This window comes from Akanthomyces muscarius (assembly GCF_028009165.1).
Source record: "Akanthomyces muscarius strain Ve6 chromosome Unknown contig_13, whole genome shotgun sequence".
NCBI lineage: Eukaryota > Fungi > Ascomycota > Sordariomycetes > Hypocreales > Cordycipitaceae > Akanthomyces > Akanthomyces muscarius.
The window spans coordinates 769-70,100 of NW_026611619.1; the positions used below are offsets into that span (position 1 = coordinate 769).

The 69,332-nt window shown below is 51.7% G+C and overlaps 4 protein-coding genes across 5 annotated transcripts; 3 read left to right on the forward strand and 1 right to left on the reverse strand.

The window, feature by feature from the left end:
* Positions 1 to 29,868: 29,868 nt before the first annotated feature.
* LMH87_007722 (uncharacterized protein) lies at positions 29,869 to 32,127 on the reverse strand (the record flags this gene model as incomplete). Of its 2 annotated transcripts, none has more annotated exons than XM_056194854.1 (1): positions 29,869 to 32,127. In XM_056194854.1, one exon carries the CDS (start codon positions 32,125 to 32,127, stop codon positions 29,869 to 29,871), a length of 2,259 nt encoding a protein of 752 aa, XP_056047879.1. The 2 variants fall into 2 exon arrangements, with proteins under 2 accessions (XP_056047879.1, XP_056047878.1); XM_056194853.1 differs by having other exon boundaries at positions 29,869 to 31,935.
* A 270-nt stretch (positions 32,128 to 32,397) lies between these two features.
* Positions 32,398 to 34,423, forward strand: LMH87_007723 (uncharacterized protein; the record flags this gene model as incomplete). Its single annotated transcript, XM_056194967.1, has 3 exons — positions 32,398 to 34,023; positions 34,081 to 34,210; positions 34,323 to 34,423. 3 exons carry the CDS (start codon positions 32,398 to 32,400, stop codon positions 34,421 to 34,423), a joined length of 1,857 nt encoding a protein of 618 aa, XP_056047880.1.
* Positions 34,424 to 35,643: 1,220 nt separating this feature from the next.
* On the forward strand, positions 35,644 to 37,749 carry LMH87_007724 (uncharacterized protein; the record flags this gene model as incomplete). Its single annotated transcript, XM_056195083.1, has 1 exon — positions 35,644 to 37,749. The coding sequence occupies one exon, from the start codon at positions 35,644 to 35,646 to the stop codon at positions 37,747 to 37,749; it is 2,106 nt and encodes a 701-aa protein (XP_056047881.1).
* A 1,507-nt stretch (positions 37,750 to 39,256) lies between these two features.
* LMH87_007725 (uncharacterized protein) lies at positions 39,257 to 41,515 on the forward strand (the record flags this gene model as incomplete). Its single annotated transcript, XM_056195198.1, has 1 exon — positions 39,257 to 41,515. The coding sequence occupies one exon, from the start codon at positions 39,257 to 39,259 to the stop codon at positions 41,513 to 41,515; it is 2,259 nt and encodes a 752-aa protein (XP_056047882.1).
* Positions 41,516 to 69,332: the final 27,817 nt, after the last annotated feature.

A 69,332-nucleotide genomic window follows, 5' to 3' on the forward strand; every position in this document is an offset into this window, starting at 1 on the left:
CGGACATTAAGCACAAGGTGATAAACGAGCTTGGACTGGAAAAAGATATGTATCTATACTAGACAGTTTAAGCCATTTTCACAATTCACCTTCGGGGCCTTGTCGCACCCGGTGACTTGCTGGTAGAAAACTCCGTTACTGGATGCGCACAGGTAGATGCCTAGCTGCGAGTTATCAGCAGCATGGCAAGAAGCAAGCCACCACTTGCAGGGGGGCAGGGTGGTTCGTGAACCCCATGGCTACTGTAGCGCCGCCCCTCGCCAGTCCACACTATACGGCCGTCAGATAACGCTTCATTTCCGGTCAACGGCTTCGCGTTGGTACAGATTAGACAGGCTAGGCATTTCGGCGCAGTACCAAGGGCTCCCATCGGCACCACAGTCACTTGCCCGGAAGTACGTCGCGTCCATGAAAGTTTCAGCTGCAGGGCAAGCAGAGACACAGTGGAGCATTAAGTACAATTCCCATGGTTTGTTCAGATTATTGCATATATTTGACCTCAGCTGTACAGAGAAGGACGAAGCGAATGTCACACTTCTTTGGTTAAACAAGAATAATGGTGACAGCAATTTTAGTCTGTGGAGTGGCGCCGCTAGGTACCTGTCGAGAGCCTGAGACTTTTCAGTGGGGGGATAGGCGGTTGAACTCGGCCCGTTAATTTGCCATATCTGCACCCCAACTATTGCTCTGTTACGACAAGTCAGTTTTTGGCAATATAGGAAAGAATTGATCTTAGAATGATGACTTGTTTGCTAAGAGACAAGGCATTTGGTCAGTCTCTGCCTCTGTAGTCTTATTTTTGCCCAAGTTAAAAAAAAAAAAAAAAAACTCCCACACGACTCCATCAGCTAGAGCGAGATCCACCCATTTTTTAATCAAGGTTAATTAGCGAAAAGAGAAACACTGGAAACGCCGTTCTCGTGAGCCCTCTTGGCTGCACAGTCGCCGGACGTAATAAACAGAGTGAAGGGAAGTGTACTGTAGCAGCACGGGAGAGTTGGAAACTAGCAGGCAATGGCAAGGCCAACCAAGGCACTCGGAGCCTCATCAGATTACATCTTCTCCGACCGGTGAATCAGACAGGACCAGTCACGGCAGGCAGTAAAGTGCAGGTGTGCATGCGGAATGTCATATTGGTGTGATGGCGGGGCCAACGGTGTTGGTGGTGGAGGAGGTGGGGTGGTGGACTGGCCCGGAGCTGATGAGCGCGCATAAGCAGAGGGTGACAGTGACGGTGGCGACCAAAGCAGCGCCATTTCCTGCGGGCGAGGTCTTTCCAGGAGCTTTTCCTTCGGGCACCATCGGGCGTGCTTTGCAATTCTCGCGCAGAGGGTGCATCGGCTCTCGATTTCACGGTGCAAGGCCTTGCCCACGACATGATGGCGCCGCCGGGGGTGGCCCGCCTCGCTCGCCCCGCTCCCGCTGGACAGGGCAGTCAAGCCGACGAAATTGGGCTGGGCGGGTTCAACGCCTTGGCCCTCGGAACCCGCCGTATTGTGCGCCAGTTTGCCAACAATCTCGGCGTAGGTCGGCTTTGCGGTGCTGGGCTGGGAAATGGCGCTATTCTGCTTTGCGTCTGTCGCCTGGCTTGGCCACTTCGGCGGCTCACTGTCCTTTGTTGGCAGGGCTGTCGGTGCATGTAGGGCCTGAACAGGCATGATTGTGCCGACAAGGTTAGAAAGGAGAGTCGTTCTGGGATGGTTGCTGCACATTGTGGTCGAGGTCAGGCGAAAGAGGCAGATATATGGCCGATGTTGAGTGGTGTAGACTTCGTTTCGTAGAGCTTCGGCACCCGCATGCTTGCGTCTTGGCACATGGATTGATTAGACGAGCTGAGAGACCAAATGCTATCCAGAAACAGGTCACTGCCTCAGCCACGGCGGCTTTGCCGCTGGTAGCAGTGGGTGGGTAGTTGGATAGGAAGCAAGTGCAAGTGAGGAAGGGGAGTTTGGGAACTGCTGACGTTTGGCGGAGCACACCGGAATTGGTCCGGCAAGGCTGGCTCAGTAGTTGTCGTTGCGGCACACCTTCCTTGATCAGTAAGTGATCGTCATCCGTCCAAGGGCCCAAGGGAAGCACTAGCATCCAACGGCATACACTAGCGATTAGATGTGGAGGCTAGTTGGACCTGAGCGGCGCCACCTGGACCGTCCCAAAGCAGGCTGCCGGGGTGTGTTGTTCATCGCTGATCCGGTTTGAAAACGACCAGGGCTACGCTGCGACTGGTTACATTTGTGACGCATGACGCCTGCATATACGGGAGAGCGCTTTATGGCAAAGAAATGGGAGAGAGGGGAGAGGAGGGGAGGCGCAAAGAGCTGGGAGCCCGAGTTGGGAGGAACGGGCCATTGCAGGCCGAATTGGGGGCTTTGCGGAAGCTTGGGTGCGCACTGTGATGAGCTGCCCTGGCGAGCGAAATGACCTGGGAAGTATAAACATCGCCGCGTCGCTGACAAGCCACGAGATCACAGCACCGACAATTTTTGTCCTACATAGCGCCATGGTTTACTCCTCACTGTTACATCGATTTGGTGATCCGGTTGAGAGAGTCGTCGGCGATGCGCTGCGCGGAGACGTGTCGCGGCTGCTCGGCCGCCCAGGCCTTGGCTTCCCGGGATCGCAGCCCGTCACGTTGTGCCGCAAGCATCTTTCCGTGCTTGAGAGCACTGAATACATGGTATACGAAAAAACAGACGGAGTGCGCAGTCTGCTTTACGTGACTGCCGATGTTGAGTTGTCGAAGCCGGTCTGCTATCTCATCGGTCGCAAAAATGACTACTACCAGCTCAAGCGCGGTGAAGACATTTCGGCCGCGCTGAACGTGTTTGCCTTGCAGGACTTCTGGCAGAAAGGCACACTGCTGGACGGGGAGGCTGCTGTGCTGCGTGAAACGGAAGGACAACGCCCACAGTACGTCTTTGTCGCGTTTGACTGCCTCGCCGTTGCCGGCAGAGCAACACTTGGTCTTCCGCATGCAGCTCGCCGAGTCGCAATGAAGCCCCTGTTCGCTTCACTTCTCCCTCTGGCTGATCACAGGTCAGGTCTGCAGGTTTGCCTGAAGCGTGCGCTTCCCGCGTACCGCACAAGAACAGTCCTTCATGCCATCATCCCCACGCTGCGCCACGGCAATGATGGGCTGGTCTTTGTGAGCAGGCATGCCTCCTACAGCTCGGGCACAGACCACTCGATGTTCAAGTGGAAGCCACCTGGAGAGACCACGATTGACTTTAAGCTCGGAAGGCAATTCAGGTTGCCGGGAAAGGACCACAACAAGTTTTCTTTGCTCGTACATCTTGGCGCTGGGCGATATCAGCATTTCGCCGAGCTCAAGCTCTCGCCCAGTGAATCAAACGCCATCTTGGCTCTCGGCACCCTTGCTTACAATAGCGTGCTCGAGTGCTTTCTTGATGCGGCGGGTTGCTGGCGCCCCAAGATGAACCAAGATGGAAACCTTTGTTTTCGCCACGACAAGAAACACGGGAATCACATATCTGTAGTCGGTGAGCTGCTGGAGAGCATGGCAGACAGTATAACCGAGGAGGAGCTGATTCGTCTTTCGGACAAGACATGGGAGAACTTGAAACTACGAGTGGCAGAATCGGTCATGGGGCCTTGCGCTGCTGCTGGCATTGTGGTCTGAAGCCTTTTCTTCTTATTCTTCTTCCTCTTTTTCTCGGGGAGCCACATTCGTGTTGTCCACCTTTCTCTTTGAAGCATATGGTAATGGTTGCGGGGTCGATAACTGAATAATTCTAAGGTTCTTATGCGTCGCCACGTCAGTTTCACTTGTATCTTCACTCTTGTAACCACCGCACCTCAATAGCAAAGTAACCAGCCAGTTATAGGTCAACCACCGTGGTGTCATCAAATTTTAGAGCCATGCCCGTATAGCTGTGTTGTGCTTGTACAATACACGCAGCTGCTCGGCCGAATGCAACATCTAACGTCGGCCACCCACTTCTTGGCTCTACCCACCTCTTGGCCCAGTCAACCTAGCCACCTCAACACCCAACCTACCTTTTTAGAACCGTGTTTTCTCGCGCAATTACTATTATCTTGACTTCAAATTTTCTACATACAACAATGCCTCCTAAATACACCGAGCAGGCCCTTCAAAACGCCATTCAGGACGTGATTGGCGGCATGATGCTCTATGTCGCAGCGGAGCGATGGGGAGTACCGCGGTCAACAATACAAGCTCGACTCAAAGGCACAACATCGCGCAAAGACGCTTTTGAGGTCATGCAAAGGCTTCCATCGATACAGTAAAAGGATTTAATAGGCTGGATATTAATTCAGGATGCTCTAGGCAACCCGCCGACCCATGAGCAGGTCCGGTAGATGGTGGCTGAATTGGTCAAGCTCAACGGTGACACAGAACCTCTCGGCAAGAACTGGATACAGGGTTTTATTCGAAGAAATCCAGAAATCAAGACCTTAAGAGGCAAGAGACTTGATTTTAAAAGGATTAATGGTGCTTCAACTCATATTATACAGAGTTTCTTCAAGCTTCTGACGATCGGCGCTATCAAAGAGATACTACCCAGCAACCGATACAATATGGACGAGACCGGGCTTGCAATAGGCCTCCGAGAGAACGGACTGGTGCTAGGGTCATCGAAGAAGAGAATTGCCTTGAAAAAACAGTCTGAGCTACGCTGTTTTCGAGTGTATCTCGGCGACGGGAAAGAGCCTCACTCCGCTAGTTCTTTTTGACGGTAAGAACGTTCAGGAACAGTGGTTTCCTGAGGAATTAGGCCCGTTCCGAGACTGGAAGTTCGAGGCAACAGACCAAGGTTAGACTAATAACAAAATCGCGATCTATTGGCTGCAGGCTATCTTTATTCTAGAGACAAAAACCAGCGACAGGCCAGCGCCGCCTTCTCGTTGTTGACGGCCACAGAAGCCATTGTACAATGGAATTTCTATATGAATGTTATCGCCATAACATATACCTTCTATTCCTGCCAGCTCATAGCTCTCACGTTCTTCAACCTCTTGATGTGGCCGTGTTTAGCTCGATCAAAGCCTTCTATTGTAAGGAGCTTGGTAATCGCTCTTGCGACGACGATTCTACGCCTGTTGGAGAAAGGGTTTTTCTTGAATGTTACGCTATCGTCAGAGAGTCCGGTTTATCAGATTCAAATATTCGTGCTGGGTGGCGAAGGTCTGGTTTGTGGCCAGTTACATCAGCGAAGCCACTGATGAACAAGTTGCTGCTTAATCCAGTCCCAACAACACCAAAAACAACACCTTCAGAGCCGAAATTAGCACTTGATAAAGGCTTGCCAGAGGTCAAAACACTATCTAATAAATACCAGCTCCGACGCCTTTTTTCGGATAGTACGAACCCAGCAACTAGCCGGCGCACTATCAAGCTAATACAACGCAAAATTGAGAAGCAATTTAATAGCCAACGAGCCCAGTTGGTCCTTTCAAACCAGGAGAATATGAAGCTTAAGGCATCAAATCAGATATCAATCCAAAAACGAAAGAAAGTTAATACTGATCCTAATTCTGTCTTTGTTCAAATTATAGACGTTGAAAATACACGTAGCCAACTTACAACCAACTTACAAGGCAACTGATAGGGACTACAAGAGATATTCCGATAATTGAACCGGAGGAATAATTACTTAGTCAATTTTGTATCTAATAGTTTATATATTATGTTATTTTGGTTTTATTTGGACTTGTTATGTGGCTGTTAGAAAGTGGTGCGCGAGATGCATGTCGGGCCAAGAGGTGGGTAGGGCCAGGAAGTGGGTGGCCGACGTTAGTGTCTAGGGCAACTAGCGCATCTTGGTCTCCGCGCGAGCGAGTTTCTTGCGTGCTCGCTCATCCCCGCCAGAAAGAACGCGTACACCTTTGGTTAGCGTTGCATAGGTCCGCGGCAACACAGCAACTTCAAACCCATATAATTAATCTAACAAAAAAATCAAAAACAAATCAGACTGTGCACTGTGCGATTGGCGTATATTTCCCCTCTCCTCTCCTCTTTTCTTTTGTTTGCGCGCATTTTCCAATTCTTTTGACTTCTTAGTGGCCTTCTCGACCTTTCGGCGGGCCGCCTCTGCAGCCTTCTCATCCCTGTCTCTGAGCATCATTCGGCCCTAGGAGGTTTTTTCAAGTTCCTCTAACCTGGAGACGATACCCTTTGCCACTGCGCGCCTCGCGAGCTCTTTTGTGCATTATTTGTTTTCAAATATCCTCAAGGCGCTGGGAAAATTGTGTTTTCTCGACGGTGGTAATAGTGGTGCCAGCTTCAACCTGGTCAAGCTGTTATTCAAATTCACGTGATTTATCCGTATCGTCTATTACTTCAGACAACTTTGAGCAGAATTTTCCATAGATCGGAATGCTACATCGACAGATCGCACATTCCATGGCGTCTCAAAAGGCGACAACGAAAAGCTGTTTAATCGGTGTACATGGCGGCGCCGAAAGAGCCGCCTTTTCCTCAAATTCTTCCAGGTGCAATTCTCGTATTTGGTCCACGATAACCCGGGCATACAAAGTCAAATGCCTGTTTTCCTAAAAGAAGATTGATAGATTTCTCTCCATGGCTTGTTGGTGTACAATACTATAAAGTTTATTACTCCCGGTGACTGTGCAGCCAATAGGGCTCACTAGCTAAATTACTTTTACATGTCCTAGGTATTCCAGACCTTCTCCAAGCCCATTAACGGTCATCCTCCCATTTCTGATCTCATCCTCCTTCCTCTTCGTAGCACTGAGTCCCGTGCGGTGCTTGTATTAGCTGGCTGGCTTTGAAGGCTTTTCCCCAAGTGTTCAGTGTCCTGTCTACAGCGGCTGAAGCGGCGCCTGTTATCAGCGACACGATTGTTGTATGTGGTTTTGCTACAGAGGTAAACATAGTGGGAGTGTCCTTAGTCGTTGCTCAATCGGCCAGTGGCCAACGCAAATCAAATCGTAGCCCTGACTGCTGTCATGTTGGGTTTCCATTTTGTTCCATCGGGCGGAGACCTCCCGCCGATGTAGAACGAAATGTTGCCTCGCTGTGTATCGGTGCATTACGTCATTTCCTTTCGACGGATAACGGAAGAAGAAGTGTTGAAGTGTTTCGCTCTCGAGTTCGCAAGCACATTGGCTTGACGGTACCGCCCTTATCTGATAGAGGTATCCATTCGGCCTGATCATGTAGGTCCTTAGCTGAGCCAGAACAGTCCTTTCATTCCATGGCAAGTCTTCGTACAGTGCTCTCGTGTGTTCGCCTGGCAAGCTGTGTCAATGCTTATCGAGTATTTTCCCACGTTCTCTGGGATATGCCTTTCTGCCCTGAGCTTTCTCTTCTCGATATTGAAGGTGGTGGAGAGCATCTTTGGGAGTTGTTGTTCAGGCCGCGCTCCTTCTCCAGTAGCATCCTTCGCTTTTCTCTTCGCTACGTTAAGGAGCTCATCGTCGCTCTCTGTCGGCTTCCAGGTAACCGAAATGGAAACTCTATTTTCTTGTTGATCCTGTATCGAGTCGTGTATGCAACGAATAAATTCTTGTCCCGACTGTTGGTGTGGATTCTTCAATGATTGCACCGCAGCTTTATGTCTTGTCAGAATCGATACGCGCTTGCAACCACTCGGTACATGCCGCAGCACATATGCCATGGCCGCCAACGCTCCTGAATATGGGCTCTGCTCTTGGCCCGAGCGTAAATGAGAAGGTCTCTCATTGCACATTGCATTGTGTCGTACTTGAACATTGAATCACTCCGCCCTCCCCAACTACCCCGTTACGCGCGGAGCTGCTCGTGGCCACAATGGCTTCTCTTACCAAAGGATCTCCTTCCGCTGTACCATTTGACACGGCTCCGATACGCTCTCTCCATGGCTCGATTGTAAGCGGTTGAATATTTTCTAGCTCCTTCGCCGTCACACTTCGCAACTTGCGCGTTACTTGGCACAGAGGTGATCGGAGCGCGGGGTACAATTTCTTTATGCGTGCCGTTACTCGGCGCAACAGGTTGGTGTCGGGCAACGAGTGTATAATCAACCACATTTTAATCACCCTCTTCCAAAGTCTCTCTTCAGCGCTCACTAGACTGGCCTCCGCCTCTACCACTGCAGTCGCGACCGTAAGGAATGTCCAGACAATCGCTTGCGCGCCCGCTTTCTGAACCCGGTTGATGGGCTGAACTAATTTGTCCTGATATGCGTGCATCCACGCACTTGACGCATAGTCGACCAGCGGAATTTCTGTGGATGTGAATAGTTGTCTTGCTGTCGCAGAAGAAAGTCCTCCCAGTCGTTTCAGGTCCTGACTGTTTTAAGCCCTGTTGTCGATGCTCGTGCGATTTGTTGCTTGTACTTAAGGCGCGAGTCCAAATTACGCCCAGAATCTTGACGTGATTTCTTGGCACTACTGCCTGCCCCCGGATAATAACTGGGTTGAGTCGACTTTTCGTGCGTTGTGGGTAAGGTGGATAACAGCCGTCTTGTCTGTTTCTAACGTCGCGCCGCTTCTCTTTTCCCAGGCCAGCGCCTCTTCCACAATGGCCTTGATCTTGTCTCGGTTGCTGTGTGCCGTCGGGCCTGTGACCCAGGCCGTGAAGTCGTCTACGAAAGCTGTGGCTCCGCCATTGGCATCAATGCATCTCTGTACCAGATCGGCATCGAAGAAAATGTAGCAGATTGGTGAAAGCGGCGACCCTTGAGGTAGTCCTGCTTGGTGTAGCGTTCGGGTTCTAGACAAGTGTCCGTTGACCAGAATCGAGGCTGTGCGGCTGGAACAGAATGAGCCAATCCATCGCGCTAACTTTTCGGGCATTCTTCTAACCCTCATCCTTTGCAGTAAGCCTTCTTTGCACACCCCGTTATACGCTCCTTTCACGTCAAAACTTATCAAGCTGACAACCGTCTTCCTCTCCGCGCATTATATATCTGCTCTTGCAAAAGTAACAATACCTGCTCCGCGGAATGTTGTTTACAGGCTCCAAAATGGTTGGTTGGTAGTAGGCCAAACGTTTCCACGGCATACGAAATCCTCTCTGCAATCACTGCATCCAATACTTTCCCCAGCGTACACAACAGTGAGATTGGTCTCCATATCTTTGCTGCCGCGTAGTTCTCTTTCCCTCGTTTCTTCGATGGGATAATATTGGCATGTCTACATTGGTCTGGCAGGACTCCTTCGTCGAGAGACGCTTGGAAAAAACTGAGTACCCTGTGCTTGACCGACGGCCAAATTTCCTTCCACACCGCCACCGGTAGGGCATCCTCGCCTGGCGCTTTCCACGGCTTGGCTCTACACAACTGCCTCTCCACCTCTTCCATCGCGTTATCCGGCATGGGTACGGGAACCCGCTGTGACTCTGTTGCTTCCTCCTCGATGGCATCTTGCAAGGGTGGGAAAGGACGAAAGAAGCTCTTCGGCTTGTTTCTCGACGGTGATGGTTGTGTTGTCAGCCCGTACGAGTTGTGGTACCTTACCAAACGCCGACTTATCGCCCGATTTTAGGTACTTGGCTGCCTTCCAGATGTTGTCGTTATCCGCCAGTAATTCATCTCAGTGAGTCTTCTTCTGCTGTCTGTTGGCATCGCGATACTGTTTTGGCGCTGCTTTGGTCGTTCTTTCGAGTTCTTCCGCATTGCAACCTGCTCGCCTCACTGACCTCGTTTTGTTGCGCCAGTGTGTATATACTCGGCGCAGTTGAGTGAAATCCAACGTCCACCACCAGCGTTTTGCGTACGGAGACGGTTTCGCCCTTGGTGTTAGCGCATGTACCGCTTCCAGTACAACGGTCATTAGTCTGTCTATGTTTTGCACCGTTCCTTCTGTTGGCACCTTCCTCAGTTCCTCCTCGATCCTCCCGTCGTTAATTTTCTTCCAAGATGCGTTTTTGAACAGGAGACGCCTGGGTTGCTCCATGGCAGCAACCGTCGCGTCAAAGAACCGTGCCACTCGTGGGGTGGTCCAAGCCATGGTCTATCTCATAGAGCCCACACAGGACTACCCCCATCGGCTAATTCATCAGACGCAAATATCAGGTCGATAATGGATTCATGTTCCCCGCCTTGCCATGTTCTTGTGCCCCGCGGCAGCAAACTGTGCAAGAATAGCTCGTTCGCCAAATCAACAATTGCATCCCCTTCACCCTGCCTCGCCATGGATACGTCGTCTCCTCCCCATAATTGATCCTGCCGATTGAAGTCCGCCATCATCACCACATCCACCAGGCTTCCTCTCTTCCGCCTCACCTCCCGTATCATGCAGCGAAGCGTGTCGCACGTGTCGGCCAGTGCTTGCGCAGCAAGCTTCTCCACGTACACAAAGGCTACCAGGGGAACCCGCTCCGAGATGGGCACCAGCGCGGCTGTCATGTCCGACGACTCAACCGCGACTTGCTCCGCGTCTAAATCCTTTGCTACCCATGGCATGCTTCTTATCGCCCACTTGACTTCGTCTTTCCAAATTGACGGTACCATCTGCGTCCATTTGTGGAGATTCATCGGGGTGGTCAGTAACCGGCCCTTTATCAACCGCGCCTGTGGTTCCTGAATTGCTATCACCGCCGCGTCTCCAATATCTTCATCATTAATCAAACTGTCATGCGCCTCGCCGCGTTTCCGCACATTTAGCTGAATAAGACGGAGCGGCTTAGTCATTTGTACGAGGGTAAATCTTCCTGCAGTCTTTGCTGAATGACTCGTAAGGTCCACATGGGACGCATTTTGGGCTCATAGTTGCACATGTGCTGTCACTGCTGTGATGATGGCCTTCTTGTGCGCATTTGCCACACACCTGCGCCTTCTTGCACTGGTATGCATTGTGATCCGTCAGTTGCTGGCAGTTGCAGCATTGGCTCGGTCTTTCACTGCGTCTGAAGGGCGCAGTCCTCCCGGACAGTTCACAGGCGCGAAAACATCCCTCTGCGAGGAATCGTTTAGCGTCGGTTGCTGTTTCGAGATAGACCGCAATAGAGCCATGCTGTTTCAGAAATCCGTCGCTCAGCCAAGCGACTTTAGCGACTCTGGTGTCATTCTGGCTCGATAGCAATTCCGTCTTGTTCGGAAGTTCCACTCCCGCTTGAACAAGCACTGCGTCTCGCGCAACCTTGTCTACTCGAATTTGGTGTAGGTCGTCCCGCAGCACTCGTGTACCTTCGGGAAGTTTCGCTTCTGCGAGTTGCTTTATCCTTTGTTGTTCCTTCTCGTCTCGGCACATGACTCGAATGCGTGATGGGCCCTTAGGGTCTCTCGTAACGGCGCGGCATCGCCAGGTTGCGGCTTCCTAGTCGGTTTCAATTTCTCGTTCAAGCGTGGTCCGGCGGATCCCACCGGCGGTCACCCTGAGGCTGTCTTCAACCGCTACTCAGGAGCAATCGATAGTGCGGTAGAACATGTCGGTCGCGGTCGAGGGCGTTGTCATGCCTGAGGATAGCGTTCAAAAGTTGCTCGGCGCGCTTCCGGGTAGCGTACTCGCGATTTTAGCGTAGGTCGCTAGCGAACTGCTACCTGCGGTGCGCGATGCAGCTATAGTAAAGGTCTCAAGTTGCACTCGTACCTCTGTCAGCTCGGCCGTCGCTTCACGAAGCTTGTGCTGAAGCTCCTTGATCGAACTTTCTTGCTGTGTAGCCGTGTTGTCGAGGTCTCCAGTCAGTTCGTCCTGTTCAGCAATCGCCAATTTCTGTTCCGTCACTTTTTGCTTAGCTCTTTCATTTCTTCCTTAAGTTCTCTCATCTCCTCGTGCGACCTTTCCAACAACTCCATCAGCTTCTGAACATGCTTCTACCTATTTCTCCATTGCTCCGCGGCTTTGGGCTCTCCGGCGCTGGTTAAAATTTTGACTCGACCGATTCGGATCGTGCATTTATACATTGATCTCGTTTGCCTCCGCCGTCGAGACTTTCGAGCTCGCCATCACGACGTGTCGGGATCGCCTCGGCATCGAAAGCGGGCCTCCCGACCACACCACGCGGCCCGTTGAGCCCGTCATCGTAGTAGATTCAGGAACCTCCACACCACAACCAACCAAAACTAAGCACCTTCAAACTGGATGATGCTTACCCTATAGAATCGAATCGAAGAGGAGTTTTGTCCCTCCCCGATGCGGAAGCGGACGCCAATGCAATTGGGGAAGCCTGTCACGGTAACGCCGAGTTAGAAACACAGCAAAGCTCGGACAAAAGTAGCCAAGAAGAGGGCGCAGGACAAAAAGCCGAGAACCACACCATCACAGAATAACGATTTCAATCGGACAACAACACGCAGCTCCCAGCAATCGAGGCGATCACGAGCGAAAATTCTGGCAACATCCGGGACAGACCAGCACAACACATGACAACGATCAAAAAGAGATTCCTTACTACTCACACCGCTCGACAAACCATACCCTCAGATGACACAAACCTCTCGAGCGATCCCTTAGTATGCGAAGCGATTAACGTCCGGACATCCCGCGAACGCTCCCCCCCAAGTAGCCCGCCTCAGGAAACCCGGCGACGAGATCAATCACCAAAGAAACGACTACGACGAAATATGCGCACATATGGCAGATGATAAATAGAACACACACACACCTCCAATCATCGACAATCATCGACAATCAAAATATTTCAAGCAAACGTCGAGAAAGGGAAGGAAGCTCACAGCGCCGCTCTCCAGCTTGCCTTCCTGGAGGGATACAATGTTGTAATCTTACAAGAACCGAGCACGTCCTTCAACAAGCAGAAAAAGTTATGCCGGACTCAGTACCACCTAGGCTTCCTGTGCTTTAGCCCGGTGGACTCCTGGCACGACAACGACACGCGCCCCCGCGTGTCGTTGTTGTGCATCAGACGAGATCCCCGACCCATGGCAGCCAGCGGTCAGCCCCGCCATGGGGATCCCGTTCGCGAAAACAATTTCAACAAAAGAGATCGAGAAGGCTGTCCTTCATACTGGAAACACAACCCCCGGCTCAGTCGGGGTCACGACCAAGATGCTACAAGCAGCTTGGCCGCAGATCGCCGGACCACTTACGACACTGTACAATGCCTGCCTACAGCTCGGCCATCACCCTGGCGGCTTTTAAGACTGTGGAAGTGGTCATGATCCCTAAGCTGAACAAACGAAACCTTAGCGACGTTTCCTCATGGCGCCCTATCTCACTCCTGTCGTGCCTTAGTAAACGGCTGGAACGAGTGATTGCAAGAAGAATGGCACACGCTGCCATCAAATACGGCATCCTCCATCCGAACCAGGTTGGAGCGCTGCCGAAAAGGTCCGCTGTAGATATAGTGGTGTCCCTCATCTATGACGTAGAAGAAGCACTTGCAGCGGGCAAGGTGACAACTTTAGTCACAGAAGATGTTATGGGCGCCTTCGACGCAATCCTCCGTAACCCCATGGTCCTCTGCCTGCGGCAACAAGGGTGGCCAGACTTCCTAATCCGCTGGATCGCTAGCTTCTTGTTAGACAGGCTAGCCAGCGTGCGCTTCCAGGACACGACCACACCAAGCGCAAAACTGCGTTGCGGCCTGCCCCAGGGTTCTCCAATCTCCCCAATACTGTACATCTTGATCACGGCTGCAATCTATTTCCTCACGGGCGCAACCCAGAGATATGGATATGCAGATGACACAGCGATGCTCTTCATAGGAGACTCGCTAGAAGAAACAACAAGGCAAGCAAATGAAGCGATTGCGGCCATGGAATCGTGGGGAAGAGGCGAGGCAATTCACTTCGACCCAAAGAAGACAGAAATCATGCACTTCTCTCTACGCAAAGCAGACCATAGCGAGTCCCCTATCGTCAACCACGGCGATAAGGAGATACGGGCGGCAAAATCCATGCGTTGGCTCGGCATCTATCTCGACAAGAAGCTTACATTCAACCATCACATCGACGAGTGGACGCAGAAGGCCCGCAGGGTGATCAATCACCTGCGAGTCATGAATAACACCGTACGAGGTATGGCAGCAACAGCGGCCCGCCGAGCCGTTTGGGCTGTGGCTATGCCAATCCTATTCCACGGACTAGACGCCTGGCTGCCCGGCTTAGATACAGGCAACTCCCATCTCAAAAGAAACCACATCTCGAAAACAAACCTAGTCAAGATACAGCGCGTTTTGAATCTTGCCTGCAGGATGATTCTGCCTATGTGGAGGACAACGCCGCTAGAATTCCTGTGGAAAGAAGCAGGCATTCCCCCAGCGAGTGTCCTACTCCGCCACAACCAAGGGCGTGTAGCGGTCAGATACGCTACACTAGACAAAGCACACCCAATCAGCAAGCGACTACGACAATCGCAGAGGGAGATTGAGCTGAACGAGACACCACTCGTTGTAGAACGAATAGCCTTCCGGCATTCAAGGCTCCTTCGGACTGCCTTCCGCACACCTAAGGTCGAGCGACCACGACTCATCCCACAGAGGTTTTGTGACAACATACAAGTAGAAGGGCCCACGGAGAGGCAGACCAAAGAGAACGCTGTAATAGAGTTCGAGCAGTGGCTCGCCCATCGACCCGCGGGCTATCTAGTCTTCAGCGACGGTTCCAAGACAGACGCTGATACGGCAGGATACGGCTTCGCCGTTTTCCACCATGGACAACTTCTAGACTTGGGATCCGGACAACTGGGACGACGAGAAGTATTCGACGCCGAGATACACGGCGCGCTTGCAGGACTAAAAGCGGCCATGCTGCAGAACAGCCGCTGTGAGCCGATTACAGTCTGTATGGACAACACGTCTGTGATCGACTGTATCGGCACAACAGCGGCAGATTCTTCGCAGGCTTGCTTCCGAGAATTCCAAAAGATTGGTGATAGGCATCCGTACCTGATCTCCGTCAAATGGTCACCTGGTAAAACTGGCATCTTCGGTAACGAGCTGGCTGACCAACTCGCGAAGCATGGTGCTACGCTCCCCACGAACAAGCATCTGCCATCTGTCTCGTACAGGAAAAGGCAGTTGAAAAGGCAGATAGCGATCGATCACCGAGCCTGGTGGGTATCGGTGGAGAGAAACGGAGTACCAGCAGTGTGGACTTAGCGCTGAACTGAAGGAACTCCCGGAACTCAGCCTCCCCCGCCGTGTGCTCGGCTATCTACTGACAGCACGATCACAACACGGCGACTTTGCGGAATACCACGAGAGATTCCATCCTGGACAGGCGACGCTGGAGTGCCCTTGCGGGCGCCAGAAGTCTCCCACCCATCTCCTCTACTGTAGGAAAATCCCTGGCCATCTCCGGGTTCGGCTCACACCCGACCCAGAAATGGCAATAGGGAAGTTCCTCGGTAGATCCTACGAGGTGTTCGTAGGCATGCTGACTTCTACTACTCGAAGATCAACAAGCGCACGTAGCAACCTCGTAGGGCATACAAGCCTGGCGCGCTCTGTACAGTATCCAGCCCGAGTAGTCAGCGCTACTCGTTAAACCCTCATCCTTTTCCTTTGTCTAGGCGATATACGCCACCGACAGCAGGGCTCTAGCTCCTGCTGGTCCCCGTACAAAGACCAGCCGACAATAGTTGTTAGCGTGATGTGACCGCGGCGGCAACCGCGGTCGCGTCAGCCAGCACCATCATCATCGTGATCCCGCTGACGGGTATCGATCCCGACAGACAATAGCCATTCGGCCTGACACTGCTACAGCTGGAGGATGATGACAGGAAGAGTAGTCCAGGGGCAACTAGTGAGAACATGGGCGCGGCACGCGTTCTGTTAGGGGCCCACTTAGCGGGTACGACTGTACCCAGTACATTAGTCCGTAGAAGGCTCGATAGCATGTCCAAAAGCCTACCCTAGGGCGCCAACGGACGTAATAGTCAATAGTCAAACCATGCCAGGACATAAGAAACCCATATCACTCCGCCTATTCCAGGCGAACGTTGACAAGAGCGAACCTGCACATCAAGCAGCCCTTCAGCTAGCATACGAAAAAGACTACAACGTGGTCCTACTGCAGGAACCACACTCCTCTTACAACGAGAAAAAGGACCTTTGCCGAGTACCAGATCACCCTGGATTCCTCTGCTTCTCCCCTGTCTCGTATTGGAACTCTCGAGCGACACGCCCACGAGTGCTCACCTACGTCCGGAAGCATCATAACATACATCCTGAACAACTCACGGTATTCCACAGTCGCGACCTATTGTGGGTGGTAGTAAACGGCACTACTATCTTGAACGTATACAATGATCCTCAAGTCACCGAAACTATCACGGCCATCACACAATGGAACGCCCCTACGAACACTATCGTCGCTGGGGACATGAATGCCCATCACCTCCACTGGAGAACAGACCGACCGAGCTCAAGATGCGGCACAAAACTCGCTGAATGGGCAGAAGAGCAAGGTCTTCTCCTTCTCAACGAACCGGACACAGACACAACCCGGTCAACACCACACAGATGCGCAACCACAATAGACCTAGCATTCTCGAATATCGACCAAGCCGCCGCAGTAGTGGAAGAGTATCTAACAACAGGCTCACTACACTACACCGTGTGTATCGAAGTACTGGCAGCAGAGGTCCCCCAGCGCGTTATAAGCAGATACAAAGTCTCATTGGGCGAAGAAATGGAGAACTTTGTCACCCAGGTCAAGACAGCGTTCACCCTACTCCACCCATCACTTGATAGCCACGAGAGCATCGAACAAACAGCATCTGCACTCTCGAACATTATCGAGAGGGCGATCCGCACCTGCGGCCATCGACAAAGTAACCACAAGGCTGGCAAGAATCCCTGGTGGAACGAAGAGTGTGCGAATTCACTACTAGACTTCCGAGTGCTCTGGCGCACGACTGAGAACCCTACGGGCGAGGAGACGCAGCGCGCGCGCGTTTGCTTCAAGAGAACGGTTCGCCGTGTCCAGCGGGACTTCTGGCGTGGAATTATAGCAAACATTACAGCGCCGGGTGACGTCTACAAAGTCACACGCTGGCTGAAGCCTCGGCAGCGGATTTCCCCACCTCCGATTCAGGTGGACGGGCAGATCTTCTCAACCAACAAGGATAAAGCTCGAGCCCTAGGCCAGGCGAAACTAGCACGTCGTACAGCTAACGATGATATTGCAGACCCTTGGTCTCACCCTGTCACACCAAAAACCTCAATCCCATTCGACCGCCAGATCTCCTACGAGGAAGCCCGTTTTGGGCTCCTCAGCACCGGTAACACCTCGCCTGGCGCTGACGGCATCACAGTGAACATGCTCCAGACACTCTGGCCAACAATAGGACATCTCGTCACAAACATCTACAATGCGTGCTTACAGCAAGGCTACTGCCCGAGCGCATGGCGCACAGCTGAGGTGGTGATGATACCAAAACCGAATAAACGGGACCTCACGGACCCATCGGCATGGCGACCGATCTCTCTACTCTCCTGCTTAGGCAAGGGCATGGAACGCATTATTGCTAAACGAATGTCTTATCTAGCCATCAAGCACAAGATACTACACCCGAACCAAGCGGGCGCTCTGCCCCAACGGAGTGCTACTGACATTGCTGCTGCGCTAACACATGACGTGGAGCAAGCACGACGGAGAAGGAAGCAGAAGAAAGTCGCCACGCTAGTGACAATGGATGTAGAAGGGGCTTTTGACGCCATACTGCGACATAGGCTCATACTACAGCTACGCAAGCAAGGTTGGCCGGATTTCCTCATCCGCTGGCTTGCGATGTTCCTCGCACACAGACTAGCAAGCGTCCGCTTTGAGGACGCCACCGCGGAAGCACTGGAGCTCCTTTGTGGCATCCCGCAAGGCTCCCCTCTCTCGCCGATCCTATATCTGCTAGCGACAGCGGCACTCTACATGCTCCCTGGCGCTACGCAACGATATGGCTATGCCGATGACACCGCCATGCTCTTCGTTGGAGACACGCTGGACGAAACTACCACCCAAGCGAATGCCGCAATTGCCGCGATGGAGGAATGGGGCAGGAGAGAAGGCTTCGCCTTCGACGTTAAGAAGACAGAAGTGATTCACTTTGCGAACGAAAAGCGAGGCAACCTACCGCCCATCCAGCATCAAGATCGGACGGTCCTACCAAAACCAGCATTGCGATGGCTCGGCATCTGGTTCGACGCGCGCCTGAACTTCACGGTTCACATTACGAAGTGGGCACAGAAAGCTAAGAGCATCATCTACCACCTTCGAAGCATGAGCAACACCATCCGTGGCATCTCAGCCGCTGCAGCGAGAAAAGCCGTGTTAGCAGTGGTTATGCCAACTCTTTTCTACGGAGTGGACGTCTGGTATCCAGGTTCGGAGCGAGTGTTAAAGGGCCATCTTGGGATAATCCAGAAAACACTAACAGCGGCCTGCCGAATGATCCTACCCTCGTGGAAGACAACGCCGAAGACTACACTGTGGAAGGAAGCTGGCATCCCGCCAGCAGAAGTACTGCTTGAGCAGCTTGCGATGCGAAATGCGAACCGCTGGGCACGTCTTGACGTCAACCATCCGCTTGTCCACCGTATCGTGCAGCAAGAGCATGAGATCCAGCATGCCACACATCCCGATGCGGCCACGACACGGCGAACAGCGATGAAAAGCATCAGGCTCTTCCGCAACGCCGCTCTGGCACCAGCGGCAGAGCGGCCGCGCCTAATTCCCAAGCGTTTCTCCAGCGCCATCTGGACAGAAGACAGAGAACGTCGCCCAACAAAGGAACGCCAAGCGGAACGAATTCGGGAATGGAGCCAGACCCAGACGGGCATGGTTGTCTATAGTGATGGCTCCAAAACTGAACAAGATACAGCAGGCTTTGGATATGTTGTCTACCGGCGGCAGCAGCTCATTGCACAAGGATGTGGCCAGATTGGCAAGGGCGAAGTGTTTGATGCAGAGATCAAAGGCGCCGTGGAAGGCCTCCGCGCTGCTCTTGCGCGTCAGCGCCCAGGGGAAGGGATCACAGTTTGCATCGACAACACCTCTGTGATCGACTGCATAGGCGCGACGGCGCCGCCATCGTCACAATTGGCGTTCCGCCAGTTCCAGAAGACAGGCGATGCCCACCCGGGCATGATTCGTGTACGATGGTGCCCAGGGCACACCGGAATCGAAGGTAATGAGCTGGCCGACCAGCTCGCTAAGGAAGGGGCAAAAATGCCGGTAGGAGACAATCTCCCGACAGTCTCCCACTGCAAGCGCCAAATGCGAAGATTACTCCCCATTGCTTTTCAGCGCTGGTGGGACACAGTTGACCGCGAGAGTTATCACGGACTCCAACTGAAAGCGGAACTGAAGAAGCTCCCCGAGCTGACACTTCAACGACGGCAGCTAGGATATCTCCTAGCCGCGAGGACACACCACGGAGACTTCGCCGACTACCACGAGCGCTTCAATCACGAAGACGCCGTGATCAACTGCCCATGTGGGCGCCGGAAGTCTCCAACTCATCTTTTCTACTGCAGGAAGATCCCCCACAGCCTCAGGCCTCGGCTAACCCCCGAGCCTGCAGCTGCGATACGGAGATACCTAGGTAGATCCTTCCAAACCTACGTAAAGCTTGCTGACTTCTATTATTCGAAGATCAACAAGCGATACTAGGGTACGGAAGGCGCTCTTAGCTGGCGACTAAGAGACGAACGAATCGCCTAAGCAGCTCCAACTGCTTGTAAAACCATCTGTAATATTTCCTTTGTTACGTGGAAACACGCGCCAATCAAATCAAATCAAATTTGTCCCTCCCCGCGTCGCTCTCATCTTTCATCTACACCACAGGGTTTACCATACCTTGTGATTCTAGATCAGAAAGATGGTGGAATAAATCTCAGAAAAATTGCACGAATCTTTGGACCATACGCCCAACGGCATGGCGCCTGCGCCGTCAAATGCCACTAGCGCAGGGCGGATGCTAGCTGTTGCTGTGACCAGCTCGGCGAGGAACGGCATGGTGAGGGTTGGTGGAGTCATTCAGAGCAAGAATACGGCACGCAACTAGCCGAAGCGGAAGGCTTTCTCTTTTACGCTTGGGAAAAGGACAGAACAGAACCCAACTCAGGCGAGTTGGCCGCCATAGCATATGCGTAACGAAATCTACCCGACAGCAATCGACAAAACATCGCCATCTTCTCGCGCAACCGGAGAGCGGTGGCAGCGCTGAGTCGGCCCTATCAACAATCGGGACAATAATTTATCAAATGCATCTACGAATCGGTAGTGGAGCTGTCCGGCAAAACAAACACTATTGGTGTAGGATAGGACTCGCCGGACAGGAACAGGATGTTGCAAGCGGCCAAAAGACAAGCAAAGGCTGCAACTCAGCAAGGGCGCACTACCTGAGGCTCCGTTCCCAGGCATGGAGGCTACAACGCCGAACAACGAACGAATGAAACTCAGAGGTGAACGAAAAATACCCGAAAGGGTAGGACGATTCTCCAACAAAATTGTTGTGGCGCTGCCCGGGAGCCACACACGTGAGCTTTATCAGGAATGGTCATTGGCGGAGCGCTCAACGCTTGCTCAATTAAGGACAGACATGGCAAGAGTGAACGGCTATCTCCACCGTATCAAGGCAGTGCCCTCCAAGCAATGCGCATGCATGCGAGAGAAACGGTGGAGCATTTTCTTTTACTATGCTCGCAATGGGATGAACAGCGAAAAGAGTTATGAGTATGCACGACTCCGAGGTGGAATGATTTGTCCTTCCGATATGGAGGAAAGTTAGCATTAGACGGACCGAGATGGAAAGCAAACATGGGCGCAGTTCGGGTGACGATGCAGGTTACACTTGCCACAGGGCGCTTCGATAACTGACAACGAACATAGCTACAACAGGCTTTTCATCATACCAGGAAGCCACATTCACAGCAAGCATGACTAGCGACGCTTCGGTCGCTGTAGATAGGACTCCGAACACTTGGGGAATAGCCCTCAAGCTAGTTAGTCGCCGATAATAAATAACGCGGATGGTGGGCAGATGGGATGGAAAGATTACGCGGAGGCGATCAAAGAATGACAGGGATAAAGTGGAAGGGATGATGCAAACAGTCAAACATGTACCGAGGCATTAGCTAGTGAGCCCTATTGGCTGGAAGCCACCGGACGTAATAAAACAATGAATGAATGAATGTCTCAGGTGTAATTTCGTCCAGAGTACATATCGTACCAACCATATTTTCTGTTAATCTAGAAGGGATTTGGGGAACCCTCGCGGGAAAACTATTGATAGCACGGTGTACATTGGGCCATGCCCGTATGGGCGGAAAAGAACGAGGCCAGCCAAGCTGAGGCCCCTAACCCCACGCTTCCCTGCTAGACACCCCCTCCATAACTAGCTCAAAATTGGCAGTGTCTTACCATACTACGTAGACGACGGAGAGCGTTGCCGCTAGTTTGAGGCTCCATATATCACTTTTTCGTGGCAATGGAAACTTACTCGCTGTCAGTCTGTACGGGCAGAAGAGCAACGGCGACTTTGCGTCAAAGCGCCAAAAAAAAAATTCAGGGGAGGATCTACGATGAAGCGTTGCCACCATCTATCTACACCCCAGCAAAGCGTCCTTGCAGCAAAACGAAAAGCTCGCTGCCAGACCCAGCTTGCCAAGGAAGAACCGACTAAGTGAGACCCACAGATTCACTCCTCGATTACCACCAGCCAAGACCGGTGCATCTGCCATGTCAGCAATAGGCAAAGCTCTGTCAACTGGTAAAAGAACCTGGTAGTTTCTGTTACCTTATGCTGAGTGAGTCTTTTACTTTTAGCTCGGCGCCGGAAATTTCGTTCGCAAGAACACTCAACACGCTCTCAGCCTTACCTTTCCTGGAGCCAGGAGGCGACACGGAGGACCCGGCGGAGATTGTACTCTGGATCGAAGTCGGGCGGCGCTTTTTGCTTGGCTAGCATGCTGCTGAGCAGCATCGGCTGTGGTTTAGCGGGCTAGCTTTTCTCGTCTCTCGAAAAGCTCAGAGTCTTTTTTACATAAAGAAAACCAAGAGCAGGAGCGCGATTGGTCTATCACGTTGAAGCTCACTCTCTGTCCGCCCCTCCTTCCCAAACTACAGCAGATGATCTATATGCATATTACAAGTACGGGGCTATCAATGAGATGGACGCGCATTGCCGTTTGCACCACAGCCACTCTAGAGCCATAGAACCGCTACAATTTCGTCTACTAGTCGCTCCCATTGGTACTTTCGCTTTGAAGACGTATCGAAGCGGGGTGTGCATTGTATGACACGCGCAGACCTAGCAAAGATTCCAGTGTCTGCTTGCGCACGCCGAACCGAATCGGATGTCCTAAACCGATTCGAAACAAGCAACATCAGAAGGTTCCTGAAAATGCATGCGTCCAGTCCACTGCAGTCGCAACGCGGTATTGTTTTTGACCCCGAGTAGAGAACGATTTTCCAGGTGGAAGTTTGGCACCCAGCCGCGAGCTTTTCTCGTAAAATTCATGTTTGAGCAACCATTGATGGCCCCCACAAGGCACGGGACCTCCCCGCAGAGCCCGCAGAGCCCGCAGAGCCGCCGGCAATGCGACCTAGCTGCTGCTTGGTTCCGATTTGACGCCGCAGTACAATGTCAGGACCCATTTTGCGATCAGCTTTTGGAGGGGCGATGCAATAATTACATGCAAAGGCTCGAGGAGTTTATCAATCTAAAATCATGCTGCAGCCCTGCGGGGAGGCCTTGCTCCTTGCCGAGCATAGCCCAGTTTGTAGAGCGGCGCCGACCCACCGTCATCAACTAGAGGCTCAACACGCCACCGGCGCCATAGTTAAACTCCTACTTGAATAAGTGCCCAAATATGCCACGTTTGCTCAGCTGCATCGAATATTAGGCAGACCAGGCTTTTGTTGAACAAAGCAATTCACAGGTTTACCTTTGACTGCACAACATCAACCCTGCCACTGCACATCCCGTGTCACGTGCTAGACAATCGCAATAAGACGGCGAGGGGCCCGCGAGAGGGCCGGGAGGGGACTCTCTTCTAGTCAGTGTGAACAATATGATCATTATTGCGAGCTATCAGCTATCTATTCGCGATCTACGTCTTCACTTTCTTCGTGCTAGCCACATCATCCCTGAAAAACCCGCCTCAAATCCATTCCACACCTGCTGAGGTAGATGTTACCTACAGTAGGCCGTGTGACTCTTTGTGATGGCAAGAAAATCAGAAGATCCGTGTATAATTCTTTTTTTGATAATGATAATGTTTTGTCTCTTCAGAAAAGTACTTCAGTTTGATTAGAAACGCTTGCGCCAAAGCAAGACGTCATTGTGTTTTTGCCATAGCACAATAAGAAGCGAGCCTAAGCGAGAACCTAGCGGGAGGTTCTCCAGTGAACAACACAGCTATTATTGCGAGCAACCTGCTAGTTGTCTGCGAACTATTTCTTCACCCCCGTTGTGCTGGCCGCGTCATCTCTGACACTTTCTTGGCGCAATTCACCTTCCTTGTGAACTTTCATCAGTCAATTTCTGTAGATTCTACTCTTAGGTATCATGTACACCCTTCTAGACGTTTTTGAGATATTGCCGGAAATTCTTTTGCAAAGTATAGAAGCATGTCGTGATCGACTGCCTCGCTGTGTCATCTCCCGTAAACTTCTTGACATCGTGTAAACTTATCAGCTTTCTGGCGGCCCGCCAAGTATACTTTTCTTGCAATATTGCTTCAAACCATGCGGCGAAGATACTACTTTCACCCTCGCTTGACAGAAAGCGATTGGTTTCATTGAAGCTCTTGAGCACTGCTATAAGCTCGTCGCGACTCAGCCCTCTAGGATCAATGACATGATGCTGCTTGTCATTGACCGATGTTTTATGTCGATTTGTGAACTCAGCCCATTTTTGAGCTTGCGGAGGCGAACGGGTCATCGTGACGGGTGGACTGCTCTGAATTGGGTCGTTCTTGTTTGCACAATGAATCGTCGTAGGCGAGCTATCCTTGGGAATTATATCGTTTGCCTGTAAATTCTGATCCTTTGCAATGTCGGACATACTTTCATATTTTATGACTTTGGACGTAGCGTTGTTAATACTGTCCCCATTTCTTTTCCTTCTGTAACTGGCGTTCATTCTGCTTTCTCTTAGCTCGAACTCACGCCATATCTGATCAAAAACTTGCTGAACTGTTTTCATAGAACGACATATTTCGCGAAGCTCTCGTTCTGTTATTTCGATCATCAGTCGAATTAAGTCCATGCGAAAGGGTCTTTTCTTATGCAGTCTGCCAAACTTTCTTGAGTAGCTGAATTGGAGAGCTCTGCCTGACGCTAATTTTAGCACCGCCATTTCTGCCAAAATAGGTTGATTTCTCTGTGTAGCATCGTCTCATACATTCCGTTTTAGAACTCACGTCGATTGTGGGCGAGATGCAGGCAGGCAAACTCGCTGAGTACGATCATCCTTAAAACCCGGCAAATAAGATGTATGGATTGTTATTCGATACAAAAAGCCATATAAGACGTCATTTCAGGTTCCTTGAATCAAATACCTGAAGATGAGGGTCTTTGAAGCAGCTCGGTCCGCCCCGCCATCCTCTCTGTCCAAGCTTGGCAAGCCGCAGTGTTGACTTCGATCATTGGGACTTTCACGATTGTGCAATGTGCAAGAGCCCCCCAGACAACTTCAATCGATGTTTTATTGATTGGAAAGACCGTAGACTTTTCACCCGCCCATTTCAGTGGACCGCCACAGAGCTATGCTCATTGTTGAAACTTAGCGTGGCTTTAATTTCCGTTCGGTTCATTACCAGATTCTGTAGTGACATTTGCTGCTGCGGCTTCCATTGTTCGAAAAGATGCTGAACATGCAATGTTCTACTGCCATGTATTCCCGGCAATAAGTCATGGTGTACAACGGAACCAGATTTACGGTACGAACAAGCTTGTTCCTTTTGGCTTTCTCGTCGATTTCAAATCAGCGATACTGCCACCTTGCTTCTCTGAAGTTGATGTCAAAGATATGTTACTCATTTGATGCAGAATGGAGTCCAAATCATCGTTTTGTGTACCCTCTTCATAATAAGCGTACCTCAAAATGGTATTGCAGCGCAAGTTTCCCAGAAAGTGTTGTTCGAATCGATGCTAGCTGAAACTGTGGTTTATGCATTTTGGGTGCTTTTAAAGTGCTTCTCGAAACTATGTGCAAATCTTCCACTGGTGGTTTTAGGAGCTCGGTTTCCTGCCTCTCTGACCGTTCAACCACAAGTGTGTTGTGAACTGTGTACAGCTCTAACCTAAAGTTATTTTTATTTGGGCGAGGCTTGTACTATTGATATCGTTTCAAATGCTGTTTTGCCTGCATTGTCCCACAGAAACGCCTCTTAAGCCGCAGATTTGTATTGGCGCTGCTAGTTAGCTTTGCCATGTTCCAAGACCCTTACGCTAAAGAAGCTTTCGAGGTCAGTATGAGAGACTTGGCGGTAGCTATCCAAAGTCTGCTCGGTGTCAAAATGTCGCCCGCAGTCGCTTTAGATTATTCTGAGAATGCATACGCGAGCAATCTTGTCGACGTCGTCAAAGCCTGTAAGCGTTATTGTGAAAAGATACTAGTGAGTTGATTCAAGTATCCAGTTCCTGTGTTGTTTACTATTAAGATGAAAAGGAAAGAAAATGAATCAACTATACGAGAGCAGAACAGCACTTCTATAGCTTCGAGCATGTGGAAGGTTCTAGAAGCTCGGCGGCACAGCTACCGCGCAAGCGGCTTGCCGGTTACAGTCATTTTTCTCTACGAGAACGACGGATCAAATGGACCCGGGAGCTCTTCTTACGATTCTGAGTTGTTGTTAGATGGTAAGTCACACCCCGAGTGCACCGGAAGAGCTTCAGGGCCACAGAGCCACGTGTTTCTTTCAAGATATGCTGGAAAACATGATTGAAACATTTGTGGCAAGAGGGGTCTATATGATGAACCACTAATATTGAAGCGTGCCTTACTAACAATTTGGTGACCTGGTGATCAGATAGTGGCTCTAATGCAATTGCGAGCGTTACTAGCATGCACGGCGTCGAAGGATGCCTAGATATCCCAATAACGATGTCCCTATGCGCAGCCGCGTCTTGAATTTTGTCCCTCTTGCCTTCCGACAGCGTTTCGCAGGTCGCCAGCTCACTATGCGAGCCCAAGTTTTCCCCATGCCAGCATCCAGCCAAGAGGAGAAAGCTGCGGGCCGTTCTAACATGGGATCATTTTCAGGAAGCCAAAGGAGATGAGCCATACAAGAAAGCCGGCGAGGTACTGCATCACAACAAGTGTTGTCACAACCTGCCTTGGCCAACGCATATATCTGACAATGCCCGCTACTACCTTGAGAACGCACATCACGTGGTAGTAAGAGAGGAGTCAGTGCCGCAGAGCAAACGCCAGCTGGCTATCGAAAATGCGTACGCAAGGACGACAGCAATACAGGCACGGCAAGATGGGGACAGGGCGACGAACGCGTTGCGTGGGGCAGTCAATGCTGACACGTTCCGAGAAGCTCAGATGCTGATGGCTGTACGTAGGCACTTGCCGCTCAATTTTGCGATGTAGCCAGAGTACCAGGCTCTACTGTTGTCCATCCATACCGCGGTGGATGGGTTTCTGGTTGGCTCTGGGGGTGCCGTCGCCGCTGACCTGGGGGCCGCACACACCGCGCATGAGCAGTCGGTCAAGAGGCGGCTGCTGTCTGCTCAGAGCCTCGTCCATAATTCCATGGACGTGTGGTCTTCTCCTCAGCGCAAGTCATCCATTGCCATCCATGCGCAGTGGGTCGACGAAGCGTAATTGCCTCGCAAGGCGCTGCTCGGGCCTCCAAACTCCGCCGGTCCCGTACCCGCGCGGCTATGACGCCTCACTTGATGGGTGTCATGCAGAAGTTCGATCTCACCCACCCGCTCGGCTATCTCACAGGCGACAATGATGTCAAAATCGACACCTGCCTTCCGCCAACTCGCCGAAGAGCTACTGCGGGAACATGGCGTTGTGTTTGATCCAGTGGCCTCTGGGACGCGATGGGCCGACCACATAATCAAGCTCTCGCTTCAAGCGTTCCTCTTCGCAAGCAGCAAAAGGGCCCCGGAAGCGACCACGGAGGAGGGGCAAGTCGAGGTAAACGACGCAACTATTGCCGGTGCGCTGCAGGACGGCATCCATTCGGGAAGTGCGTAGCAAAGACCCCGCAGCCAATCCAAGAGGAGGCTGGATGCTGATGGATGGCTGAGCATGGGGGGCTTTAGGCAAAATGCACAGCATTGCCGTCTTCATTCGCAACTCAACTATCCACAGTGGCGCGTGGGCTGGCATCACGGGGAAGGCATTGGGGCTTGACAACGTTGCACGATGGAACTTCTGGTCATGCTGCTCGAAGCCGCCATCTGCCAAGACGCCGCCATATCCATCTTCCTTCCCGGCACCACGGCGAGCTGGAAGAAGCTCAAAACGACGCATGAAGTTTGCAGCAGTTCTACCAAGCGACCGTGGAGCAGCGAATGGAGTGGGCATCGACAGACCGGGTGCTGTGGAACATGGACATGCTGTTCAAGCAATTTGAGGATGCCAAGGTCCGTATAGAGAGCACCGAGTCTGGAAAATGCTTGATGCAGACAACGTGGAAGATTTTGTAAAGCAATGGCCTCGCTTCGTCCGAAGTTGTACTTGTCTTTGTTGTCCGGAACGAATCGTCCCCTTCTGAGATGGTACTGATCTTCACTCCTTTTACCAAGTGGCGCGAAGCGACGTTTTGTCCAGGCTTCAGTGTTCTCGAGCCTGAGGTCCATGCTATCCCGACCTCGAGGATCTGGGGGGCACCCTCGTACAGCTCCACATCAGTTGACACTAAGCACTCATTCTTAGCCCATCCGCGCCGTAAACCGATTTCAGCTCTTGAAGAGTTTGCAGGGCTTTGCGCTGTCTCTAAATTACCTTTTGTCTTTCGTCGATGATAATTGATTGTGCTACTAATATGACGTCGCGAGCTTGGTACCTTTTGGCTCTTGAGGTTTGTTTGCTATGGCGTAGCTTCCGAAGCAGTTGGACAACACTCGCAACCAGATGCACATCCACGCGTAATTAGGCACGTAGCTATGGTGAGGTAAGTGGCAATGTGTATCCCCTGCCATTAATGAGGGGTCCCAGACTTGATCTATTTGAGTGCGATGCAGTTTCAAAGCGGCATTTTGCAGAAGCCTTCGTTAAGCCCGTTGCTGTCGCTTGCAACTCGGGCACGCCAAGTCTCAGAAGCGATGCGCAGATGGTTGCCCGCCGGTTGTCACTACTTCGGTTATCTCCACATTAGATTTCTTATCTGAACTATTATCTGGCTCAACTCGTCTATAGTCGAGAAAAGGTGCTGAGAACCGGACATTTTTGCTGGCAGGGCTTGGGCAACATGCTGAAGAAGCAATTACGCTCCTTTGACGAGTTGAGGGGAGGTACCAAGTGGTGCCTGAGGCAGCCATTCTTTGGTAGAGAGGAAGTACCATCACCACCCACTTGACATGAATTGGCAATAAAGGTTGAATTGGAGAATTCGTAGACAGATGACGCTTCCATCCGAGAGTCAATTTGAATGAGGACTTGAGCCTCTATCGCGTCTATTAAAGGGCTATATACATCGCCCGATATCGTGTAGAAACATACGCATCAAAAGAATCCTGCCTGCCAGCCTGCTCCCAGCCTCTTTGCTGAGATAACTAGCCTCCAACGTGGCGCGCCTGACGACAGCCATCCACGTGACTACAAGCTACACTCTGTGAGTGAGCGTGACTGCGCCTCTAGATCCATGGCAGACGTGACGATCTAACCGCGAAGCTGCAATCACACATACGTTTTCAAGACAAATGAACAGACGTGGCGAGAAACAACGACGAGTGGTAGCATTGCCGTCACCACAGCCATCTCCATTCTACTTTAAATCAGCGTACGAAGATACCCAACCGATTGCAGAACCACAGCGGCTTCTGCTGGTTTTGGACTTGAATCACACACTCATATGTCGCGAAAAGTCTACGAGCCTGACAGCGTATACTTCACGGCCTGGGCTTGCCCAATTTTTGGATTACGCCTTCCGCAATCATGACGTAATGATCTGGGCCTCTGCAGAACCTCGCACGGTGAACGCAATAGCCCGAGAAGTTTTGTCAAAGGAGCTGTATGGGCGACTGATAGCCTGCTGGGCACGAGACAAGCTTCGCCTGCCTACCGCATTACATGGACAGAAAATTCAAATCTTCAAGCATCTCTCATGGGTGTGGCAGGATGAATTTATCCAGATGAGAAACAAGCAGCCGGGTCAGAGGTGGACACAACGAAACACCGTTCTTGTGGACGACAACGCAGGCAAAGCCGCCAGCGAACCATATAATCTCGTGCAGATTAGTGCTTTTGATGCAACCTCAGCCATGGCAGAGAGCGATGAGGTTCTTGGCCTGTTGATTGAGTATTTAGAAGTCCTGAAACATCAAGGCAATGTTAGCTCGTTCATTCGCCAACATCCGTTTGCAAGCAGCCAGTCGACAGCAACGGACGGTCGACAGTAGTTTTGTCACAATAGTCACAACAGTCACAACAGTCACAGCAAAATGCAGGAGTAGGGTTGAGTCAGAATAGTGCTTGATTCCTAGCTACAGACAAGGCAGCCATACCGTCTGTGATAGGCAAAATACAGATCTTTCAGGGGCTTTGTCCCATACACTATTGACACGGTGGAGGTCTTACTACTCCGAGATAGGCGTGGAACGTGACAAAATCAATGAACAGTACGCTGCAGGAAGTGGAACGGCGGCCATACAAAGTAATACCATTAAGATTACAGCTAGACGTGCAGATAGAAGCATAAAAATACATAAATAAAGGCGAGCGAGAACAAGCATTCGAGCCTGACGAAGACAGATACAGGACCGTAAACAGAGCAGCTTGGCAAGGCGCAGACTGGCTTCTGTGGTGGAGAGCGGGCAGCGCAACTGGAAGAGTCCGCACGCTCATGCCTTAGCCCGCGATGGTCACCCTCCCGCGTGAGCCTTTGCCTGATGCCTTCGTCTTCGCTGCAGCGCCGAGAGACCAGCTTTTCCTTGTAGCATCTGCGTCGAGAGGATCGCCGCGCGCGAAAAGTTCCACCGCTGGCGTAACTGCGGAACTGGCAAAGCGTGCTTGTACTCTTACACCATGCTGCAAAAGGACATAGAGCATCATCGTACTCTCTGGACTGATAGCAATGGTCTCATCCCCGGGCCGCTCCAAGATTGGGAAAATGCCGTGGCTGGTAGCTGATCGTTCGAGACCTTCCGCGGATGTGTCGAGCAAGCCGAGACGAAGCAGTCGCATGATGGTGGACGGGTTTGCTGTCGCAAAGGCGCCGCTCACACTCACCTTCGGAAGCCACTCTGATTCCCACGGCAGACAGCAACAGACGGAAGACTCCACCCAGTATGGCTGTAAAAGTCGTAGGTGAGCGGGGAAGTGGCTTTCTTTCCACGTGAAGGGCTGTAGTAGCGTGTCCCATCGCACGACATCGACTGACAAGCCAGTAAGATACAAAAACGAGGCCGATGTACTGAACTGTGAGTTGAACAGAAATTCCCACCCGAGTCCTGGCGCCGCAAGGTTGGCGGAGAGCCAGGCCGTTGCGGACGCAACCGTGTTAGCCGAAAGCGCCCACGTGCTACGTCCGGCCGCGAGCAGCGTCACAAAGTCATACATCTGCGACTGCATTGCCCATGCACTAGCGAGCGTCGAAGCCAGTGCCATGAATGGCCCACACGCGGTGAGTTGGCCGTACCCAGTCTCAGTTGATGTACGCTCCACCTCGGCACCAAGCCAGTCGGCGGTATGGAGTGGTTTGGGCAACGAAATAGTCGCACCGGCGACTAGCAGGCTAGGCCAAAGCATGGCGATCTGAAGCGCCTCGTTGGCTTGTTCCTGCAGACCAAACTTTTGCACATACATCTCGATGTAGTTCAAGACCAGCTCCGGCTTGCCAAAGAACAAAGGATCACGTTCAATGGAATACGCGTCCACGTCACAAAGGCAGACCATGCTAAATCTCTGGTCTAGATTGTACTGGCTGAACTGTGTCGCGGTGCCAGCAATCGATTCGAGCGACGTCTTGGTTGCGGAGATGGGAGCTTGGTTAAAGCAACAGTACGCCCAAAACTCCTGATAGTCGCTCGTGCCGCCCAGGACGTTGACGATTTCGGCGCCTGAATCCATCACATGCGCCGCCCACCCGGGTTGCGTGTTGACGTTGATGACAGTACCCACCGCAGGCTGGGGGTTTCGAGCCATGGTCACACCCTTTAGCGCCCCAGCTACGGAGTCAAAGTATAGAAAGTAAGCTTTGAGCAGCAAGGCGATGTGGTTGTCTCCAGCTGAAGCACCAAGAACGCGGCCCAGCAGAATGGACTGCGCGCTCTTGTCGTCGTCCAGCTGAAACATATGAGACCAAGCCCGAAGCATGCCCGGGTCAGGATAAGTGCCCAGCTTCGTCGCGAGACCTCTGCTGATACTAACGGGATACATCGCACCCGAGCTACGAGCGCGGATTATTCTTTTGGGAGATATTTCGTAGAGAAGGGGATATCCCTGCGAGTCAGGGATACCTTCAACAGGCAGACCAGGCAGCGCGACTCCTCGTCTGTCTGTCACGACCAAATTGACGGGGAAGAACAAGTCGTAAGCCGCGCCGGCAACGACATTTGTTGACTCAATGATACTCTTATCGATAACCTCTGCTTTACCGAAGCGCGCAGTGATAAAGCGCTTCAAGGACGGAAAGATTGGTGTACTCGCGTTGCGACTCGGCGTGGCTACCTCCTCGAAGTTGGAAAAGTGCGCCCTTCCACGCATCTCTTGGACTAGGCTTTCCACTGACTTGAGAAGCTTTGGCGCAGACCTGGCTGCGCTTGCGCTCGCCGGCGGGGGAGCATTGCTGGGAAATTCGTTTTCGGCTAGAGGTGCATTGGTCGAGAAGATGCTGTGCGGTCCTGTGATGATCGGTGCGTCATCACGCTGAGATTCTCCTCTATTGTCGGACTGTGCCGGTACGTCGTCGGTCATATGGACTTGAACCGGGATTTGTACGGTGGCTCTAGGTGCAGATCTGATAGGCTGTTCGGTTGGTGCCGTGGCCCCAGTGCGTCTCTGGCCGAAAGCCTCTTCCGTTGAAGTTTCTTCTCGGCGGCTCGGAGGCATATTTTCGGACTCAGCGCTCGACAAGTCGTGTTCCTCGCTACTGCTTGTATCAACCATGGTCGGCAAGAAAAACAACAAGAAAAAAAGGAATATGGTGTCCGTTTCGACGAATTCTAACTCCTACGTTGTGTTGATGTGAGCTGCAAGATTGGATCCAAGGCCACGCGTGGCTACTAACAGCTACGCGTCTGCTTGCCTTACGTAAGCCGCGCGCCTGCCGACGTCTTCCAGCCACCAGTTTAACAACCGCCGTACGACGTCCATGAAACGATGCGACAAGCGATAGCTAACCCAAGAATGCTTTACAGCTGCGAATGACTTGGGTAAATGTATCATGTCATGAATTCATCGACGCGCCCAGACACGCTTGCGCAATACCTCTTGCCGAAACGTCGCCATTTGGAAACCCTCGAAGACTTGAAGGCCATCATCGACGAGTCGATCCGCGAGATACAGCGACGTCCGAGTTTCCACAGCCTTGCAGTCTCCCACAGACGCCTGGTGCAGCCAAGCTATCCTACATTCATCAGATTCTCCGTCCTCCGCATTGCCCAGAGCAATTGCTCCGTGGACAGGGTTGTGGAGGCGGCCAGCAACTTTCATGGCTATGGAAACTGCAAAGCTACACATAATCTTCATTTTCCGATTCGATTGGCGATAAGTGACGGCCGAAACTGTCCATTACCCTGGCAAGGCTCTCGCAGCGTGCCGGATGTGCCTGGCTATCCGCTATTTTACACACCGATTGATAGCAAGCAGGTCAAGCCACGCCCGTCCGCCGCTCTGTTCTCTTTCAAGCGTAGCGCGGCCCGTGCGAATGCGGATACGCCAGGTCCAACTAGGAAGTCAGGCAAGGCGAACACCAAGTACGCAGTCGCAGAACAAGCCTGTGTAAACAGATCCTCTAGCACCGGCGATAACCATATTGCCTTGTTTGTCAAGGCTTATCTGGCATACTTCGATGCAATTGCTGCAGCCCTGGATGGCACTATACTGCGCCACAATGCCGACATCACACAGTTGTCAACACTGAATATAGCTGATCCGCGATTCTCAAGCCACGTTATCCGCAATTTGCCTTCATCTGAAATGGTAAATGTGTGTGGGCAACCGCGCAGGTATCAAGAGTTCTGGGCATACTGCTGTCTCCCTGCTCCTGCGGTCTTTGCATCAGCGCCTTCCATGGCACAAATCAATGCAACGGCTTTCAGCATGTATGAGTTGTTGGGCATGGAAATGACCTGCGTTTGCGACGTTCCTTTGAAATTATCTCCAAATGGACCATATTTTTACGCAAAGCCAAACCTGATTATTTCGTATATCGAGACCTACGCTCACCAAAACGGCATTCAAAACCAGCTCAATGAGGCATTACAGATCGCGATGCTTTGGCCATGCCTGTTACAAACCGATGCGCCCGTCACTTTACCAGCAGCACTTCATGCCACTGATTGGATCACCGAAAACTTCACTCCTCCAAATACCGATATCATAGAGATCGATACGCCATCAGAGGGACTGGTCTCCTCCAATCCAGCTGTTGTCTTGGCGTCTACTCTCGCTGGTGCTTGGGCTTTGCAGTCACAGCTCTATGATTTTATTGGCATCATTATATCGGATCGCCGGTGCTGGGACGTGGGACACTCGGATCTTGAACGCGCATCAAAGTGGCTGCAAAGCGTTGCTTCGGAACCTGGCGCTGGGTGGGATCTGCTATTTCGCCACCATTTCGAAACAACGCCATCGTTTCTGCAACTTACCGGCCTGGATACGGAATCCATCTCCTGGTTCGAGCTTCTATCCAGGTTTAGCTTGAAAGAATGGCGATATCCGGCACATTTGCGGTTGCTCCAGCCGTTCTGGACAGCAACGTCTGTATGCTGTCAGCTACCATGGGAGATTGCATGGCACCCAGACATCATCAGTTCGCAAGAACGTATCACTGCATCGCCGGTAACGATCATGAGCCTCATCCGCCTCGGGCTCCTTTGCTCTGACGGATGTCTCCAGTCATTCTCGCGAAAGATATTCCCTGCGTTGTCACTGCACGGTGTCGTGACCATTACAGCAACTAAAAGCTCTCATGCGCCGCTAGAACTGATATCTTCGTGTGGCCTGCGAGTCATCGCGGAGTTTGATTGTGAGTGTTCAACAAATTCCGGCAACGATAAAATACGAGCATCTGAAAAGATCTGGCACAAGCCTTTGTGGCCTGTTGGTGGACTGCTGCAGCATCTTTCTCTCCGTGATAGGTTACCAAATGCGATGGCCGCGACGGAACGGTGCTATGATACACCGGGGATGGCGAATCCCATTGCTGTCACAGCCGCTCAGCGTCGACTGGAGCAAGTAAAGAAGAATTTTGCACGAAGATCACACGAAAAGATGATAAACAACTCGAAGGAGCTGGACAAGTTTGGTCGTAACAGCTATACCCAAGCTAACCAGCTGGTTGAGTCGCCCACGGTCGTCTATACTCCAGCTGGTGTCGACATCGTGGAGCGTGCTTGGTGGTGCGTTCTGTATCTGCGCAGACTCCAAAATGCGAATCAAGAAAGTATGGCCAGCTTGAAGCGGGCGGTACGTGCCGCTGTGAGTTGTGTTAGCGACCTTCGCATTGAGCTCGAGCAGATGGCTGGCGTGTGTTGTGCGCTTAGCCTCCGGGTACCTTACATATTTTCCAGCCTGTCTTGCCTTCAGTACAGCCACGGTGGCGATGATGATCAAATGCTCCCCTGCTCTTTACACCTTAGCAACCAGGGTTGGAGTGTGGTTACAATTTTGGCCGGTACATCAAGTTCTCTTCCATATTCGTACATCGAGGGTGCTTGCGTTGACAACATGCCACTATCCGGGGGGGAGAAACGGTCAACATTGACTTCACTGGCGCCCGATCCACTCAGCAACGAACAAGAGTATTGCGCAGCGCGCTATAACTTATCAGCCAGAGTTAGGCTACTCGATGACGTCATACGGCGCTGGGACAAACACTTGTTGCCATCTGAGGATGTCATTATTGTGCACCAAGCTTTATTTCCCGGCATTGGCATTCCACGATTTTTAAGGGAAGACAATTCCAGATCATCTGTTTCCGCCGAGGAGCGCCATCCCGCTAAGGCAAGCGCGGGCACGGCAGTTATATTACACTTTCTTTCAAAACACGCACAAAGTGGATTCTTCGAAGTCCTACGGAAGTTCAAAGAGCAAAACGCTGGTGATGAAGAAGGCGGTGCACGTCTCTGGCCTCATCGTTCTCCACAAACCGCTGCCAAGAACAATGTATCCTCAGCAGGTCTGTTACTTATACTTGATCCCGGAAATGCGCAAGAGTTGTTGACAGTGTGGTTCCTGCGGCGCAACGTCGGCAATCACGCCGAATTTGTCACGTCTGTTGGCCTTTGGCTGTCAGCTGTAGACCTGTGCAGCAAGGCATGGTCCCGGCTGTTGGATACCGAGCTCTTGCTCAGAAATGAGGATACTTGGCTAGATCACACGAAGCAATGGCATGATCTATGGCGCAAAAACGGGCTGCAATACTGTAGTTGCCCTCAGTGCTGGACCCAGCTGCTATACATGCAATCGCTCTGGGGTCGTGGCGGGGTGGAAGTGAATTGGGAGCAAGAGATATCAAACAAATCCAAAGTACCGGATGATATTCTTGCTTTTACGGGCCAGCTATGGTCAGCAGAATATGCAACAAGTCTAATCCGAGGCGCCATCCGCGAAGTACTGGAGACGGCCTTGAGGCAGCTGCGTGTTGAATCTTTCGATGACTTCATGGACAACTCATTTGAGTGGCTCGTTCCCGGAACGCCTGCAGGGATGCAGTCCGCTTTCAGCCAGACAGATCTGAAAACGTTTTTGAAATCTAAATACGGCATCATTCCTCGCTCGACAAAGCGCTCGGTGATGGAGGCTATAAGTCGCGATAAAATCTTGCAGCAGCTGTCCTCGCGGCCACAGATAGTTGCAAAGCTGCATCAGAAGCTTAATGAGACCGGCGGCAAGGCGCGCGCTATATACGGGGTTACGATATGGCATTACATTTTTTCAAACTGGTTAATGGCACCGTTTGAGAAGGCGCTTACACACTCTGCTATCGACATCAATTTGCCAAATGCCGATTTCGTTAACCTGGAAGTTCGTCGCGCGCAGCAAGCGCTAAGAGGTGCTTGTTTCTCATCCTATGACTATCCCGACTTCAATTCTATGCACACACACTATCACATGGCCATCATATACGAGGAAGCCGCAGCCATTTTTCGCAGATCGACATGCTATGGCGCAATGGGGCAGCATGAAAGAGATTTAGTGTGTCGAGGTTATAAATGGTTGGAGGACTCTGTATTTACGCAGGTCTGTTTTCTTCCCGAATCAGACGAGTTTATTCATACAGTCGGTGGGTTGTACAGCGGCAATCGTGACACTACGCTAATCAATACCGTCCTCAATATTGCCTACGCGAAAGTGGTGGACATGTCCTGCCAAAATATGGCATTGAACCCCTCAGTTCAATGGCGTTTATGCCATGGAGATGACATTATAACTATACACGGCAGTTATGGAGCAGCAATTGGCTGGAATGCTGTAGCAGAGCGTGCTAAACTTAAAGGCCAAGAGAAGAAGCTCCTGGCTGATAGGGGCTATCACGAATACTTACGAATCTTGGGCTGCCCCGATGGCAAAATCAGAGGATCGCTCGCGCGAGTTGTGGCCAGCTTTGTCAACGGCAATTGGGAAACCGAACCCTCGTTTGGGGCAAATAGTCGGGTAACAGAGATACTGTCAGCAGTAGATGTCTTGCGCCGCAGAGGAATGCGTGAGGAGTTCGCAACTAAGCTATTGCAGCTATGCAAGCAGCGACTCGCTGAAAATCTTGCTGACCATAAAAACGACGCCGAGTCAACCAAACGCGCGGTTCTTAGTATCCCAATCCCTCTCAAGCGGGGAGGACTTGCCAAGTCGGCCAGCAATCCAGCCAGGCAAGCAGAAGCAAACACAATGTCGCTTACAATATACGCAGAGAACAAGCGGCGTGAGAGGCTGGACATTGAACGCAGGTTTAAGAGCTTGCCTGCCAACGTGACTGACCCGTACATGGGGCGACTCGTCGCGTCACTTCCGCCGGCACTTCAGTATCAAGAAGGGATGCATGCCAGACTCAAGGCGGCGCTGCAACGGTCCACGTACGGGTCTGAATTTCCCAGAAGGCTTCAGATTGAATTGAAGCAAACGCCTCAGTTGGTGGCCCTGCGCAGGAGGATGGAAGAAGCAGCGGAAAAGAGAGGTCTGTTTGAGAAACACGTCCTGGTCACAGACATTGGACGGCACATGCAAAAACACAAACTCTTTGCGACGACAATGCGGCGCATCAAGGCATTTTACACAGTTCTGTCTTCTCTTGACAATCTCGGCGGCTACAGAAAATCGCAGCTTGTGTCGTATCTGGTGGGAATGCCGGAGGCCACGGTCACGAGCGCGTTGTTGGTGGACGGCGCACTCGCCGCAGACTGGAGGCGAGCTGGGCGGCCGTCGGCAGCCGAGGTCGGAGCGTTGGAGAACGAGCTCGAAGTGTATCTAAGTGGAGGTGCAAACCTTCATATTGATGAGGAAGTGGTTGTGTTCGCTGATAACGGCCTGGGGGAAATTGTCCCAGTAAGATCACTGATGCTGTATTGAGTTCGATATCCATTTTAATATAAGTATGCCATCTGCGCGATACAGTGCTAGAACGGACGTCTTCCATTAATGCAGTTGCTCGGCTGACAACATCAGAAATGCGAACACGATACAAATGTGCACTGATCGTCTAATGCCTCATCGCCTGGGCCAAACGCCATGTGCGGGCCCTGCTTTCTGTAAGCGCTACCCTGCGTCTCTCGGATTCTCCACGCCGGTTCTGCCAGGATCTCATCTTGATCTCCACCGATTCTCCGGCCATCAATTCACTACAGTAGTTCGCCCAAGGACTACACAAACAAAATGCACGTTTTGCAGATGCATCACAATAGATTGGTTCAACGGCTGCTCGTCGGGGAGCACTACGTCCTCACCACAGGCTGAGTTGTAGAGACGGCGATAGTCCTCCTTCAGTCCTAGCCATTGCCTTTTCTCGTCCTCTGTAATGCTATGGCTTCGCCTTATGCAGCTGGCGACATCAGTGAGAAACTATCGGGGTTGGTCTGGTTCTAAATTGACGAAGTGTATTTCGATAATGTTGCGTAGCTGAATAATTGAATGCGAAAATAGGGCATCCGAAGGGCTTCGGACGTCGAAGAATTTCTTTGGCACAGAATCCGACTCGAAGATTACCCGCAGAGTTGTGCCAGAATCCGAGGTGCGGTCGAAAGCGGAAGTTTCAAGGCAATCGAATCTAGCACATAGACCCTGTTCAGAGGCTGAGAAAACAGTGATAGCACGGGCGATCGCACTCGACGGCCGAGGTCTCAACTCTCCACGTCGGTGAATATCGCCGGATCTGCCTGCGTTATTCGTCAAGCACGTTAACGACATTTCCAACGGCGGAGTCGGAATTGACCAAAATGACATGCGCAGTGGCCAGCCAAACGGTCAAAGGTTGCTGCTTTGGCGACTCTTGACGGTTGGCTGGTTAAGAAATACGGCAGAGCCGACTTTGTCACAATCCACGCCTATCACACAGTAATAAGACCGCCACCATATCAATAGTGTATGGGATTAAGCCCCTGACAGAGATGTCTTTCGTCTATAAAAGATATGATGGTTCTCTTATTTGTAGCTAGGAGTCAAGCACTGTTATGACTCGATACTCTACGCGTACTTTTCATTTTGACTGGTGTGACATCGAGTCTTCGAGGGTTTCCAAATGGCGACGTTTCGGCAAGAGGTATTGCGCAAGCGTGTCTGGGCGCGTCGATGAATTCATGACATGATACATTTACCCAAGTCATTCGCAGCTGTAAAGCATTCTTGGGTTAGCTATCGCTTGTCGCATCGTTTCATGGACGTCGTACGGCGGTTGTTAAACTGGTGGCTGGAAGACGTCGGCAGGCGCGCGGCTTACGTAAGGCAAGCAGACGCGTAGCTGTTAGTAGCCACGCGTGGCCTTGGATCCAATCTTGCAGCTCACATCAACACAACGTAGGAGTTAGAATTCGTCGAAACGGACACCATATTCCTTTTTTTCTTGTTGTTTTTCTTGCCGACCATGGTTGATACAAGCAGTAGCGAGGAACACGACTTGTCGAGCGCTGAGTCCGAAAATATGCCTCCGAGCCGCCGAGAAGAAACTTCAACGGAAGAGGCTTTCGGCCAGAGACGCACTGGGGCCACGGCACCAACCGAACAGCCTATCAGATCTGCACCTAGAGCCACCGTACAAATCCCGGTTCAAGTCCATATGACCGACGACGTACCGGCACAGTCCGACAATAGAGGAGAATCTCAGCGTGATGACGCACCGATCATCACAGGACCGCACAGCATCTTCTCGACCAATGCACCTCTAGCCGAAAACGAATTTCCCAGCAATGCTCCCCCGCCGGCGAGCGCAAGCGCAGCCAGGTCTGCGCCAAAGCTTCTCAAGTCAGTGGAAAGCCTAGTCCAAGAGATGCGTGGAAGGGCGCACTTTTCCAACTTCGAGGAGGTAGCCACGCCGAGTCGCAACGCGAGTACACCAATCTTTCCGTCCTTGAAGCGCTTTATCACTGCGCGCTTCGGTAAAGCAGAGGTTATCGATAAGAGTATCATTGAGTCAACAAATGTCGTTGCCGGCGCGGCTTACGACTTGTTCTTCCCCGTCAATTTGGTCGTGACAGACAGACGAGGAGTCGCGCTGCCTGGTCTGCCTGTTGAAGGTATCCCTGACTCGCAGGGATATCCCCTTCTCTACGAAATATCTCCCAAAAGAATAATCCGCGCTCGTAGCTCGGGTGCGATGTATCCCGTTAGTATCAGCAGAGGTCTCGCGACGAAGCTGGGCACTTATCCTGACCCGGGCATGCTTCGGGCTTGGTCTCATATGTTTCAGCTGGACGACGACAAGAGCGCGCAGTCCATTCTGCTGGGCCGCGTTCTTGGTGCTTCAGCTGGAGACAACCACATCGCCTTGCTGCTCAAAGCTTACTTTCTATACTTTGACTCCGTAGCTGGGGCGCTAAAGGGTGTGACCATGGCTCGAAACCCCCAGCCTGCGGTGGGTACTGTCATCAACGTCAACACGCAACCCGGGTGGGCGGCGCATGTGATGGATTCAGGCGCCGAAATCGTCAACGTCCTGGGCGGCACGAGCGACTATCAGGAGTTTTGGGCGTACTGTTGCTTTAACCAAGCTCCCATCTCCGCAACCAAGACGTCGCTCGAATCGATTGCTGGCACCGCGACACAGTTCAGCCAGTACAATCTAGACCAGAGATTTAGCATGGTCTGCCTTTGTGACGTGGACGCGTATTCCATTGAACGTGATCCTTTGTTCTTTGGCAAGCCGGAGCTGGTCTTGAACTACATCGAGATGTATGTGCAAAAGTTTGGTCTGCAGGAACAAGCCAACGAGGCGCTTCAGATCGCCATGCTTTGGCCTAGCCTGCTAGTCGCCGGTGCGACTATTTCGTTGCCCAAACCACTCCATACCGCCGACTGGCTTGGTGCCGAGGTGGAGCGTACATCAACTGAGACTGGGTACGGCCAACTCACCGCGTGTGGGCCATTCATGGCACTGGCTTCGACGCTCGCTAGTGCATGGGCAATGCAGTCGCAGATGTATGACTTTGTGACGCTGCTCGCGGCCGGACGTAGCACGTGGGCGCTTTCGGCTAACACGGTTGCGTCCGCAACGGCCTGGCTCTCCGCCAACCTTGCGGCGCCAGGACTCGGGTGGGAATTTCTGTTCAACTCACAGTTCAGTACATCGGCCTCGTTTTTGTATCTTACTGGCTTGTCAGTCGATGTCGTGCGATGGGACACGCTACTACAGCCCTTCACGTGGAAAGAAAGCCACTTCCCCGCTCACCTACGACTTTTACAGCCATACTGGGTGGAGTCTTCCGTCTGTTGCTGTCTGCCGTGGGAATCAGAGTGGCTTCCGAAGGTGAGTGTGAGCGGCGCCTTTGCGACAGCAAACCCGTCCACCATCATGCGACTGCTTCGTCTCGGCTTGCTCGACACATCCGCGGAAGGTCTCGAACGATCAGCTACCAGCCACGGCATTTTCCCAATCTTGGAGCGGCCCGGGGATGAGACCATTGCTATCAGTCCAGAGAGTACGATGATGCTCTATGTCCTTTTGCAGCATGGTGTAAGAGTACAAGCACGCTTTGCCAGTTCCGCAGTTACGCCAGCGGTGGAACTTTTCGCGCGCGGCGATCCTCTCGACGCAGATGCTACAAGGAAAAGCTGGTCTCTCGGCGCTGCAGCGAAGACGAAGGCATCAGGCAAAGGCTCACGCGGGAGGGTGACCATCGCGGGCTAAGGCATGAGCGTGCGGACTCTTCCAGTTGCGCTGCCCGCTCTCCACCACAGAAGCCAGTCTGCGCCTTGCCAAGCTGCTCTGTTTACGGTCCTGTATCTGTCTTCGTCAGGCTCGAATGCTTGTTCTCGCTCGCCTTTATTTATGTATTTTTATGCTTCTATCTGCACGTCTAGCTGTAATCTTAATGGTATTACTTTGTATGGCCGCCGTTCCACTTCCTGCAGCGTACTGTTCATTGATTTTGTCACGTTCCACGCCTATCTCGGAGTAGTAAGACCTCCACCGTGTCAATAGTGTATGGGACAAAGCCCCTGAAAGATCTGTATTTTGCCTATCACAGACGGTATGGCTGCCTTGTCTGTAGCTAGGAATCAAGCACTATTCTGACTCAACCCTACTCCTGCATTTTGCTGTGACTGTTGTGACTGTTGTGACTATTGTGACAAAACTACTGTCGACCGTCCGTTGCTGTCGACTGGCTGCTTGCAAACGGATGTTGGCGAATGAACGAGCTAACATTGCCTTGATGTTTCAGGACTTCTAAATACTCAATCAACAGGCCAAGAACCTCATCGCTCTCTGCCATGGCTGAGGTTGCATCAAAAGCACTAATCTGCACGAGATTATATGGTTCGCTGGCGGCTTTGCCTGCGTTGTCGTCCACAAGAACGGTGTTTCGTTGTGTCCACCTCTGACCCGGCTGCTTGTTTCTCATCTGGATAAATTCATCCTGCCACACCCATGAGAGATGCTTGAAGATTTGAATTTTCTGTCCATGTAATGCGGTAGGCAGGCGAAGCTTGTCTCGTGCCCAGCAGGCTATCAGTCGCCCATACAGCTCCTTTGACAAAACTTCTCGGGCTATTGCGTTCACCGTGCGAGGTTCTGCAGAGGCCCAGATCATTACGTCATGATTGCGGAAGGCGTAATCCAAAAATTGGGCAAGCCCAGGCCGTGAAGTATACGCTGTCAGGCTCGTAGACTTTTCGCGACATATGAGTGTGTGATTCAAGTCCAAAACCAGCAGAAGCCGCTGTGGTTCTGCAATCGGTTGGGTATCTTCGTACGCTGATTTAAAGTAGAATGGAGATGGCTGTGGTGACGGCAATGCTACCACTCGTCGTTGTTTCTCGCCACGTCTGTTCATTTGTCTTGAAAACGTATGTGTGATTGCAGCTTCGCGGTTAGATCGTCACGTCTGCCATGGATCTAGAGGCGCAGTCACGCTCACTCACAGAGTGTAGCTTGTAGTCACGTGGATGGCTGTCGTCAGGCGCGCCACGTTGGAGGCTAGTTATCTCAGCAAAGAGGCTGGGAGCAGGCTGGCAGGCAGGATTCTTTTGATGCGTATGTTTCTACACGATATCGGGCGATGTATATAGCCCTTTAATAGACGCGATAGAGGCTCAAGTCCTCATTCAAATTGACTCTCGGATGGAAGCGTCATCTGTCTACGAATTCTCCAATTCAACCTTTATTGCCAATTCATGTCAAGTGGGTGGTGATGGTACTTCCTCTCTACCAAAGAATGGCTGCCTCAGGCACCACTTGGTACCTCCCCTCAACTCGTCAAAGGAGCGTAATTGCTTCTTCAGCATGTTGCCCAAGCCCTGCCAGCAAAAATGTCCGGTTCTCAGCACCTTTTCTCGACTATAGACGAGTTGAGCCAGATAATAGTTCAGATAAGAAATCTAATGTGGAGATAACCGAAGTAGTGACAACCGGCGGGCAACCATCTGCGCATCGCTTCTGAGACTTGGCGTGCCCGAGTTGCAAGCGACAGCAACGGGCTTAACGAAGGCTTCTGCAAAATGCCGCTTTGAAACTGCATCGCACTCAAATAGATCAAGTCTGGGACCCCTCATTAATGGCAGGGGATACACATTGCCACTTACCTCACCATAGCTACGTGCCTAATTACGCGTGGATGTGCATCTGGTTGCGAGTGTTGTCCAACTGCTTCGGAAGCTACGCCATAGCAAACAAACCTCAAGAGCCAAAAGGTACCAAGCTCGCGACGTCATATTAGTAGCACAATCAATTATCATCGACGAAAGACAAAAGGTAATTTAGAGACAGCGCAAAGCCCTGCAAACTCTTCAAGAGCTGAAATCGGTTTACGGCGCGGATGGGCTAAGAATGAGTGCTTAGTGTCAACTGATGTGGAGCTGTACGAGGGTGCCCCCCAGATCCTCGAGGTCGGGATAGCATGGACCTCAGGCTCGAGAACACTGAAGCCTGGACAAAACGTCGCTTCGCGCCACTTGGTAAAAGGAGTGAAGATCAGTACCATCTCAGAAGGGGACGATTCGTTCCGGACAACAAAGACAAGTACAACTTCGGACGAAGCGAGGCCATTGCTTTACAAAATCTTCCACGTTGTCTGCATCAAGCATTTTCCAGACTCGGTGCTCTCTATACGGACCTTGGCATCCTCAAATTGCTTGAACAGCATGTCCATGTTCCACAGCACCCGGTCTGTCGATGCCCACTCCATTCGCTGCTCCACGGTCGCTTGGTAGAACTGCTGCAAACTTCATGCGTCGTTTTGAGCTTCTTCCAGCTCGCCGTGGTGCCGGGAAGGAAGATGGATATGGCGGCGTCTTGGCAGATGGCGGCTTCGAGCAGCATGACCAGAAGTTCCATCGTGCAACGTTGTCAAGCCCCAATGCCTTCCCCGTGATGCCAGCCCACGCGCCACTGTGGATAGTTGAGTTGCGAATGAAGACGGCAATGCTGTGCATTTTGCCTAAAGCCCCCCATGCTCAGCCATCCATCAGCATCCAGCCTCCTCTTGGATTGGCTGCGGGGTCTTTGCTACGCACTTCCCGAATGGATGCCGTCCTGCAGCGCACCGGCAATAGTTGCGTCGTTTACCTCGACTTGCCCCTCCTCCGTGGTCGCTTCCGGGGCCCTTTTGCTGCTTGCGAAGAGGAACGCTTGAAGCGAGAGCTTGATTATGTGGTCGGCCCATCGCGTCCCAGAGGCCACTGGATCAAACACAACGCCATGTTCCCGCAGTAGCTCTTCGGCGAGTTGGCGGAAGGCAGGTGTCGATTTTGACATCATTGTCGCCTGTGAGATAGCCGAGCGGGTGGGTGAGATCGAACTTCTGCATGACACCCATCAAGTGAGGCGTCATAGCCGCGCGGGTACGGGACCGGCGGAGTTTGGAGGCCCGAGCAGCGCCTTGCGAGGCAATTACGCTTCGTCGACCCACTGCGCATGGATGGCAATGGATGACTTGCGCTGAGGAGAAGACCACACGTCCATGGAATTATGGACGAGGCTCTGAGCAGACAGCAGCCGCCTCTTGACCGACTGCTCATGCGCGGTGTGTGCGGCCCCCAGGTCAGCGGCGACGGCACCCCCAGAGCCAACCAGAAACCCATCCACCGCGGTATGGATGGACAACAGTAGAGCCTGGTACTCTGGCTACATCGCAAAATTGAGCGGCAAGTGCCTACGTACAGCCATCAGCATCTGAGCTTCTCGGAACGTGTCAGCATTGACTGCCCCACGCAACGCGTTCGTCGCCCTGTCCCCATCTTGCCGTGCCTGTATTGCTGTCGTCCTTGCGTACGCATTTTCGATAGCCAGCTGGCGTTTGCTCTGCGGCACTGACTCCTCTCTTACTACCACGTGATGTGCGTTCTCAAGGTAGTAGCGGGCATTGTCAGATATATGCGTTGGCCAAGGCAGGTTGTGACAACACTTGTTGTGATGCAGTACCTCGCCGGCTTTCTTGTATGGCTCATCTCCTTTGGCTTCCTGAAAATGATCCCATGTTAGAACGGCCCGCAGCTTTCTCCTCTTGGCTGGATGCTGGCATGGGGAAAACTTGGGCTCGCATAGTGAGCTGGCGACCTGCGAAACGCTGTCGGAAGGCAAGAGGGACAAAATTCAAGACGCGGCTGCGCATAGGGACATCGTTATTGGGATATCTAGGCATCCTTCGACGCCGTGCATGCTAGTAACGCTCGCAATTGCATTAGAGCCACTATCTGATCACCAGGTCACCAAATTGTTAGTAAGGCACGCTTCAATATTAGTGGTTCATCATATAGACCCCTCTTGCCACAAATGTTTCAATCATGTTTTCCAGCATATCTTGAAAGAAACACGTGGCTCTGTGGCCCTGAAGCTCTTCCGGTGCACTCGGGGTGTGACTTACCATCTAACAACAACTCAGAATCGTAAGAAGAGCTCCCGGGTCCATTTGATCCGTCGTTCTCGTAGAGAAAAATGACTGTAACCGGCAAGCCGCTTGCGCGGTAGCTGTGCCGCCGAGCTTCTAGAACCTTCCACATGCTCGAAGCTATAGAAGTGCTGTTCTGCTCTCGTATAGTTGATTCATTTTCTTTCCTTTTCATCTTAATAGTAAACAACACAGGAACTGGATACTTGAATCAACTCACTAGTATCTTTTCACAATAACGCTTACAGGCTTTGACGACGTCGACAAGATTGCTCGCGTATGCATTCTCAGAATAATCTAAAGCGACTGCGGGCGACATTTTGACACCGAGCAGACTTTGGATAGCTACCGCCAAGTCTCTCATACTGACCTCGAAAGCTTCTTTAGCGTAAGGGTCTTGGAACATGGCAAAGCTAACTAGCAGCGCCAATACAAATCTGCGGCTTAAGAGGCGTTTCTGTGGGACAATGCAGGCAAAACAGCATTTGAAACGATATCAATAGTACAAGCCTCGCCCAAATAAAAATAACTTTAGGTTAGAGCTGTACACAGTTCACAACACACTTGTGGTTGAACGGTCAGAGAGGCAGGAAACCGAGCTCCTAAAACCACCAGTGGAAGATTTGCACATAGTTTCGAGAAGCACTTTAAAAGCACCCAAAATGCATAAACCACAGTTTCAGCTAGCATCGATTCGAACAACACTTTCTGGGAAACTTGCGCTGCAATACCATTTTGAGGTACGCTTATTATGAAGAGGGTACACAAAACGATGATTTGGACTCCATTCTGCATCAAATGAGTAACATATCTTTGACATCAACTTCAGAGAAGCAAGGTGGCAGTATCGCTGATTTGAAATCGACGAGAAAGCCAAAAGGAACAAGCTTGTTCGTACCGTAAATCTGGTTCCGTTGTACACCATGACTTATTGCCGGGAATACATGGCAGTAGAACATTGCATGTTCAGCATCTTTTCGAACAATGGAAGCCGCAGCAGCAAATGTCACTACAGAATCTGGTAATGAACCGAACGGAAATTAAAGCCACGCTAAGTTTCAACAATGAGCATAGCTCTGTGGCGGTCCACTGAAATGGGCGGGTGAAAAGTCTACGGTCTTTCCAATCAATAAAACATCGATTGAAGTTGTCTGGGGGGCTCTTGCACATTGCACAATCGTGAAAGTCCCAATGATCGAAGTCAACACTGCGGCTTGCCAAGCTTGGACAGAGAGGATGGCGGGGCGGACCGAGCTGCTTCAAAGACCCTCATCTTCAGGTATTTGATTCAAGGAACCTGAAATGACGTCTTATATGGCTTTTTGTATCGAATAACAATCCATACATCTTATTTGCCGGGTTTTAAGGATGATCGTACTCAGCGAGTTTGCCTGCCTGCATCTCGCCCACAATCGACGTGAGTTCTAAAACGGAATGTATGAGACGATGCTACACAGAGAAATCAACCTATTTTGGCAGAAATGGCGGTGCTAAAATTAGCGTCAGGCAGAGCTCTCCAATTCAGCTACTCAAGAAAGTTTGGCAGACTGCATAAGAAAAGACCCTTTCGCATGGACTTAATTCGACTGATGATCGAAATAACAGAACGAGAGCTTCGCGAAATATGTCGTTCTATGAAAACAGTTCAGCAAGTTTTTGATCAGATATGGCGTGAGTTCGAGCTAAGAGAAAGCAGAATGAACGCCAGTTACAGAAGGAAAAGAAATGGGGACAGTATTAACAACGCTACGTCCAAAGTCATAAAATATGAAAGTATGTCCGACATTGCAAAGGATCAGAATTTACAGGCAAACGATATAATTCCCAAGGATAGCTCGCCTACGACGATTCATTGTGCAAACAAGAACGACCCAATTCAGAGCAGTCCACCCGTCACGATGACCCGTTCGCCTCCGCAAGCTCAAAAATGGGCTGAGTTCACAAATCGACATAAAACATCGGTCAATGACAAGCAGCATCATGTCATTGATCCTAGAGGGCTGAGTCGCGACGAGCTTATAGCAGTGCTCAAGAGCTTCAATGAAACCAATCGCTTTCTGTCAAGCGAGGGTGAAAGTAGTATCTTCGCCGCATGGTTTGAAGCAATATTGCAAGAAAAGTATACTTGGCGGGCCGCCAGAAAGCTGATAAGTTTACACGATGTCAAGAAGTTTACGGGAGATGACACAGCGAGGCAGTCGATCACGACATGCTTCTATACTTTGCAAAAGAATTTCCGGCAATATCTCAAAAACGTCTAGAAGGGTGTACATGATACCTAAGAGTAGAATCTACAGAAATTGACTGATGAAAGTTCACAAGGAAGGTGAATTGCGCCAAGAAAGTGTCAGAGATGACGCGGCCAGCACAACGGGGGTGAAGAAATAGTTCGCAGACAACTAGCAGGTTGCTCGCAATAATAGCTGTGTTGTTCACTGGAGAACCTCCCGCTAGGTTCTCGCTTAGGCTCGCTTCTTATTGTGCTATGGCAAAAACACAATGACGTCTTGCTTTGGCGCAAGCGTTTCTAATCAAACTGAAGTACTTTTCTGAAGAGACAAAACATTATCATTATCAAAAAAAGAATTATACACGGATCTTCTGATTTTCTTGCCATCACAAAGAGTCACACGGCCTACTGTAGGTAACATCTACCTCAGCAGGTGTGGAATGGATTTGAGGCGGGTTTTTCAGGGATGATGTGGCTAGCACGAAGAAAGTGAAGACGTAGATCGCGAATAGATAGCTGATAGCTCGCAATAATGATCATATTGTTCACACTGACTAGAAGAGAGTCCCCTCCCGGCCCTCTCGCGGGCCCCTCGCCGTCTTATTGCGATTGTCTAGCACGTGACACGGGATGTGCAGTGGCAGGGTTGATGTTGTGCAGTCAAAGGTAAACCTGTGAATTGCTTTGTTCAACAAAAGCCTGGTCTGCCTAATATTCGATGCAGCTGAGCAAACGTGGCATATTTGGGCACTTATTCAAGTAGGAGTTTAACTATGGCGCCGGTGGCGTGTTGAGCCTCTAGTTGATGACGGTGGGTCGGCGCCGCTCTACAAACTGGGCTATGCTCGGCAAGGAGCAAGGCCTCCCCGCAGGGCTGCAGCATGATTTTAGATTGATAAACTCCTCGAGCCTTTGCATGTAATTATTGCATCGCCCCTCCAAAAGCTGATCGCAAAATGGGTCCTGACATTGTACTGCGGCGTCAAATCGGAACCAAGCAGCAGCTAGGTCGCATTGCCGGCGGCTCTGCGGGCTCTGCGGGCTCTGCGGGGAGGTCCCGTGCCTTGTGGGGGCCATCAATGGTTGCTCAAACATGAATTTTACGAGAAAAGCTCGCGGCTGGGTGCCAAACTTCCACCTGGAAAATCGTTCTCTACTCGGGGTCAAAAACAATACCGCGTTGCGACTGCAGTGGACTGGACGCATGCATTTTCAGGAACCTTCTGATGTTGCTTGTTTCGAATCGGTTTAGGACATCCGATTCGGTTCGGCGTGCGCAAGCAGACACTGGAATCTTTGCTAGGTCTGCGCGTGTCATACAATGCACACCCCGCTTCGATACGTCTTCAAAGCGAAAGTACCAATGGGAGCGACTAGTAGACGAAATTGTAGCGGTTCTATGGCTCTAGAGTGGCTGTGGTGCAAACGGCAATGCGCGTCCATCTCATTGATAGCCCCGTACTTGTAATATGCATATAGATCATCTGCTGTAGTTTGGGAAGGAGGGGCGGACAGAGAGTGAGCTTCAACGTGATAGACCAATCGCGCTCCTGCTCTTGGTTTTCTTTATGTAAAAAAGACTCTGAGCTTTTCGAGAGACGAGAAAAGCTAGCCCGCTAAACCACAGCCGATGCTGCTCAGCAGCATGCTAGCCAAGCAAAAAGCGCCGCCCGACTTCGATCCAGAGTACAATCTCCGCCGGGTCCTCCGTGTCGCCTCCTGGCTCCAGGAAAGGTAAGGCTGAGAGCGTGTTGAGTGTTCTTGCGAACGAAATTTCCGGCGCCGAGCTAAAAGTAAAAGACTCACTCAGCATAAGGTAACAGAAACTACCAGGTTCTTTTACCAGTTGACAGAGCTTTGCCTATTGCTGACATGGCAGATGCACCGGTCTTGGCTGGTGGTAATCGAGGAGTGAATCTGTGGGTCTCACTTAGTCGGTTCTTCCTTGGCAAGCTGGGTCTGGCAGCGAGCTTTTCGTTTTGCTGCAAGGACGCTTTGCTGGGGTGTAGATAGATGGTGGCAACGCTTCATCGTAGATCCTCCCCTGAATTTTTTTTTTGGCGCTTTGACGCAAAGTCGCCGTTGCTCTTCTGCCCGTACAGACTGACAGCGAGTAAGTTTCCATTGCCACGAAAAAGTGATATATGGAGCCTCAAACTAGCGGCAACGCTCTCCGTCGTCTACGTAGTATGGTAAGACACTGCCAATTTTGAGCTAGTTATGGAGGGGGTGTCTAGCAGGGAAGCGTGGGGTTAGGGGCCTCAGCTTGGCTGGCCTCGTTCTTTTCCGCCCATACGGGCATGGCCCAATGTACACCGTGCTATCAATAGTTTTCCCGCGAGGGTTCCCCAAATCCCTTCTAGATTAACAGAAAATATGGTTGGTACGATATGTACTCTGGACGAAATTACACCTGAGACATTCATTCATTCATTGTTTTATTACGTCCGGTGGCTTCCAGCCAATAGGGCTCACTAGCTAATGCCTCGGTACATGTTTGACTGTTTGCATCATCCCTTCCACTTTATCCCTGTCATTCTTTGATCGCCTCCGCGTAATCTTTCCATCCCATCTGCCCACCATCCGCGTTATTTATTATCGGCGACTAACTAGCTTGAGGGCTATTCCCCAAGTGTTCGGAGTCCTATCTACAGCGACCGAAGCGTCGCTAGTCATGCTTGCTGTGAATGTGGCTTCCTGGTATGATGAAAAGCCTGTTGTAGCTATGTTCGTTGTCAGTTATCGAAGCGCCCTGTGGCAAGTGTAACCTGCATCGTCACCCGAACTGCGCCCATGTTTGCTTTCCATCTCGGTCCGTCTAATGCTAACTTTCCTCCATATCGGAAGGACAAATCATTCCACCTCGGAGTCGTGCATACTCATAACTCTTTTCGCTGTTCATCCCATTGCGAGCATAGTAAAAGAAAATGCTCCACCGTTTCTCTCGCATGCATGCGCATTGCTTGGAGGGCACTGCCTTGATACGGTGGAGATAGCCGTTCACTCTTGCCATGTCTGTCCTTAATTGAGCAAGCGTTGAGCGCTCCGCCAATGACCATTCCTGATAAAGCTCACGTGTGTGGCTCCCGGGCAGCGCCACAACAATTTTGTTGGAGAATCGTCCTACCCTTTCGGGTATTTTTCGTTCACCTCTGAGTTTCATTCGTTCGTTGTTCGGCGTTGTAGCCTCCATGCCTGGGAACGGAGCCTCAGGTAGTGCGCCCTTGCTGAGTTGCAGCCTTTGCTTGTCTTTTGGCCGCTTGCAACATCCTGTTCCTGTCCGGCGAGTCCTATCCTACACCAATAGTGTTTGTTTTGCCGGACAGCTCCACTACCGATTCGTAGATGCATTTGATAAATTATTGTCCCGATTGTTGATAGGGCCGACTCAGCGCTGCCACCGCTCTCCGGTTGCGCGAGAAGATGGCGATGTTTTGTCGATTGCTGTCGGGTAGATTTCGTTACGCATATGCTATGGCGGCCAACTCGCCTGAGTTGGGTTCTGTTCTGTCCTTTTCCCAAGCGTAAAAGAGAAAGCCTTCCGCTTCGGCTAGTTGCGTGCCGTATTCTTGCTCTGAATGACTCCACCAACCCTCACCATGCCGTTCCTCGCCGAGCTGGTCACAGCAACAGCTAGCATCCGCCCTGCGCTAGTGGCATTTGACGGCGCAGGCGCCATGCCGTTGGGCGTATGGTCCAAAGATTCGTGCAATTTTTCTGAGATTTATTCCACCATCTTTCTGATCTAGAATCACAAGGTATGGTAAACCCTGTGGTGTAGATGAAAGATGAGAGCGACGCGGGGAGGGACAAATTTGATTTGATTTGATTGGCGCGTGTTTCCACGTAACAAAGGAAATATTACAGATGGTTTTACAAGCAGTTGGAGCTGCTTAGGCGATTCGTTCGTCTCTTAGTCGCCAGCTAAGAGCGCCTTCCGTACCCTAGTATCGCTTGTTGATCTTCGAATAATAGAAGTCAGCAAGCTTTACGTAGGTTTGGAAGGATCTACCTAGGTATCTCCGTATCGCAGCTGCAGGCTCGGGGGTTAGCCGAGGCCTGAGGCTGTGGGGGATCTTCCTGCAGTAGAAAAGATGAGTTGGAGACTTCCGGCGCCCACATGGGCAGTTGATCACGGCGTCTTCGTGATTGAAGCGCTCGTGGTAGTCGGCGAAGTCTCCGTGGTGTGTCCTCGCGGCTAGGAGATATCCTAGCTGCCGTCGTTGAAGTGTCAGCTCGGGGAGCTTCTTCAGTTCCGCTTTCAGTTGGAGTCCGTGATAACTCTCGCGGTCAACTGTGTCCCACCAGCGCTGAAAAGCAATGGGGAGTAATCTTCGCATTTGGCGCTTGCAGTGGGAGACTGTCGGGAGATTGTCTCCTACCGGCATTTTTGCCCCTTCCTTAGCGAGCTGGTCGGCCAGCTCATTACCTTCGATTCCGGTGTGCCCTGGGCACCATCGTACACGAATCATGCCCGGGTGGGCATCGCCTGTCTTCTGGAACTGGCGGAACGCCAATTGTGACGATGGCGGCGCCGTCGCGCCTATGCAGTCGATCACAGAGGTGTTGTCGATGCAAACTGTGATCCCTTCCCCTGGGCGCTGACGCGCAAGAGCAGCGCGGAGGCCTTCCACGGCGCCTTTGATCTCTGCATCAAACACTTCGCCCTTGCCAATCTGGCCACATCCTTGTGCAATGAGCTGCTGCCGCCGGTAGACAACATATCCAAAGCCTGCTGTATCTTGTTCAGTTTTGGAGCCATCACTATAGACAACCATGCCCGTCTGGGTCTGGCTCCATTCCCGAATTCGTTCCGCTTGGCGTTCCTTTGTTGGGCGACGTTCTCTGTCTTCTGTCCAGATGGCGCTGGAGAAACGCTTGGGAATTAGGCGCGGCCGCTCTGCCGCTGGTGCCAGAGCGGCGTTGCGGAAGAGCCTGATGCTTTTCATCGCTGTTCGCCGTGTCGTGGCCGCATCGGGATGTGTGGCATGCTGGATCTCATGCTCTTGCTGCACGATACGGTGGACAAGCGGATGGTTGACGTCAAGACGTGCCCAGCGGTTCGCATTTCGCATCGCAAGCTGCTCAAGCAGTACTTCTGCTGGCGGGATGCCAGCTTCCTTCCACAGTGTAGTCTTCGGCGTTGTCTTCCACGAGGGTAGGATCATTCGGCAGGCCGCTGTTAGTGTTTTCTGGATTATCCCAAGATGGCCCTTTAACACTCGCTCCGAACCTGGATACCAGACGTCCACTCCGTAGAAAAGAGTTGGCATAACCACTGCTAACACGGCTTTTCTCGCTGCAGCGGCTGAGATGCCACGGATGGTGTTGCTCATGCTTCGAAGGTGGTAGATGATGCTCTTAGCTTTCTGTGCCCACTTCGTAATGTGAACCGTGAAGTTCAGGCGCGCGTCGAACCAGATGCCGAGCCATCGCAATGCTGGTTTTGGTAGGACCGTCCGATCTTGATGCTGGATGGGCGGTAGGTTGCCTCGCTTTTCGTTCGCAAAGTGAATCACTTCTGTCTTCTTAACGTCGAAGGCGAAGCCTTCTCTCCTGCCCCATTCCTCCATCGCGGCAATTGCGGCATTCGCTTGGGTGGTAGTTTCGTCCAGCGTGTCTCCAACGAAGAGCATGGCGGTGTCATCGGCATAGCCATATCGTTGCGTAGCGCCAGGGAGCATGTAGAGTGCCGCTGTCGCTAGCAGATATAGGATCGGCGAGAGAGGGGAGCCTTGCGGGATGCCACAAAGGAGCTCCAGTGCTTCCGCGGTGGCGTCCTCAAAGCGGACGCTTGCTAGTCTGTGTGCGAGGAACATCGCAAGCCAGCGGATGAGGAAATCCGGCCAACCTTGCTTGCGTAGCTGTAGTATGAGCCTATGTCGCAGTATGGCGTCAAAAGCCCCTTCTACATCCATTGTCACTAGCGTGGCGACTTTCTTCTGCTTCCTTCTCCGTCGTGCTTGCTCCACGTCATGTGTTAGCGCAGCAGCAATGTCAGTAGCACTCCGTTGGGGCAGAGCGCCCGCTTGGTTCGGGTGTAGTATCTTGTGCTTGATGGCTAGATAAGACATTCGTTTAGCAATAATGCGTTCCATGCCCTTGCCTAAGCAGGAGAGTAGAGAGATCGGTCGCCATGCCGATGGGTCCGTGAGGTCCCGTTTATTCGGTTTTGGTATCATCACCACCTCAGCTGTGCGCCATGCGCTCGGGCAGTAGCCTTGCTGTAAGCACGCATTGTAGATGTTTGTGACGAGATGTCCTATTGTTGGCCAGAGTGTCTGGAGCATGTTCACTGTGATGCCGTCAGCGCCAGGCGAGGTGTTACCGGTGCTGAGGAGCCCAAAACGGGCTTCCTCGTAGGAGATCTGGCGGTCGAATGGGATTGAGGTTTTTGGTGTGACAGGGTGAGACCAAGGGTCTGCAATATCATCGTTAGCTGTACGACGTGCTAGTTTCGCCTGGCCTAGGGCTCGAGCTTTATCCTTGTTGGTTGAGAAGATCTGCCCGTCCACCTGAATCGGAGGTGGGGAAATCCGCTGCCGAGGCTTCAGCCAGCGTGTGACTTTGTAGACGTCACCCGGCGCTGTAATGTTTGCTATAATTCCACGCCAGAAGTCCCGCTGGACACGGCGAACCGTTCTCTTGAAGCAAACGCGCGCGCGCTGCGTCTCCTCGCCCGTAGGGTTCTCAGTCGTGCGCCAGAGCACTCGGAAGTCTAGTAGTGAATTCGCACACTCTTCGTTCCACCAGGGATTCTTGCCAGCCTTGTGGTTACTTTGTCGATGGCCGCAGGTGCGGATCGCCCTCTCGATAATGTTCGAGAGTGCAGATGCTGTTTGTTCGATGCTCTCGTGGCTATCAAGTGATGGGTGGAGTAGGGTGAACGCTGTCTTGACCTGGGTGACAAAGTTCTCCATTTCTTCGCCCAATGAGACTTTGTATCTGCTTATAACGCGCTGGGGGACCTCTGCTGCCAGTACTTCGATACACACGGTGTAGTGTAGTGAGCCTGTTGTTAGATACTCTTCCACTACTGCGGCGGCTTGGTCGATATTCGAGAATGCTAGGTCTATTGTGGTTGCGCATCTGTGTGGTGTTGACCGGGTTGTGTCTGTGTCCGGTTCGTTGAGAAGGAGAAGACCTTGCTCTTCTGCCCATTCAGCGAGTTTTGTGCCGCATCTTGAGCTCGGTCGGTCTGTTCTCCAGTGGAGGTGATGGGCATTCATGTCCCCAGCGACGATAGTGTTCGTAGGGGCGTTCCATTGTGTGATGGCCGTGATAGTTTCGGTGACTTGAGGATCATTGTATACGTTCAAGATAGTAGTGCCGTTTACTACCACCCACAATAGGTCGCGACTGTGGAATACCGTGAGTTGTTCAGGATGTATGTTATGATGCTTCCGGACGTAGGTGAGCACTCGTGGGCGTGTCGCTCGAGAGTTCCAATACGAGACAGGGGAGAAGCAGAGGAATCCAGGGTGATCTGGTACTCGGCAAAGGTCCTTTTTCTCGTTGTAAGAGGAGTGTGGTTCCTGCAGTAGGACCACGTTGTAGTCTTTTTCGTATGCTAGCTGAAGGGCTGCTTGATGTGCAGGTTCGCTCTTGTCAACGTTCGCCTGGAATAGGCGGAGTGATATGGGTTTCTTATGTCCTGGCATGGTTTGACTATTGACTATTACGTCCGTTGGCGCCCTAGGGTAGGCTTTTGGACATGCTATCGAGCCTTCTACGGACTAATGTACTGGGTACAGTCGTACCCGCTAAGTGGGCCCCTAACAGAACGCGTGCCGCGCCCATGTTCTCACTAGTTGCCCCTGGACTACTCTTCCTGTCATCATCCTCCAGCTGTAGCAGTGTCAGGCCGAATGGCTATTGTCTGTCGGGATCGATACCCGTCAGCGGGATCACGATGATGATGGTGCTGGCTGACGCGACCGCGGTTGCCGCCGCGGTCACATCACGCTAACAACTATTGTCGGCTGGTCTTTGTACGGGGACCAGCAGGAGCTAGAGCCCTGCTGTCGGTGGCGTATATCGCCTAGACAAAGGAAAAGGATGAGGGTTTAACGAGTAGCGCTGACTACTCGGGCTGGATACTGTACAGAGCGCGCCAGGCTTGTATGCCCTACGAGGTTGCTACGTGCGCTTGTTGATCTTCGAGTAGTAGAAGTCAGCATGCCTACGAACACCTCGTAGGATCTACCGAGGAACTTCCCTATTGCCATTTCTGGGTCGGGTGTGAGCCGAACCCGGAGATGGCCAGGGATTTTCCTACAGTAGAGGAGATGGGTGGGAGACTTCTGGCGCCCGCAAGGGCACTCCAGCGTCGCCTGTCCAGGATGGAATCTCTCGTGGTATTCCGCAAAGTCGCCGTGTTGTGATCGTGCTGTCAGTAGATAGCCGAGCACACGGCGGGGGAGGCTGAGTTCCGGGAGTTCCTTCAGTTCAGCGCTAAGTCCACACTGCTGGTACTCCGTTTCTCTCCACCGATACCCACCAGGCTCGGTGATCGATCGCTATCTGCCTTTTCAACTGCCTTTTCCTGTACGAGACAGATGGCAGATGCTTGTTCGTGGGGAGCGTAGCACCATGCTTCGCGAGTTGGTCAGCCAGCTCGTTACCGAAGATGCCAGTTTTACCAGGTGACCATTTGACGGAGATCAGGTACGGATGCCTATCACCAATCTTTTGGAATTCTCGGAAGCAAGCCTGCGAAGAATCTGCCGCTGTTGTGCCGATACAGTCGATCACAGACGTGTTGTCCATACAGACTGTAATCGGCTCACAGCGGCTGTTCTGCAGCATGGCCGCTTTTAGTCCTGCAAGCGCGCCGTGTATCTCGGCGTCGAATACTTCTCGTCGTCCCAGTTGTCCGGATCCCAAGTCTAGAAGTTGTCCATGGTGGAAAACGGCGAAGCCGTATCCTGCCGTATCAGCGTCTGTCTTGGAACCGTCGCTGAAGACTAGATAGCCCGCGGGTCGATGGGCGAGCCACTGCTCGAACTCTATTACAGCGTTCTCTTTGGTCTGCCTCTCCGTGGGCCCTTCTACTTGTATGTTGTCACAAAACCTCTGTGGGATGAGTCGTGGTCGCTCGACCTTAGGTGTGCGGAAGGCAGTCCGAAGGAGCCTTGAATGCCGGAAGGCTATTCGTTCTACAACGAGTGGTGTCTCGTTCAGCTCAATCTCCCTCTGCGATTGTCGTAGTCGCTTGCTGATTGGGTGTGCTTTGTCTAGTGTAGCGTATCTGACCGCTACACGCCCTTGGTTGTGGCGGAGTAGGACACTCGCTGGGGGAATGCCTGCTTCTTTCCACAGGAATTCTAGCGGCGTTGTCCTCCACATAGGCAGAATCATCCTGCAGGCAAGATTCAAAACGCGCTGTATCTTGACTAGGTTTGTTTTCGAGATGTGGTTTCTTTTGAGATGGGAGTTGCCTGTATCTAAGCCGGGCAGCCAGGCGTCTAGTCCGTGGAATAGGATTGGCATAGCCACAGCCCAAACGGCTCGGCGGGCCGCTGTTGCTGCCATACCTCGTACGGTGTTATTCATGACTCGCAGGTGATTGATCACCCTGCGGGCCTTCTGCGTCCACTCGTCGATGTGATGGTTGAATGTAAGCTTCTTGTCGAGATAGATGCCGAGCCAACGCATGGATTTTGCCGCCCGTATCTCCTTATCGCCGTGGTTGACGATAGGGGACTCGCTATGGTCTGCTTTGCGTAGAGAGAAGTGCATGATTTCTGTCTTCTTTGGGTCGAAGTGAATTGCCTCGCCTCTTCCCCACGATTCCATGGCCGCAATCGCTTCATTTGCTTGCCTTGTTGTTTCTTCTAGCGAGTCTCCTATGAAGAGCATCGCTGTGTCATCTGCATATCCATATCTCTGGGTTGCGCCCGTGAGGAAATAGATTGCAGCCGTGATCAAGATGTACAGTATTGGGGAGATTGGAGAACCCTGGGGCAGGCCGCAACGCAGTTTTGCGCTTGGTGTGGTCGTGTCCTGGAAGCGCACGCTGGCTAGCCTGTCTAACAAGAAGCTAGCGATCCAGCGGATTAGGAAGTCTGGCCACCCTTGTTGCCGCAGGCAGAGGACCATGGGGTTACGGAGGATTGCGTCGAAGGCGCCCATAACATCTTCTGTGACTAAAGTTGTCACCTTGCCCGCTGCAAGTGCTTCTTCTACGTCATAGATGAGGGACACCACTATATCTACAGCGGACCTTTTCGGCAGCGCTCCAACCTGGTTCGGATGGAGGATGCCGTATTTGATGGCAGCGTGTGCCATTCTTCTTGCAATCACTCGTTCCAGCCGTTTACTAAGGCACGACAGGAGTGAGATAGGGCGCCATGAGGAAACGTCGCTAAGGTTTCGTTTGTTCAGCTTAGGGATCATGACCACTTCCACAGTCTTAAAAGCCGCCAGGGTGATGGCCGAGCTGTAGGCAGGCATTGTACAGTGTCGTAAGTGGTCCGGCGATCTGCGGCCAAGCTGCTTGTAGCATCTTGGTCGTGACCCCGACTGAGCCGGGGGTTGTGTTTCCAGTATGAAGGACAGCCTTCTCGATCTCTTTTGTTGAAATTGTTTTCGCGAACGGGATCCCCATGGCGGGGCTGACCGCTGGCTGCCATGGGTCGGGGATCTCGTCTGATGCACAACAACGACACGCGGGGGCGCGTGTCGTTGTCGTGCCAGGAGTCCACCGGGCTAAAGCACAGGAAGCCTAGGTGGTACTGAGTCCGGCATAACTTTTTCTGCTTGTTGAAGGACGTGCTCGGTTCTTGTAAGATTACAACATTGTATCCCTCCAGGAAGGCAAGCTGGAGAGCGGCGCTGTGAGCTTCCTTCCCTTTCTCGACGTTTGCTTGAAATATTTTGATTGTCGATGATTGTCGATGATTGGAGGTGTGTGTGTGTTCTATTTATCATCTGCCATATGTGCGCATATTTCGTCGTAGTCGTTTCTTTGGTGATTGATCTCGTCGCCGGGTTTCCTGAGGCGGGCTACTTGGGGGGGAGCGTTCGCGGGATGTCCGGACGTTAATCGCTTCGCATACTAAGGGATCGCTCGAGAGGTTTGTGTCATCTGAGGGTATGGTTTGTCGAGCGGTGTGAGTAGTAAGGAATCTCTTTTTGATCGTTGTCATGTGTTGTGCTGGTCTGTCCCGGATGTTGCCAGAATTTTCGCTCGTGATCGCCTCGATTGCTGGGAGCTGCGTGTTGTTGTCCGATTGAAATCGTTATTCTGTGATGGTGTGGTTCTCGGCTTTTTGTCCTGCGCCCTCTTCTTGGCTACTTTTGTCCGAGCTTTGCTGTGTTTCTAACTCGGCGTTACCGTGACAGGCTTCCCCAATTGCATTGGCGTCCGCTTCCGCATCGGGGAGGGACAAAACTCCTCTTCGATTCGATTCTATAGGGTAAGCATCATCCAGTTTGAAGGTGCTTAGTTTTGGTTGGTTGTGGTGTGGAGGTTCCTGAATCTACTACGATGACGGGCTCAACGGGCCGCGTGGTGTGGTCGGGAGGCCCGCTTTCGATGCCGAGGCGATCCCGACACGTCGTGATGGCGAGCTCGAAAGTCTCGACGGCGGAGGCAAACGAGATCAATGTATAAATGCACGATCCGAATCGGTCGAGTCAAAATTTTAACCAGCGCCGGAGAGCCCAAAGCCGCGGAGCAATGGAGAAATAGGTAGAAGCATGTTCAGAAGCTGATGGAGTTGTTGGAAAGGTCGCACGAGGAGATGAGAGAACTTAAGGAAGAAATGAAAGAGCTAAGCAAAAAGTGACGGAACAGAAATTGGCGATTGCTGAACAGGACGAACTGACTGGAGACCTCGACAACACGGCTACACAGCAAGAAAGTTCGATCAAGGAGCTTCAGCACAAGCTTCGTGAAGCGACGGCCGAGCTGACAGAGGTACGAGTGCAACTTGAGACCTTTACTATAGCTGCATCGCGCACCGCAGGTAGCAGTTCGCTAGCGACCTACGCTAAAATCGCGAGTACGCTACCCGGAAGCGCGCCGAGCAACTTTTGAACGCTATCCTCAGGCATGACAACGCCCTCGACCGCGACCGACATGTTCTACCGCACTATCGATTGCTCCTGAGTAGCGGTTGAAGACAGCCTCAGGGTGACCGCCGGTGGGATCCGCCGGACCACGCTTGAACGAGAAATTGAAACCGACTAGGAAGCCGCAACCTGGCGATGCCGCGCCGTTACGAGAGACCCTAAGGGCCCATCACGCATTCGAGTCATGTGCCGAGACGAGAAGGAACAACAAAGGATAAAGCAACTCGCAGAAGCGAAACTTCCCGAAGGTACACGAGTGCTGCGGGACGACCTACACCAAATTCGAGTAGACAAGGTTGCGCGAGACGCAGTGCTTGTTCAAGCGGGAGTGGAACTTCCGAACAAGACGGAATTGCTATCGAGCCAGAATGACACCAGAGTCGCTAAAGTCGCTTGGCTGAGCGACGGATTTCTGAAACAGCATGGCTCTATTGCGGTCTATCTCGAAACAGCAACCGACGCTAAACGATTCCTCGCAGAGGGATGTTTTCGCGCCTGTGAACTGTCCGGGAGGACTGCGCCCTTCAGACGCAGTGAAAGACCGAGCCAATGCTGCAACTGCCAGCAACTGACGGATCACAATGCATACCAGTGCAAGAAGGCGCAGGTGTGTGGCAAATGCGCACAAGAAGGCCATCATCACAGCAGTGACAGCACATGTGCAACTATGAGCCCAAAATGCGTCCCATGTGGACCTTACGAGTCATTCAGCAAAGACTGCAGGAAGATTTACCCTCGTACAAATGACTAAGCCGCTCCGTCTTATTCAGCTAAATGTGCGGAAACGCGGCGAGGCGCATGACAGTTTGATTAATGATGAAGATATTGGAGACGCGGCGGTGATAGCAATTCAGGAACCACAGGCGCGGTTGATAAAGGGCCGGTTACTGACCACCCCGATGAATCTCCACAAATGGACGCAGATGGTACCGTCAATTTGGAAAGACGAAGTCAAGTGGGCGATAAGAAGCATGCCATGGGTAGCAAAGGATTTAGACGCGGAGCAAGTCGCGGTTGAGTCGTCGGACATGACAGCCGCGCTGGTGCCCATCTCGGAGCGGGTTCCCCTGGTAGCCTTTGTGTACGTGGAGAAGCTTGCTGCGCAAGCACTGGCCGACACGTGCGACACGCTTCGCTGCATGATACGGGAGGTGAGGCGGAAGAGAGGAAGCCTGGTGGATGTGGTGATGATGGCGGACTTCAATCGGCAGGATCAATTATGGGGAGGAGACGACGTATCCATGGCGAGGCAGGGTGAAGGGGATGCAATTGTTGATTTGGCGAACGAGCTATTCTTGCACAGTTTGCTGCCGCGGGGCACAAGAACATGGCAAGGCGGGGAACATGAATCCATTATCGACCTGATATTTGCGTCTGATGAATTAGCCGATGGGGGTAGTCCTGTGTGGGCTCTATGAGATAGACCATGGCTTGGACCACCCCACGAGTGGCACGGTTCTTTGACGCGACGGTTGCTGCCATGGAGCAACCCAGGCGTCTCCTGTTCAAAAACGCATCTTGGAAGAAAATTAACGACGGGAGGATCGAGGAGGAACTGAGGAAGGTGCCAACAGAAGGAACGGTGCAAAACATAGACAGACTAATGACCGTTGTACTGGAAGCGGTACATGCGCTAACACCAAGGGCGAAACCGTCTCCGTACGCAAAACGCTGGTGGTGGACGTTGGATTTCACTCAACTGCGCCGAGTATATACACACTGGCGCAACAAAACGAGGTCAGTGAGGCGAGCAGGTTGCAATGCGGAAGAACTCGAAAGAACGACCAAAGCAGCGCCAAAACAGTATCGCGATGCCAACAGACAGCAGAAGAAGACTCACTGAGATGAATTACTGGCGGATAACGACAACATCTGGAAGGCAGCCAAGTACCTAAAATCGGGCGATAAGTCGGCGTTTGGTAAGGTACCACAACTCGTACGGGCTGACAACACAACCATCACCGTCGAGAAACAAGCCGAAGAGCTTCTTTCGTCCTTTCCCACCCTTGCAAGATGCCATCGAGGAGGAAGCAACAGAGTCACAGCGGGTTCCCGTACCCATGCCGGATAACGCGATGGAAGAGGTGGAGAGGCAGTTGTGTAGAGCCAAGCCGTGGAAAGCGCCAGGCGAGGATGCCCTACCGGTGGCGGTGTGGAAGGAAATTTGGCCGTCGGTCAAGCACAGGGTACTCAGTTTTTTCCAAGCGTCTCTCGACGAAGGAGTCCTGCCAGACCAATGTAGACATGCCAATATTATCCCATCGAAGAAACGAGGGAAAGAGAACTACGCGGCAGCAAAGATATGGAGACCAATCTCACTGTTGTGTACGCTGGGGAAAGTATTGGATGCAGTGATTGCAGAGAGGATTTCGTATGCCGTGGAAACGTTTGGCCTACTACCAACCAACCATTTTGGAGCCTGTAAACAACATTCCGCGGAGCAGGTATTGTTACTTTTGCAAGAGCAGATATATAATGCGCGGAGAGGAAGACGGTTGTCAGCTTGATAAGTTTTGACGTGAAAGGAGCGTATAACGGGGTGTGCAAAGAAGGCTTACTGCAAAGGATGAGGGTTAGAAGAATGCCCGAAAAGTTAGCGCGATGGATTGGCTCATTCTGTTCCAGCCGCACAGCCTCGATTCTGGTCAACGGACACTTGTCTAGAACCCGAACGCTACACCAAGCAGGACTACCTCAAGGGTCGCCGCTTTCACCAATCTGCTACATTTTCTTCGATGCCGATCTGGTACAGAGATGCATTGATGCCAATGGCGGAGCCACAGCTTTCGTAGACGACTTCACGGCCTGGGTCACAGGCCCGACGGCACACAGCAACCGAGACAAGATCAAGGCCATTGTGGAAGAGGCGCTGGCCTGGGAAAAGAGAAGCGGCGCGACGTTAGAAACAGACAAGACGGCTGTTATCCACCTTACCCACAACGCACGAAAAGTCGACTCAACCCAGTTATTATCCGGGGGCAGGCAGTAGTGCCAAGAAATCACGTCAAGATTCTGGGCGTAATTTGGACTCGCGCCTTAAGTACAAGCAACAAATCGCACGAGCATCGACAACAGGGCTTAAAACAGTCAGGACCTGAAACGACTGGGAGGACTTTCTTCTGCGACAGCAAGACAACTATTCACATCCACAGAAATTCCGCTGGTCGACTATGCGTCAAGTGCGTGGATGCACGCATATCAGGACAAATTAGTTCAGCCCATCAACCGGGTTCAGAAAGCGGGCGCGCAAGCGATTGTCTGGACATTCCTTACGGTCGCGACTGCAGTGGTAGAGGCGGAGGCCAGTCTAGTGAGCGCTGAAGAGAGACTTTGGAAGAGGGTGATTAAAATGTGGTTGATTATACACTCGTTGCCCGACACCAACCTGTTGCGCCGAGTAACGGCACGCATAAAGAAATTGTACCCCGCGCTCCGATCACCTCTGTGCCAAGTAACGCGCAAGTTGCGAAGTGTGACGGCGAAGGAGCTAGAAAATATTCAACCGCTTACAATCGAGCCATGGAGAGAGCGTATCGGAGCCGTGTCAAATGGTACAGCGGAAGGAGATCCTTTGGTAAGAGAAGCCATTGTGGCCACGAGCAGCTCCGCGCGTAACGGGGTAGTTGGGGAGGGCGGAGTGATTCAATGTTCAAGTACGACACAATGCAATGTGCAATGAGAGACCTTCTCATTTACGCTCGGGCCAAGAGCAGAGCCCATATTCAGGAGCGTTGGCGGCCATGGCATATGTGCTGCGGCATGTACCGAGTGGTTGCAAGCGCGTATCGATTCTGACAAGACATAAAGCTGCGGTGCAATCATTGAAGAATCCACACCAACAGTCGGGACAAGAATTTATTCGTTGCATACACGACTCGATACAGGATCAACAAGAAAATAGAGTTTCCATTTCGGTTACCTGGAAGCCGACAGAGAGCGACGATGAGCTCCTTAACGTAGCGAAGAGAAAAGCGAAGGATGCTACTGGAGAAGGAGCGCGGCCTGAACAACAACTCCCAAAGATGCTCTCCACCACCTTCAATATCGAGAAGAGAAAGCTCAGGGCAGAAAGGCATATCCCAGAGAACGTGGGAAAATACTCGATAAGCATTGACACAGCTTGCCAGGCGAACACACGAGAGCACTGTACGAAGACTTGCCATGGAATGAAAGGACTGTTCTGGCTCAGCTAAGGACCTACATGATCAGGCCGAATGGATACCTCTATCAGATAAGGGCGGTACCGTCAAGCCAATGTGCTTGCGAACTCGAGAGCGAAACACTTCAACACTTCTTCTTCCGTTATCCGTCGAAAGGAAATGACGTAATGCACCGATACACAGCGAGGCAACATTTCGTTCTACATCGGCGGGAGGTCTCCGCCCGATGGAACAAAATGGAAACCCAACATGACAGCAGTCAGGGCTACGATTTGATTTGCGTTGGCCACTGGCCGATTGAGCAACGACTAAGGACACTCCCACTATGTTTACCTCTGTAGCAAAACCACATACAACAATCGTGTCGCTGATAACAGGCGCCGCTTCAGCCGCTGTAGACAGGACACTGAACACTTGGGGAAAAGCCTTCAAAGCCAGCCAGCTAATACAAGCACCGCACGGGACTCAGTGCTACGAAGAGGAAGGAGGATGAGATCAGAAATGGGAGGATGACCGTTAATGGGCTTGGAGAAGGTCTGGAATACCTAGGACATGTAAAAGTAATTTAGCTAGTGAGCCCTATTGGCTGCACAGTCACCGGGAGTAATAAACTTTATAGTATTGTACACCAACAAGCCATGGAGAGAAATCTATCAATCTTCTTTTAGGAAAACAGGCATTTGACTTTGTATGCCCGGGTTATCGTGGACCAAATACGAGAATTGCACCTGGAAGAATTTGAGGAAAAGGCGGCTCTTTCGGCGCCGCCATGTACACCGATTAAACAGCTTTTCGTTGTCGCCTTTTGAGACGCCATGGAATGTGCGATCTGTCGATGTAGCATTCCGATCTATGGAAAATTCTGCTCAAAGTTGTCTGAAGTAATAGACGATACGGATAAATCACGTGAATTTGAATAACAGCTTGACCAGGTTGAAGCTGGCACCACTATTACCACCGTCGAGAAAACACAATTTTCCCAGCGCCTTGAGGATATTTGAAAACAAATAATGCACAAAAGAGCTCGCGAGGCGCGCAGTGGCAAAGGGTATCGTCTCCAGGTTAGAGGAACTTGAAAAAACCTCCTAGGGCCGAATGATGCTCAGAGACAGGGATGAGAAGGCTGCAGAGGCGGCCCGCCGAAAGGTCGAGAAGGCCACTAAGAAGTCAAAAGAATTGGAAAATGCGCGCAAACAAAAGAAAAGAGGAGAGGAGAGGGGAAATATACGCCAATCGCACAGTGCACAGTCTGATTTGTTTTTGATTTTTTTGTTAGATTAATTATATGGGTTTGAAGTTGCTGTGTTGCCGCGGACCTATGCAACGCTAACCAAAGGTGTACGCGTTCTTTCTGGCGGGGATGAGCGAGCACGCAAGAAACTCGCTCGCGCGGAGACCAAGATGCGCTAGTTGCCCTAGACACTAACGTCGGCCACCCACTTCCTGGCCCTACCCACCTCTTGGCCCGACATGCATCTCGCGCACCACTTTCTAACAGCCACATAACAAGTCCAAATAAAACCAAAATAACATAATATATAAACTATTAGATACAAAATTGACTAAGTAATTATTCCTCCGGTTCAATTATCGGAATATCTCTTGTAGTCCCTATCAGTTGCCTTGTAAGTTGGTTGTAAGTTGGCTACGTGTATTTTCAACGTCTATAATTTGAACAAAGACAGAATTAGGATCAGTATTAACTTTCTTTCGTTTTTGGATTGATATCTGATTTGATGCCTTAAGCTTCATATTCTCCTGGTTTGAAAGGACCAACTGGGCTCGTTGGCTATTAAATTGCTTCTCAATTTTGCGTTGTATTAGCTTGATAGTGCGCCGGCTAGTTGCTGGGTTCGTACTATCCGAAAAAAGGCGTCGGAGCTGGTATTTATTAGATAGTGTTTTGACCTCTGGCAAGCCTTTATCAAGTGCTAATTTCGGCTCTGAAGGTGTTGTTTTTGGTGTTGTTGGGACTGGATTAAGCAGCAACTTGTTCATCAGTGGCTTCGCTGATGTAACTGGCCACAAACCAGACCTTCGCCACCCAGCACGAATATTTGAATCTGATAAACCGGACTCTCTGACGATAGCGTAACATTCAAGAAAAACCCTTTCTCCAACAGGCGTAGAATCGTCGTCGCAAGAGCGATTACCAAGCTCCTTACAATAGAAGGCTTTGATCGAGCTAAACACGGCCACATCAAGAGGTTGAAGAACGTGAGAGCTATGAGCTGGCAGGAATAGAAGGTATATGTTATGGCGATAACATTCATATAGAAATTCCATTGTACAATGGCTTCTGTGGCCGTCAACAACGAGAAGGCGGCGCTGGCCTGTCGCTGGTTTTTGTCTCTAGAATAAAGATAGCCTGCAGCCAATAGATCGCGATTTTGTTATTAGTCTAACCTTGGTCTGTTGCCTCGAACTTCCAGTCTCGGAACGGGCCTAATTCCTCAGGAAACCACTGTTCCTGAACGTTCTTACCGTCAAAAAGAACTAGCGGAGTGAGGCTCTTTCCCGTCGCCGAGATACACTCGAAAACAGCGTAGCTCAGACTGTTTTTTCAAGGCAATTCTCTTCTTCGATGACCCTAGCACCAGTCCGTTCTCTCGGAGGCCTATTGCAAGCCCGGTCTCGTCCATATTGTATCGGTTGCTGGGTAGTATCTCTTTGATAGCGCCGATCGTCAGAAGCTTGAAGAAACTCTGTATAATATGAGTTGAAGCACCATTAATCCTTTTAAAATCAAGTCTCTTGCCTCTTAAGGTCTTGATTTCTGGATTTCTTCGAATAAAACCCTGTATCCAGTTCTTGCCGAGAGGTTCTGTGTCACCGTTGAGCTTGACCAATTCAGCCACCATCTACCGGACCTGCTCATGGGTCGGCGGGTTGCCTAGAGCATCCTGAATTAATATCCAGCCTATTAAATCCTTTTACTGTATCGATGGAAGCCTTTGCATGACCTCAAAAGCGTCTTTGCGCGATGTTGTGCCTTTGAGTCGAGCTTGTATTGTTGACCGCGGTACTCCCCATCGCTCCGCTGCGACATAGAGCATCATGCCGCCAATCACGTCCTGAATGGCGTTTTGAAGGGCCTGCTCGGTGTATTTAGGAGGCATTGTTGTATGTAGAAAATTTGAAGTCAAGATAATAGTAATTGCGCGAGAAAACACGGTTCTAAAAAGGTAGGTTGGGTGTTGAGGTGGCTAGGTTGACTGGGCCAAGAGGTGGGTAGAGCCAAGAAGTGGGTGGCCGACGTTAGATGTTGCATTCGGCCGAGCAGCTGCGTGTATTGTACAAGCACAACACAGCTATACGGGCATGGCTCTAAAATTTGATGACACCACGGTGGTTGACCTATAACTGGCTGGTTACTTTGCTATTGAGGTGCGGTGGTTACAAGAGTGAAGATACAAGTGAAACTGACGTGGCGACGCATAAGAACCTTAGAATTATTCAGTTATCGACCCCGCAACCATTACCATATGCTTCAAAGAGAAAGGTGGACAACACGAATGTGGCTCCCCGAGAAAAAGAGGAAGAAGAATAAGAAGAAAAGGCTTCAGACCACAATGCCAGCAGCAGCGCAAGGCCCCATGACCGATTCTGCCACTCGTAGTTTCAAGTTCTCCCATGTCTTGTCCGAAAGACGAATCAGCTCCTCCTCGGTTATACTGTCTGCCATGCTCTCCAGCAGCTCACCGACTACAGATATGTGATTCCCGTGTTTCTTGTCGTGGCGAAAACAAAGGTTTCCATCTTGGTTCATCTTGGGGCGCCAGCAACCCGCCGCATCAAGAAAGCACTCGAGCACGCTATTGTAAGCAAGGGTGCCGAGAGCCAAGATGGCGTTTGATTCACTGGGCGAGAGCTTGAGCTCGGCGAAATGCTGATATCGCCCAGCGCCAAGATGTACGAGCAAAGAAAACTTGTTGTGGTCCTTTCCCGGCAACCTGAATTGCCTTCCGAGCTTAAAGTCAATCGTGGTCTCTCCAGGTGGCTTCCACTTGAACATCGAGTGGTCTGTGCCCGAGCTGTAGGAGGCATGCCTGCTCACAAAGACCAGCCCATCATTGCCGTGGCGCAGCGTGGGGATGATGGCATGAAGGACTGTTCTTGTGCGGTACGCGGGAAGCGCACGCTTCAGGCAAACCTGCAGACCTGACCTGTGATCAGCCAGAGGGAGAAGTGAAGCGAACAGGGGCTTCATTGCGACTCGGCGAGCTGCATGCGGAAGACCAAGTGTTGCTCTGCCGGCAACGGCGAGGCAGTCAAACGCGACAAAGACGTACTGTGGGCGTTGTCCTTCCGTTTCACGCAGCACAGCAGCCTCCCCGTCCAGCAGTGTGCCTTTCTGCCAGAAGTCCTGCAAGGCAAACACGTTCAGCGCGGCCGAAATGTCTTCACCGCGCTTGAGCTGGTAGTAGTCATTTTTGCGACCGATGAGATAGCAGACCGGCTTCGACAACTCAACATCGGCAGTCACGTAAAGCAGACTGCGCACTCCGTCTGTTTTTTCGTATACCATGTATTCAGTGCTCTCAAGCACGGAAAGATGCTTGCGGCACAACGTGACGGGCTGCGATCCCGGGAAGCCAAGGCCTGGGCGGCCGAGCAGCCGCGACACGTCTCCGCGCAGCGCATCGCCGACGACTCTCTCAACCGGATCACCAAATCGATGTAACAGTGAGGAGTAAACCATGGCGCTATGTAGGACAAAAATTGTCGGTGCTGTGATCTCGTGGCTTGTCAGCGACGCGGCGATGTTTATACTTCCCAGGTCATTTCGCTCGCCAGGGCAGCTCATCACAGTGCGCACCCAAGCTTCCGCAAAGCCCCCAATTCGGCCTGCAATGGCCCGTTCCTCCCAACTCGGGCTCCCAGCTCTTTGCGCCTCCCCTCCTCTCCCCTCTCTCCCATTTCTTTGCCATAAAGCGCTCTCCCGTATATGCAGGCGTCATGCGTCACAAATGTAACCAGTCGCAGCGTAGCCCTGGTCGTTTTCAAACCGGATCAGCGATGAACAACACACCCCGGCAGCCTGCTTTGGGACGGTCCAGGTGGCGCCGCTCAGGTCCAACTAGCCTCCACATCTAATCGCTAGTGTATGCCGTTGGATGCTAGTGCTTCCCTTGGGCCCTTGGACGGATG